Source organism: Lotus japonicus, chromosome 1, assembly GCF_012489685.1.
Source record: "Lotus japonicus ecotype B-129 chromosome 1, LjGifu_v1.2".
Taxonomy (NCBI): domain Eukaryota; kingdom Viridiplantae; phylum Streptophyta; class Magnoliopsida; order Fabales; family Fabaceae; genus Lotus; species Lotus japonicus.
In genome coordinates, this window is record NC_080041.1 from 42,820,555 (window position 1) to 42,892,643 (window position 72,089).

The 72,089-nt window shown below is 38.5% G+C and overlaps 3 protein-coding genes across 5 annotated transcripts; all 3 read left to right on the forward strand.

The window, feature by feature from the left end:
- Window positions 1-12,708: 12,708 nt before the first annotated feature.
- On the forward strand, window positions 12,709-14,778 carry LOC130723410 (DELLA protein GAI1-like). The gene has a single exon (XM_057574807.1). It carries the CDS (start codon window positions 13,065-13,067, stop codon window positions 14,547-14,549), a length of 1,485 nt encoding a protein of 494 aa, XP_057430790.1. The 5' UTR covers window positions 12,709-13,064; the 3' UTR covers window positions 14,550-14,778.
- A 13,329-nt stretch (window positions 14,779-28,107) lies between these two features.
- Window positions 28,108-40,159, forward strand: LOC130724286 (MMS19 nucleotide excision repair protein homolog). Of its 2 annotated transcripts, XM_057575820.1 has the most exons (20): window positions 28,108-28,290; window positions 28,441-28,503; window positions 28,602-28,656; window positions 28,926-29,023; window positions 30,489-30,635; window positions 31,132-31,191; window positions 31,634-31,822; window positions 32,058-32,111; window positions 32,818-32,904; window positions 33,031-33,742; window positions 35,445-35,818; window positions 36,226-36,299; window positions 36,521-36,623; window positions 36,761-37,632; window positions 37,877-37,952; window positions 38,058-38,169; window positions 38,631-38,707; window positions 39,512-39,592; window positions 39,757-39,836; window positions 39,931-40,159. In XM_057575820.1, exons 1-20 carry the CDS (start codon window positions 28,219-28,221, stop codon window positions 39,962-39,964), a joined length of 3,420 nt encoding a protein of 1,139 aa, XP_057431803.1. In that variant the 5' UTR covers window positions 28,108-28,218; the 3' UTR covers window positions 39,965-40,159. The 2 variants fall into 2 exon arrangements, with proteins under 2 accessions (XP_057431803.1, XP_057432306.1); XM_057576323.1 differs by lacking the exons at window positions 28,108-28,290; window positions 28,441-28,503; window positions 28,602-28,656 and having other exon boundaries at window positions 30,493-30,635.
- Window positions 40,160-41,205: 1,046 nt separating this feature from the next.
- On the forward strand, window positions 41,206-45,605 carry LOC130725524 (pentatricopeptide repeat-containing protein At5g55740, chloroplastic). Of its 2 annotated transcripts, XM_057577596.1 has the most exons (5): window positions 41,206-43,814; window positions 43,954-44,522; window positions 44,725-44,800; window positions 44,928-45,039; window positions 45,502-45,605. In XM_057577596.1, exon 1 carries the CDS (start codon window positions 41,294-41,296, stop codon window positions 43,757-43,759), a length of 2,466 nt encoding a protein of 821 aa, XP_057433579.1. In that variant the 5' UTR covers window positions 41,206-41,293; the 3' UTR covers window positions 43,760-43,814; window positions 43,954-44,522; window positions 44,725-44,800; window positions 44,928-45,039; window positions 45,502-45,605. The 2 variants fall into 2 exon arrangements, with proteins under 2 accessions (XP_057433579.1, XP_057432953.1); XM_057576970.1 differs by having other exon boundaries at window positions 41,206-44,522.
- Window positions 45,606-72,089: the final 26,484 nt, after the last annotated feature.

Genomic DNA, 72,089 nt, shown 5'->3' on the forward strand with positions numbered 1-72,089 from the left:
CACCTGAAAACACTTTAAGTTTATATTTGTGTTTTCTTTTTCTCTTATGCTCTTGTTTTAGAGTATTGTGAGATGTAGTTCAAATATTTACTTTGGAGAGTGTGAGTGTACTGGGGTTATGGGGTGGTTGAGAGTGAAGTCTATGTGTTGTAACAATTTTCACATAGTGTTTATTCTCTGGTTGTCGATTTTGACAACAACCGTGGTTTTTTCTCCGGTTTTGAAGTTTCCACGTTATATTCTTGTGTTGTTGATTGCGCTCCTGGTTTATTTTACTTCTTCAGCTGTGTTATTTCTTAACATATAGGGGTCTTCAAAAAATGCATATAGCAGGGCATGAGTACACAAGCAGAACTCTTTCTCAAATTGATTGACTCATTGAGTTTGTTAACATATGACTATAGGGATGGCAATGGGTAGGGTCTGGGTAGGGTATTATAGTGCCTATTCTCATACCCGCGTTTTCAAAAAGTACCCGTACCCGTCCCCATACCCGCGTGGGTAGCAATCTGAATGTCCGTCCCCGTACCCTATGGGTACCTATATGCCCGTACTCGTGCTCGTTTCCCGCAATTTAGTTCATAAAAATTTAACTTTCTTCAATAGAAAATCAAAATATAACTGTTATTATAAAATAAAAATCATTGATTAAAATAAAAATGATCATCCGAGTAATTAAGAAGTAAAATCATTTGAATAAGTATAAATTTTATAAAAAAGAATAAGTGAGAATTGAAGCTTTAAATTTATAAATTTAGATTATTAATAAACTCCTAAAGTTGTCGGTTAATAATTTATTTTAAAAATAAGTGAGAATAATTATGAACCATATATATAATATAAAGACTTCACTTACGTATTTTTTAAGAGAAGTTAGGAAGTTATACTTTAAGTTTATTAAAATATACTACCAATTATGTGTATGTATATGTATAATATGTGTGCGGGTATGGGGCGGGTTGGGTACTATAGTACCCATACCCGCACCCGTACCCATTAATTTTTGCGGGTATTTACCTAACCCATTTAGCGGGTTTTTACCTTACCCATTGTGGGTATTTTTTGCGGGTACTCAATGGGTCTTGGACCCATTATCATCCCTATATGACTCTTTATAGGCTTCATTATTTTATGTAATGACTAAATCTCTACGTATTTGTGAGAACGATCAAGGGTATAGATAATTAATTAGTTTCTTGGTTCAAATTTATAAGTGCAACTAGTCCTTCTCAATCTCATAACAGAAATGTTCTTATATAGTGCCAAGGCAGGCTGGGCACTCCAATTTTTTAAGTAGCTAAGTTGTGAATATCGCAATTAAATTAATACCTATTTTTTTTCTTGTCCTGATTACATTATTAAGCACATATTATAATGTTGTTAGATGTAACTTCATATGATGTTGCAAACTATAGTTTTAAAAATGATTTACCAGCAATTATACCTGTAGATGCCTTTCTGTGACACATGGATCTGAGAGGAATATTCTAATTACTATGACATCATACCATTGCGAAAGAATAATTCATTACTTCTGGGCTAATCCATTTTTTTTCTTATTGTAAATATTAATTAAGCAAGTAGAGAGAGATCTTAGAACAGAGGAGGAGGGCCACTAGCAATAGAAACACAAATTGAAAATCAGCCAATTAGATTAAGTTATAGAAAGTTTGATCAGATTAAAACAACATTAGATGACAGGGAGTTGGGTTTGGAGCCCCACCCCTTAGGCTTTGCACCCCACTAAAACAGATACGGAATTTAAATTTCCGTATCAATACGGAAAATAAAATTCCGTATCTATTTTAGTATATAATGAGTGGTTGAAAATGTGATACGCATGCTTAAATACAGTACGGAATTTTAAGTTCCGTATTCAATATGGAGAATATGGAACTTTAAATTCCGTATTTGATAAAGTGGGGTGCCAAGTCCTATAGGTGGGGTGCCAAACCCAACTCCCTAGATGACATAACGGCATTGCACTAAGCGTGCGAATTATTAGCTTCATAGTGTAAGAAAGACAAGCATACAAAGAGTGCTTCACTCAAAACTTTCTAGTAAAAGCGATACACAAAGTGACTTTACACAGCAGTATATCTTAACTTTACAAGCTTTTAATATGAATCTAATCGGGACAGTAATGAGTACTTGGATAATGACAACTTAACATGGAGTTCATTACACTCAAAAAAAGTTTTCGGGCATGGATTATTTTTGCAATGTGCCTCTTAACATGGAATGCTTCTGAATTGAGGCAAACGACATTGACAAGGCTACCAAGTTTTGTATCAAAACGGCTCAGTATTCTCTAATTATGCACTATAGAGAATGTGCACAACAAGTAGACAATGTGGAAACTTGGAAACTTAAATATGACCCATCAACAAATAGATAATGTTGGTTAGATGCATTGATGTGTGCTTAATTTTTTTATGAGCACTCTCTAAAGTACAGTTCATCAAACGACATTGATGGTGTTAAATGAACAAAGTAACAAAAAGTTGTCAAGTCACCTTCCCATGTTCAATTTCAAATCGCGATTTTGTGGTGATTTTTTATGATCCAAAATTGTAGAGTTATAAAACAAAAAGGTAAAGAATATAATTTTGCTCGATTGCGACCGCATGAAACAACACACTTGAACAATTTCACTTTGTGGTGGAGGACTTATACTGCAAAAAGTGAGCTAAGCTCATACAAAGTTTGGAAATCCTAAACTTGATCTCATAAATTTGTATTAATGTCAATATGAGATGTCTTTAAACGGACTTTTCTTATGTATAAATACTATTCCAACTGTCCTCCAATCGCTTAGTGAGACGTGACTTTCTCGTGCCACACTAGCTATGAGATTGTTTATGACCATTTTGTTAAGTAGTTAATCCCAATGTTCAAGGGGTTAATTGTGTGATTAGTTAAGGCTTAACAGATTTGTAAGCTAGTTAGTTGAGTGGGTCTATATAAGGACCTTATTGTATTTTTCTCTAACAATGAATAATAGAAACACTTTTCTCCCCATTCTGATTCTTCTCTCACGCTCTCTCTTTTCCTTGATACTGTGATTTTCATTCTTGTTCCCAACAAATTGGTATCAAGAGCAAAGGTTCAAATTGGGGATTTCCGCTGCCATTGAAAGCAATTGAAGAGAGCTTCGTCTCACCGCCACGCCGCTGTGAGGAAACCGCTCCACACTGCGTCACCGCCACGCCGCTGTGAAGAAATCGCGTCACTGCCACGCCGCTGTGAAGAAACCGCTTCACCACTACGCCGCCGTGAAGAATGACGCCTGCCTCCGGTAGCTTCGTTGCAAATTTTCCAGTTCTTGATGGCAAGAACTGGGACAAATGGAATGTCCAGATGAAAGCCATCTTTGGGTATCAAGATGTCATGGACATCGTTGAAGAGGGTTACCCAGCTCTCACCGATGATGCCACAGATGCGCAGAGATTGACACACAAAGAGGATAAGAAGAAGGATTGCAAGGCTATGGTTATCCTTCATCAATGTGTCGATGCTCCCCACTTTGAAAAGATTGCAGGTGCTGCAACTTCGAAAGAAGCATGGGGAATTCTGGAAAAATGCAATGTTGGTGCAGAACAATTGAAGAAAGTAAGGTTGCAAATGATGAGAAGAAAGTATGAGCTTATGCAAATGGAGGAGAACGAGAAAGTTGCAGAGTTCTTCAACAGAATCACAACTCTAACCAATTCAATGAAGGCTTGTGGGGAAACCATTCTTGATGTCACAGTTGTTGAAAAGGTCCTGAGAACTCTTACCCCAAGATTTGATCACATTGTAGTTGCCATAGAAGAGTCAAGAAAGATTGAAACTTTGAAGATTGATGAGCTTCAAGGGTCCCTTGAAGCTCATGAGCAAAGGCTCAAGGAGAGAACCAGTGATAAATCTTCTGATCAAGCTCTTCAAGCTCAAACCTCTGGCAAAGGAGGCTATCGAGGCAAGGGTGGTCAGAAAGGTAGAGGAAAAGGCTACAAGGGCAATTCTGAGGGATCCTACAACAATCAAGATCAAAGTAAAAGTGACCAAGAACAACCTGAATCCTCTAACAAGAGAGGAGGTTTCAAGCAGAGCAAAGGAGGAAAGAAAAGAGTAGATAGAAAGAAGGTTAGATGCTATAACTGCAACAAAATTGGACATTTTTTCAATGAATGTCATGCTCCCAGTCAAGGTGATCACAGAGGTAAACAAGAAGCTACTGTTAATTTGGCCCAAGAAGAGTCAACTGAAGCTGATGATCACTGTGGAGTTCTCATGATGACAACCAATAATGAAGCTGTTGGTGATGAAATCTGGTATCTTGATTCTGCATGTTCAAATCACATGACAGGCCATAGAGATTGGTTTGTCAATTATGATGAAAACAGAAAAAGCCAAGTGAGGTTTGGTGACAGTAGGACAAGTGAAGCTGAAGGTACTGGTGATATCTTGATCAAAAGAAGGGATGGCAGTAAAGCATTGATTACTGAGGTTATGTATGTTCCTACTATGAAGAGTAACTTGATCAGCCTTGGTCAGTTACTGGAAAAGGGTTTCAGCATGAACTTGCGTCATAGAAAGATTGATGTTTTTGATCCTACAGATAAGAAGATCATATCTACTCCTCTCACTCGCAATAGAACCTTCCGGGTCAAGATAAGTGCCATCTCTACAGAATGTCTCAGTACAGAAACAATTTCAGATGAAACATGGCTATGGCATTTGAGGTATGGTCATCTAAATTTCAAGGATATGAGCATGTTGCAATCAAAAGAAATGGTTCTAGGATTGCCTCAGATTAGAATACCTAAATCAGTTTGTAGCAATTGCATGATAAGCAAGCAATCTAGAACTTCTTTTAGCAATTTCACACCTACTCGAGCTAGTGACTTGTTGCATGTTGTCTATGCTGATGTCTGTGGACCATTTGAGGTTCCCTCAATTGGTGGAAACAAGTATTTTGTACTGTTTGTGGATGAATTCAGTAGGAAAATGTGGATTTATTTGATCAAGGCTAAAAGTGAAGTGTTCTACAATTTTAAGAACTTCAAAGTTTTGACTGAAAAGCAATCTGGAAAACAGCTTAAAGTGCTTAGAACTGATGGAGGTGGTGAATTTACTTCCACTGAATTTGAAAGATTTTGTACTGAGAATGGAATAGCTCATGAGGTGACAGCTCCCTATACACCTCAACACAATGGTGTTGTGGAAAGAAGAAACAGGACCATAATGAATATGGTGAGAAGTATGCTAAAAAGTAAGGGGTTGCCAAACAGTTTCTGGGGAGAGGCTGTTGTTACTGCCACCTATGTGCTGAATAGATGTCCTACACTCAAGCTTGAAGGAAAAGTACCAGAAGAAGCATGGACTGGAAGGAGACCTTCAGTAAAACACTTGAGAGTGTTTGGTTCAGTTTGTTACCGACATGTGCCTGATCAAAGGAGGAGAAAGCTTGACGACAAGAGTGAGCAGTTGGTTTTTGTTGGATATCATCCAACAGGTTCCTACAAACTCTTGAATCCTGAAACCAAGCAAGTAGTCTACAGCAGGGATGTCTACTTTGATGAGGCCAGCACTTGGAAGAATTTCAACAAAGAAAGTGAGCCAGTCCTCAAGTTGCTTCTTGATTCAGATAATACTACAACACAGCAAGTAAATGAGCATGTAACTGCTGACAATTCAGTTCCAGTTGCAGCTGAAAGAAGGTCAACAAGGAATAGAAGCATGCCTTCAAGACTCAATGATTATAATGTTTTTCCAGATAGTGCAATCACTGATGATGGAGAATTGATTCACTTGGCTCTTTCAGCTGAAGCTGAGCCTGTGACTTTCCATGAAGCAATAAAGGATAACACTTGGTGTGAAGCCATGAAAGAAGAACTTAGAGCAATTGAAAGGAACAAAACGTGGGAGCTAGTACCTTTGCCTCAAGGGAAAGTTCCAATTGCTGTAAAATGGGTTTTTAGAATTAAACTGAAACCAGATGGAAGTATAGCTGTAAGGCCCGAGTTTTTAAGTTTATGCTAAGTGAATAAACTTCTTATTCACGATTAGGGTTGATGTAATGTGAAGGGAAACCTGAACGAAAGTTTATTAAATGAAATATATTTATGAAGGAGAAAGTTCAGGAAAAGTTCAAGGATTGCATTATGATCGATAAAAGTTATAGCACGAACGTTTTACGCTTAAACCTAGGTCAGAAACCCTAGTATATAGCTAATTTTCACTTTTAGGCACGCTGGCAGTTAATTCCAAAAATCTTCAGAGAAATGTTAGAACTTCTCTTTTTCCATATATCACCATCATTTCGAGGCGAAACTCTAGGATCTACGAACGTCCGATTCCAATCATCGGAAGTTTGCCGAAACCGAATCCCTGGTATTTCAAAACCCTAGAATTTCTCGACAATGAAGACTTTATCTATTCAGAGCTTCAAATGAATATTCTACACGCGTACACCCATTTCTCTTGATGATTTCAATCTTTCTTCCGAAGGAAGTTTTCTATTCCGACATTCGATGCAAAAAGCAACTTATCGGGTAAAATAGTTTTATACCGACTATGCATTAGTTGCCAAAAATACAAGGAGACCTCTTTATAGTTTTGGAATTATTTTGCCAAAACATATCTATTAATTCACGGAGAATGACGCCGGAAAAATCAGATTCGCGAAACTTTCATTTTCCCGCGAATTTCCAACCTTTATATATAGCAAAGAAAGGAAGAAAAACTCAAATTTTCCTCCATTTTCTCTCCTCAAACCCGCGGCCAAGAACAAGGAAGAAGGAAGAAGAATTTTTTTCATCGCTTGCTTGATCGTTGATCCGTTAGTTGCTACTTCAAGGCTTCGAGGTATAGTCGCTAATCCTTACCTCTGATCGCTTTTTCCATAGCTTTTCTGTAGAGTTTTCTGAGCGGATAGTTTATGGGTTTTTGCAAAACTATCCTGAATCTTTCATTTCTGATTCTAAACCTCTTCCTTATGCGCCCAAGATCACTTCTGCCGGGTTAGATTTTCCGTTATGTCGCCGGAATTCCGCCGGAATCAATTTGAGCCTAAAATACCCATTTTTGGAGTTTTTGGTGTAAAGCTTCAACCTTTAGGCTGCAAACTATCGCCTTAGCTTAGTGCTAGTAGGATTAGTTGTCATAAACGTCGTTGGTGACGTCCCTGCAAAATTTTATTTTTGGGATTTCAGTTTTGAAAAATCCTAAGTTAAAAATCATGACCAAAATACCCCTGCGACAGTTTTTGATCCGATAATTTTTCCGAGTTCAGAATACCCTTAGTTACGGCTTATGAAAGCATAGGAACCAAGTTTGATCGAAGAAAAATCGAGCCCCATAATTGCACAAAGTGGCCGAGCCCTATTAAGGGGGAGGAGGAAAATTTCCTTTTCCGAAAACTTGTCTTTCGCGCTAGTTTATCGTACCTTAGGGTATAGATTACTTCGAGTAACCTTAGTAAGTATCGATAGCTTAGTTTCCGATAGATTCTGATAGTATTCTGTGATTTTATTGTAAAGGTGCTTTTGAGGATTTCCCCGAGGACCAACACTTTGAGAGCGAGGAAGCACTAGTTGATCATTCTGGAGAACTTTCAAGTGAGGGCTTCTCACTGAATCTCTACTTAATGCCTAGGGTCGATGTTTCGACATTGTTTACTGTTTATGCACTGGATTGTGTGTGATTGGAAAATGTTTTCTGAGGCTTCGGCTGACAATGTAGATGATTCATCTACTGAATGTTTTTGAGATTGTCTTACATGCTATGTGCTATGTGGGTAATCTAGGATGTGTGGTGCATGCTTTATATGCTAAGTGCTAAGTGTTTATGATGCGATTTATTGATATATGACATGTTGTTGATTGTGATGATTTAAAGATGCTCTGTACTGGAATCTGAGATTCTGAATGGTGAGAATAGCGGGCAGGTCATGCCGATTTTATTTTGAGAGTTTTGAGAAAGTTTGATAGGACGAACGAGGTTCGGGCCTTAATTTTGTTTAGTGGATCGAGACATCCTCTGGGAGCGACTTGGGATTGGGAGATCCTGAAAATGTATAAGACTTGCGATAAGACAAAATGGAATCTATTTTATAAAGAAAATTCATAAGACCTTAAATAACCTCAAAATCTTTAAGTAATGATAACAACCTCGAAGGAAGGCATTGGAAGTCAAATCATAGTTTTGGAAAAACGAGGAGTGTCGTCGGAACCAAGTGTTGAGTTGTTGTTGTGCTGTTGGAGCAGCGGTTGCTGTTGTGCTGTTGGAGCAGCGTTTATTGTTGTGCTGTTGGAGCAGCGTTTGTTATTGTGCTGTTGGAGCAGCGTTTGTTGTGGTGCTGTTGGAGCAGCTATGTGTCGTTATGAAGTGTGTCTTTTGGTCGCAGAATCGACTTTACCTTAGGGTAAGCTTTTAGAGACTTTAACTTCCCTAGAACACGTGGCGACGTGTCGAGTGAGGACGGAGACGTTGTTTGACTAATCATTTTGCATACATGCAACATTAATGAGGTATTAACACAGGACGTACTCTGGACCTCGTCGGTTTCCAAAACGGTCATAAGACCCGGAATGCCGTGAAAGAGCGTTTGTAGACGTCTCTTGTAGCAGACCGAAATGGCAGACCTACGGGTTTACTGCTGATCTGGCTACCTTTGTGTGGTGTAAGAGGCACGCGGGCCGAAATGGCTCCACCGTGGCTGGTGTTAGGGCTGATCCGTTTGATGTCCATCCCTTTCCGGAATGCATGTGGTTGACTGGGTTAACCTGCATACATATCATGCAACATGCATACTAATTTAGTTGTTGAGTGTAATTGGTAATTGTTAAACCTATTTGGAACATGTTATCTGCTATTATTGTGTTTATGTTATTGTGGAACATGCAACCCTAGGAATGACATCTTTAGCTATAAGCCTAAGTGGCTATCTATTATTTGTACCTATTGGGTTTATTATCTACATAGTTCTTTAGAGTTGACCCTCGCGTCTTCTGTGTGTGTTTTGGCGGACAACGCCTTTTGTCAGATGAGTATTGCGGACTGGTTCACCATGGTCCACCCTTCGGGGGGGATTAGGTATGAGATGATCGATCAGGACGACCCCGGGTCGTGGGTGGTTGACCCCGCGAGCCATCGAGCGACGTATTCGGGGCGCATCATGGAGGACCACGTGGACAGTGGAGGACTCTTGAGGTCAGGAGTGTTGAGGCGATGCTCTATCAGCTTCAACTTGCCACCGGACGTTCACTGCGGACCAGGATTCGGAGGAGCACCGCCGCCACCGTCATCTTCAGAGGAGGAGGATCCCTCAGAGGAGATTCCTGTGGGAGTGCCTTCGGCAGGGTCTAGTGCACCCTCTGTTGCGATCATTGATGATCAGGGTTCGGGCCCTAAGCCCGTGAGTCCAGCATCGGAGCGCACTGCGGTTGCGAGGGGAGGACGGATAGGGCTGGTAGACTTGGTCGTTCTGGATTCTGATTCAGACGACGATCATGCTAGCACATAGTTTTGAGTGTTGGTATGAGCTCCTCGAGTTAGGATTAGTGTAGGAGTAGAGTTTTAGCTCTGACAGTCTTGCTTCATTTGTTACTTAGGGGACCGGGTAGATCCGCCTATAGCTTTTTGTGTGGTTTCCTTACGGGAATCACAGAGAGTTGGTTGGACTTAGGAGGTCTTATTTTCAGGCCATTGGGTCAGCTGATTCTCAGTTTTGAGGGATGGTGTTGCGGGCACTTCACCCTTTTCATTTGGTTTGTATATATTGCCTACGGGCGTTGCACTTTTCTTTCCGTCACTGGAGGTTACTCGTGACGAGGTTGTTACTTACAGCGGGGGCTGTTTATATATTGTATATTAGTTCTTTTGCCTTTCGCTTTTGGGTTTTATTTAATTCAGTCTTGTCTTAGTTATTATCGAAAAAAAATATTCACGTTTTTCCGCATTAAGTTTACTTTTGGTTACTAAAGTGACGCCACCGAAATCGGGGTGTTACAATAGCCAAGCATAAAGCAAGGCTAGTTGCCAAGGGTTTCATGCAAAGAGAAGGGTTCGATTACAGTGAAGTATTTGCTCCAGTTTCCAGATTTGAAACAGTAAGATTAATTGTGTCTTTGGCTAGTTGGCATGGATGGAAACTTTGGCAGTTAGATGTGAAATCAGCGTTTTTAAATGGTCCTCTTGAAGAAGAGGTCTATGTTTCTCAACCTCCTGGTTTTGAGGTTGCTGATAGTGATGGAAAGGCTTTGAGATTGAGGAAAGCCCTTTATGGCTTAAAGCAAGCTCCAAGGGCATGGAACAAAAGGATTGATTCTTTCCTCACTCAAACTGGCTTCAGGAAGTGCACAGTAGAGCATGGTGTTTACATCAAGGTAATTAGTAACTCTGATGTCTTACTATTGTGTCTATATGTTGATGATTTGGTAATCACTGGAAGTAATGAAACTGAGATAGAGAAGTTGAAACTGAATCTGAAATCAGAATTTGAGATGTCTGATCTGGGTGAATTAGCATATTTTCTTGGTATTGAGTTTCTTCAAACCAAGAAAGGAGTAGTTATGCATCAAAAGAAGTATGTTTCTGAAATTCTAAAGAGGTTCAACATGATTGATTGTAATCCAGTCACAGTGCCAGTTGAAGGTAACTTGAAACTGGAGTTTTCAGAGAATGAAGCTTCAGTTGATGCTACTTTGTTTAGACAGCTTGTGGGTTGTCTAAGATTCATTTGTCATAGCATACCAGAAATTTCTTATGGAGTAGGGCTTGTTAGTAGATTCATGGCTCAGCCAAAGCAATCACACTTAGCTGCTGCGAAAAGGATTTTGAGATACTTGAAAGGGACATTGACCTATGGCATTTTATTTCCACATCAAGAAGGGAAGGTTAAGCTACAACTTGTAGCATTTTCAAACTCGGATTGGTGTGGAGATAAGGTGGATAGAAGAAGTACGTCAGGGTATGTCTTTCTCTTGTCCGGTGCCCCTATTTCCTGGAGCTCAAGGAAGCAATCTGTGGTTGCTCTTTCAACCTGTGAAGCTGAGTACATAGCTGCTTGTAGTGCAGCCTGTCAAGCACTGTGGCTATCCTCATTGTTGAGTGAATTGAATGTGGATATTGGTGAAGTTGTGGAATTGCAAGTGGATAATAAATCTGCTATCGACTTGGCTAAGAATCCAGTTTCCCATGGACGTAGTAAACACATTGAGACTAAATACCATTTCCTACGTGATCAAGTAACAAAAGGAAAGATCAGCTTGAAGTACTGTGGAACTGATTTGCAAGTGGCGGATATTATGACTAAGGGTTTGAAAACTGAGAGGTTCAGGAACATGAGAGCTATGCTGAATGTTGTTAGCTTTTGATGAAGACTGCAGAGTCTGCAGCTTGATGTTTCGGAAGTATTGCAGCATTTGAAGAGCTGCAGAATTTGATGTGTTTTTGCTACTGAATTTGCTGTTTTTTTTGTTTACTTTTTCAGCAATTTGATTTCTGTTTGTCTGTTGAACAGTTGGAATTAAGGGGGGGTGTTAAGTAGTTAATCCCAATGTTCAAGGGGTTAATTGTGTGATTAGTTAAGGCTTAACAGATTTGTAAGCTAGTTAGTTGAGTGGGTCTATATAAGGACCTTATTGTATTTTTCTCTAACAATGAATAATAGAAACACTTTTCTCCCCATTCTGATTCTTCTCTCACGCTCTCTCTTTTCCCTGATACTGTGATTTTCATTCTTGTTCCCAACACATTTTACCATTATTAGCTAATATTTCCTCCTAAAGGCACACATCTTCCGAAAGACCACAACAATAGGTGGCCCCTTAAAGAGTAGGCGCCATGACTTATAGATTAAGCTCTATTCAAATAAAGATGAACGTTTAGTCGCATAATAGCTATTAAAATTTTTCACATTAGTTAGAAATATGACATAAATAACATTTGTAAATGGTAGAACAATTCTCAACTTTTAAGTTAACTTTTGATTAGTAGTTAACATAACTTAATCAGAGTAATCATACATAGTTAACATAACTTAATCAGAGTAATCATACATCCACTCGCATGTATGATCAGTCCATCCACTATTTTGGGGCTAAAGAATATTTTTGTTTGGTTTCAATACAATACCTGCATGATTAGCAGGAATGAGAAAGCAAATAAATTAAAACAAACTCAAGATGCATGTGAAATTACAGTCCAAACAGTTGGTTTTGGGAAGCAAATCGAAACTAACATGTGATCACATTCCTGTTGATTATTCATTTGGGTATTCCGTTGGTCAGGGTAAACAACAGTAATTCACTGTTGTCACAACAAGCAGTATCTTGTGTCTTGGGTCTTGTACTATATTTTATGGTCCCAGAAATCGTCACAGATCGCAATGGGTGAATGGTAGTACTGGTTAGTAGACCCAGACGCCACTTGTTTGCGTCAATGGCCCCTTTCCAAATCCCAAGATTTGAACGGGCAGCATCAAAATTATCGAAGGCCACCATGCCACCTTATTAGGCTACTCAAAATTGAACACACGCTACCGCAACATTAGGATACCTTTAAAAATAAAAAGCTGAATGTATAACTAGGTGTATCAATCAATTGAGAAATGCTACTTTTACAAACTACTGTACAAGTTCACACAACAATTATATAATAGTTTGATATAATTGAGAGACATAAAAGAACCTTTCATAAAAAATATTGTATATATAATTGATGTCAATTTGATGCAATTAGCACTGTAGATAGCTACTCAACAGCAAGTAGCAACACATCATGGTCATACATTATACAAGGCAAAGTTTCTCCTTCTTGTTTAATTTCCTCACACATCATTTTCTTTCCCCTTTCTCTTCCCCTCTCTTTTTCATCACTCTGCTTTTCACTCCCAAGCCCAAACACTCCTCTTAAGTTCTCAGTTCTAGACTCACTCCCTCTGTTACCCACACCACTCATAAATTAACATTCACATTTCTCTACAATTCCTCTCATGTAAATCAATCAAAACAAAGAACCCAAGCTCAAATCTGTAGAAGTTTGGAATTATTTTCTGAATTTTACCCAATTGACTTACTATGGAGATGGTTTCCTCCTCCGAGGGCAGTACTTCTGGTACAACCAAAACAAGAGACATTGATGGTCTCCTCGCCGGTGTCGGGTACAAAGTCCGGTCATCGGAGCTCCATCAAGTGGCGGAAAACATCGAACGCCTCGAAAACGCCATCGTGAACTCATCCGCCGACATACCTCAGCTCGCTTCTGACACTGTTCACTACGATCCTTCCAACATAGGCACATGGGTGGACACACTCCTCTCCGAGTTCGACCACACCGCCTCCTTACCCTACGATCTCTCCGACGATCTCGCCGCCGCTCCTCCGCCACAACATCACCATCACCACCAACTAATAACCACCGTGGAAGAAGACTCGGGGATAAGGCTCGTCCACATGCTGCTGACGTGTGCGGATTCCCTGCAACGTGGCGACTTCCATCTTGCTGGCTCTCTCATTGAAAACATGCAGGGTTTGTTGGCGCATGTTAGCACCGACCGCGGCATCGGAAAAGTCGCCGGCTACTTCATCGACGCCCTAACCCGCCGCGTGCTCGGTCTGAACAAAAACGGCGTCCTATTGGGGGAGAACGATGTACTCTATTATCACTACTACGAGGCTTGCCCATACCTCAAATTCGCTCACTTCACCGCAAACCAGGCCATCCTCGAAGCCTTCAACGGCCACGATTGCGTCCACGTCATTGACTTCAACCTCATGCAGGGTCTTCAATGGCCGGCGCTCATACAAGCCCTCGCTCTCCGCCCCGGCGGACCTCCTTTCTTGCGACTCACCGGCATTGGCCCTCCGTCGTCGGATGACCGCGACACGCTTCGCGAAATCGGGCTGCGGCTGGCCGATTTGGCGCGGTCGGTCAACGTCCGGTTCGCGTTTCGTGGTGTCGCGGCGTGGCGGCTGGAGGACGTGAAGCCGTGGATGCTCCAAGTGAGCCCGAAGGAGGCCGTGGCGGTGAACTCCATCATGCAGCTCCACCGCCTTCTCGGATCTGAATCCGGTATCGAAGCGGTGTTGGGTTGGATCCAGGATTTGAACCCGAAGATTATGACGGTTGTGGAGCAGGAAGCGAACCACAACGAGGATGGGTTGTTGGAGCGGTTCACGGAGGCACTACATTACTACTCGACCGTTTTTGACTCGTTGGAGGGGTGTCCGGTCGAACCGGATAAAGCGCTGGCCGAGATGTACCTACAAAGGGAGATATGCAATGTGGTGTGCTGCGAGGGAACGGCTCGGGTGGAGCGACACGAACCGCTGGCTAAGTGGAGGGAGCGGCTCGGGAAAGCCGGGTTCAGACCGGTTCATTTGGGTTCCAATGCATTCAAACAGGCAAGCATGTTGTTAACGCTGTTCTCATCAGAGGGTTACTGTGTGGAAGAGAAGGAAGGGTGTTTGACTCTCGGCTGGCATAGCCGCCCCCTTATTGCGGCTTCAGCTTGGCAAGTCGTTGCTGTGCAAGAGACTGAAGCGCTGCGTTTGGAGCACTAGAGTAAAAATTAAGTAGACACTGGCTAGTAAAGAAACAGAGAAAATTAGCTCACGTTGTATATTTCTTTTTCTTTTTCTTGTTAAACACTGCTTGTTTTTAAAAATAATTTTGTCAATGTTCTGCTAAAGCCTCTCTTACTAACGCTGCCAGAGATGTGGGTGTGTGATGTGAGTCAATTGAGTGCTACAATTTTCGTCTAATAATTGAGGTTAACAGTGACTTCTTACTTGTTTTAAGGTTTGGACAGCGGGATCCTTGTTCTCTGAAGTGAGTGGTAGAGGGTAAATTATAACCCTATTGATTAATTTTTTTATTAATATTTTCAATTAGATAAACACTATCAATAATATTATGATTTACTTTACTCAATCACTTTAAAAGACTTACCTTAATGTGAACTTTTAATAAAGTCGTGGGAAAATATTAGATAGGGGAAGGCTAAGGTTGGTAAGTGAGTCATGTTGTCCATGGTGGAAATCATGTTTCAAATCGTTGGATATATGGTTAAGAAATGCACGGCTCGGGCTGAAGCCCTCCAAATTATCAACAAAAAAAAATTCATGGTTCAGATTGATTAAATCACGCTCTCCTTCCTCAGCTTCTCGTTCATTACCAGAGTAAAGTTTGAATATAATCTCTGGTGTTTGAGAAGTACCCAGTTTTGGTACGGGTTCAAATAAATTTAGGTCTAGGGTAGTTATGTGAGTCGGCTGAGAAACTAACGCATCAATTCTCTAATCAAATGATTACTCAATGAATGAACTTTGTTTCTTAATGCAGGTTCCTAAGACACTCCAAAAAGGGAGAATCACTTTTGTTCCGAATGAGAACAACGAATTGATCCCAACTAAACAAGTCACGAGATGGAGAGTTTACATAGATTATCAGCGGCTTAAATCGGCTACTCATAAAGATCACTTCCCCTTCCCTTTATTGATCAAATGCTTGAAAAGTTAGCCGGACATAGATACTATTGTTTTCTATTTGGTTATTCTGGATATAATCAAATTGTTGTTGCTCCTGAAGATTAAGAGAAGATTGTTTTTACTTGTCCCTACGGGGTGTTTGCTTATAGGAGAATGTCCTTTGGGCTTTGTAATGCTCCTGCAACTTTTCAACCATGTACGTTTGCTATTTTCTCTAATCTTATTGACCACTGCATTGAAATATTTATGGATGATTTTTCTGTGTTTGGTCCTACTTTTGATGAATGCTTGCATAATCTTACTCTTGTATTGGAACGATGCCAAGAGACAAATTTAGTTTTGAACTGGGAAAAATGTCATTTTATGGTTAGAGATTGAATTGTTCTTGGTCATCATGTCTCTGAAAAGGGGATAGAAGTGAATAAAGAAAAAGTTAAAGTAATTGATAAACTCTCTCCCCTTCTAATGTGAAAGGTGTTAGAAGTTATCTAGGTCATGCAGGTTTCTATAGACGTTTCATTAAAGATTTTTCAAAAATTGCTGAACCCATGAAAAATTTACTTGAGAAAGATGCTCCATTCATATTTGATGAGCATTGTGTTAGTGCTTTTAATTTGGTTAAACAAAGACTTGTGACTGCTCATGTGATAGTTGCACCTTATAGGTCTTTACCTTTTAAAATAATGTGTCATGCTAGTGATATAGATGTAGGAGTTGTGTTGTGTCAAAAGAGAGAAAAAGTGTTGCATGCGATTTATTATGCTAGTAAGGTGTTAAATGAAGCGTAGAGAAACTATGCAACTACTGAGAAAGAATTACTAGCTGTGGTTTTTTCCTGTGAGAAGTTTAGATCAGATGTGGGAGGATCCGGGGTTATTGTGCATACTGACCACTCTGCTTTGAAGCATCAGGATTCCAAGCCCATGTTCATCAGGTGGATCTTGCTTCTTCAAGAGTTTGATCTGGAGATCAAAGACAAGAAGGGGAAGGACAACGAAGTTGCTGACCATCTATCCAGAATTGAAGGCGAAGAATCTTCCATAACTCTTATTTCTGAGGAGTTCCAATATGAGAAACTATTTTCCCTTTCTTCTACTTTGCCATGGTATTCGAATTTTGCTAATTATTTAGTGTGTTACCCCAAGAGATGAATTGTCAACAAAAGAAGAAATTTTTGCATGATGTGAAATTATATACATGGGATGAACCCTTTTTATACAGACGTTGTTCATATGGTATGATTAGGAAGTTTGTGCCTGATGAAGAAGTAGGAAACATATTGTGCCACTATCATGGTTCTGATTATGGAGGTCATTTTAATGCTGAAAGGATGGCTGCGAAAGTCATACAAAGCGGTTTTTACTGGCCTTCACTATTTTAGGATAGTCACTCATTTTGTCAACGAACTGGTAACATAGTTAGGAAGAATGAGATGCCCTTAAATAATATTTTAGAAGACGAGATTTTTAACGTATTGGGCGTTGATTTCATGGGACCGTTCCCACCTTCATATGGATGGCATTATATTTTAGTAGTTGTTGATTATGTTTCAAAATGGGTTGAAGCGTCAGCTCTCTCAACAAATGACGCTAAAGTGGTGATCGTATTCTTAACGAAGAATATTTTTACAAGGTTCGGAGTTCCTAGGGCGATTATTAGTGATGGTGGTACGCATTTTTTCAATATAGCCTTTGGTTCTCTTTTAGAGAAATATGAAGTTAATCATAAGGTAGCTACCCCCTATCATCCCCAGACCAGTGGACAGGTAGTGATATCTAATAAAAAGTTGAAGCGTATTTTAGAAAAAGTGGTAGGTACGTATAGGAAAGATTGGTCCAAGAAATTAGATGATACTTTATGGGCTTACTGTATTGCCTTTAAAACTTTTTTGGCATGTCCCCTTACCAAAGTACTAGTATTTACAAAGAGCGAACAAAGAGATGTCATGATAGGAAAATTGTCCAAAGAGAGTTTGTCCCAAGGCAGCAAGTTTTGCTCTATAACTCTAGGTTGAGATTATTCCTTCGGAAACTATGGTCCAAATGATCAGGACATTTTACTGTTAAGAAAGTCTTTCCCCATGGTACTGTTGAAGTTGAAGAACCAAAGTCTAAGGAGTATTTTACTGTTAATGGACAAAGGTTGAAACTGCATGGTGGAGAAATTATTCGGGGAAAAACTTCCTTGAATTTGCCCCCTCCGTAATTATCACGGAGGAAATTCTAGCAAAGACTATAAAATTGCGCTTCTTGGAAGACAACGCAAGTGGTAGTTTTAGTTTTAATTTAATTTTTGTTTTGTTTTCTTCGTTTTAATGATTTTTCTGCTTTTATTTCCTTATTCGTACGGTTAGCTTTCTAAAAAAAATGTGAATTTAAGAGTTGAAAATTCTGCTTCTGGAATTTGTAGCACGGAATTCATGTTGTTCGCCTTGAAGTTTGGTGCGATCGCGCCAGATAAAAAAAACTAATCTTTGAAAATATATCTTAAAAACAGAATAAATCTGCACCATGTTTTTAAAAATAAAATCTTTAATGATTCAAACTCAATTTAAAACAGAAAGATTTGCATCGCTTTTTTTTAATAGATAATATTTGGGTTAATCATCATATTAGTCCCTGTCTTTGTGTCGTCGTCTGATCTAAGTCCCTCGCCGGAAAAATTATTGTAAATAGTCCTTGTCTTTGAAATTTTTTTGGAGCGGATCCTCGCCGGAGTTCGGAGCTCCGGCGAGTGCTTAAATGGCATGTTGATTGTGCTTACTAAAGTGACATGGATTAAAAAAAAATTAAAATTTAAAAAAAATTACAACTCATATTATTCTGAAAAATAAAAATTATAGAAAGACGGGTTTTATCAATTCAAATTAAATTTGTATTGTAAAATTAGAATAAAAAATTCATTTATCTTCAATTCTTTACCAAAAAAACAAAATCATCAACAATCTCACATTCATCTTCATTTTCAATCTCACCTTCATCTTTCAATTCATCATTTCCAGAAACAAACACAAAATCCCTAAATTCGCCAAGGGTCCATTTCCCAAACACAAAATCCGCAAGTCTTCATCCTCATTATCTTTTTCCATCATCAACCCTTAAACTTTAAAACCCAAAAATTAAAGTGTTATTCATCTTCATGTAACTCATCTTGTCGTTCTTCATCTTCATGTAAACTATGATGTTTTCCCCACGGTTGCTTCCTACTCATGGGTAGTTGATGTTGTTGATTTGAAATAGGAATTGGGGAACCAGAACCCCAAGGCCCAACCCCAACCCCACCACCACCACCACCTGCAACCGAAACCTCCACCCCCACCCCAACCCCCACCTACAATCGGAACCCCAAACATCAAACGCCAAACATCAAATCCACCCAGAAACGAAAACGCCAGTGCAGATCCATCAAACACCAAACAAATTCCACCCCCAAATCTATCAGATCCATCAATTTATTCTATATCTATATGAATTCTATATCTATATGATCTTTGTCACGTTCAAAACCAAGAAAACTAAAATTACTAAACAAAAATAAAACAGTATAAAGATAAGGGAAAGAACTCCCTCAATCTGAGCTCTAAGGTTCATCATCATCATTCTCCTCTCCAGCCGCTCCGCTCCTCTGAACATCAGAATCCTCACTCAACTTCAGAACTCTCTGCTCAAGATCACCAAAAGGCCAACCACGCACAAACTTTGCATCAAGTCTCCCTTCTCGCTCTCATTGCAATGCCTGGTTGGTGTGGACCACATCGATACGGCGGAGCATGGCCCCAAAAACACCATACAACGTAAGGATGTCTGAATGAGGAGGCAAGCTCTGTTGGGTACTAGGATTTGCTTGTCGCTGCTGATCACGCTTCTCCTCCTCCTTCTGCTTTCTGTAGAACTCCTCATGATGCTCTCTAGCTTTCTTCATCAGCTTTGTGATCTCTTTGCCATCAGTATTCACTGCCGGCTTCACACTCTAACTTATAGAAAAATTTACCTTGTGAGACCGCACCAATTGTGTGATTAAATTGGGAAACGAAAATTGTGGCTTAGTATTAGCATTGGCCACTTCATAAATCTTGTCAAAAATAATATTGGCCACATCAATTGGACACTTATTCCGGATGCAATACAAGAACATTGACTCATTTAACCTGAGACTCGTCTTATGCGATGAGGGTATAACAGTGTCAAGCATGAAATGCGACCAGACCTTTGCTTCAAATGTCAAATGATTCCTCAAGATGACTTTGTTTTCTCCAGCTGACGTAGAGTCCCAAGTAGCTCCATGAATGGCACTATATGTGCGAGAATCTGATCATTAGGAGGTCTCTCCTAATTGCTTTGCTGTTTTATTTGATTTTGAGTTGAAAGATAGCCAACTTTGATGCACTGTACTTGTATGTTCATGAGCTGAGATGTGTGAGTTTATTTGTGTATGGACTCTTGACTTTGTTTCCCTGCTTGTAATTCTCACTTACTAAAGTTTATTCACTTTCTTATCAAAGCACTTGCATGAACTACAATGATGAACTCTATGTTTTTGGATTGAAAATTTGGCATCTAAATTAGGGGTGATTAGTTATGTGCTTGTGGACAAGCTACTTGGGTTTACGCTTGAGGACAAGCGGTCGTTGAGTATAGGGGTATGTTGACCCGGAGATATAAGGGTATTTTTGTGGGTCTTTTAATTTGTTTTTATTTTCTTAGTTTTAATTACTTTTAGGTGTTTTTTATTTAATTTTCGGATTAATACTTATTGAATTATAGATTTGGTGAAGATTTAGGTTGTTAATTTTGGATTTTTATCTTATTTTATTTAATGTTAATTTCCAGGAAAAATCAGGGAAAGGGAGTTCATACGGTGTTGATGGTCTACAGAGATACCATGCACGCGCAGGAGATCAAACAGTTGTTGTTTCTGTCCTGGCCACGTGGCTTAACCATGCCAGGGGTCTATCACAAAACTGTGACCCGCGAAGCACTGGATTTTGTACTTAAAGCTAGGCCCAATCGAGAGTTGATACATGGCAGATTTGGGACATAAGCTTTTTGGATAAACTAGTGCGATAACTCGTGCACTGCACATAATTTTATGTTGATTTTTTTTATTAATATCTAATTTTCATATATATGTAATTTTTAAATTATAAATAAGTCAATCGTGTAATAATATATGAAGAAAAAAATGGAATAAATAGACGAAATTGTGTTGTATACATCAAACATTTTTGAAAACTTCCTTAAACACTACATTTACTGAAATTCTAGTTCCCTTAGGACGAATGTCCTATGCGATTTCGGGACAATCGATTCGAACAACAGATTACTTAACAGCAGTATAAACTCAAACACAAAAGAAACAAGACATAATAATTGGTAACCCAGTTCAGTGAAAAACTTTCACCTACGTCTAGAGGGCTTCGCCCAAAGAAAGGAAATCCACTATCTCAAGATTCAGGAACTACAGACACTCATGAACACAACAAGTTCATTGTTCTTTTCCTAATCTACCCAGTGTATTTCTACTTAGTATCTCAACCTAAGTATGAGAGCCACTCTCACTTTCTCTCAATCACTGCCGCAGTGATTGGTGACAACAAATAGCAAGAACGTTTGAACAACCAAACTCAACACAGAACACAGCCTTGCCTTATAGAATCAGAGAGCAAGACCAGTTCACAATTAACAAGAACAAAGTACAACTCACAATCCTAAAACACTTGATCTTCAATCTTAGATTCGGTGTCTTCACGTTTTATGTAACACCCTCTAAACTCCGCGTAAATATTATAGCATAAATCACAGTAAAATGCATAACACAGAGAGTGTCACATTTATTCAACATAAACATAAATCAAAACACCTGTCATGCTCATAATAATTATATAAATTCCAAACTTTAGTGTCATAACATCATATGCATAGCACAGCAGATTTATTTTTCAACTCCAAAGTTAAACATAATCCAAGAATAAATAAAGAGAGATCACAAAATAACTCTTAACATCAAGGTACAAACTAGGCGTTTCCCCCGTGTTACATAACAGAGCATGACTCCCCTAACTAAACCATAAATGAAAGACTAGCTCCTCCAACTAACCCTCGCGAGAAGCTTCACTATCCTCAGTACTTGAGCGATGTCGCATAGAACATCATTCCAACAGAAGGGTGAGAACTCACATCATATGGATAAGCATAATAATAAATAATGTAAAAACTTATCTATGTTCCACATAAATTCTTCACACTCCACTAACAAATAATAAATTATGTAATTTAATATAATCAATCAATCTCACAGTTATGTCAATGCTCCATAATTCATAGCATCAAGTAAGCAAATATTATTGTCTCCAATTACCACAACATCAAATCTCAAAAAATATCACAATTATCATTAATTAGCATCAACAACTCTCTAACACATATGACTCAAGTGAGACCCGTGCAAATGCCTTTGGTACCAAAGTTGTTATCCTTAGCGGTATCACCGCGTCCACTCCAGACAGATAACCACCAATAAAGCCCTCGCTCTAGGCTTCTGTTCACGAATGAACTTTCAGTCAGTAGACCAATGAAAATGACTAAGTGTGTTTGTATTGCACGAGTGAAAAATAAGATGCCTTTGATACATACAGAAGACCCCATTTTATAGTAGGTGAGTCTCCACCCTAGCTCTTATTCCTATTACACAATCCATTGACTAAAACGGTCGGATCGCACTGATCAGGGTGGACTTCTTGATTTTCCCGTCGGTCATGATGTGATGGCGAGTCATCCGTGTTGTGATTGCGAGTCGTTCGTATTGTGATTGTGAGTCATCCGTGTTGTGATTGCGAGTCGTCTGTATTGTAATTGTGAGTCATCCGTAATTGAGGGGGACCTGACTGTAGCATTGACTATGTCGTCATTCGCGGTTGAGTGAGTCTTTGGTCTGGTCAAAGCATCATGCCCGTGTTGCCCTACGATATTTTTGGATGGATGGGCCTCTTGGAATAATAATACCGGCTCGGTGTCAATGCTATGTCCGCGTGACCCATCCTTGGGACGACCCGGATGTGTCCCCTGAAATGGTCTATCCAACCTAATAATGGTGTCTCATCCGGTCCAAATCATGGAGCGGTCCACAGCCCCCCAAGGCTTGTGGCTGGAAAAGACACAAAAGCCTTAGACAAAATTGTCCACATTCAAACGGATGTCTCTCGCATGGAATTGGCCTTCATAGTCGGTTGTCTCACAACTCACTCTTCCCTGTGTTTTACGGCTGTCTCACCGTTCACTCTTTCATAATTTATCAACACTTAGAAAAATAATAAAAGGCTAGCTCCATGCGTGATTGCGGAAGGATCCCCTACTACTGAGTTGACTCTTGAATAGTTGTAGTAGGATGAGTCTCCTAAAGTAACATGACCGAAGTCAATGAGAGGATAGAGCTTGCTTGGGTAGGGAGCAAGCGGCAGGCCTCGACATCCGACCAGAGTCGAAGGAGAGATTGAGCTCACTTGGGATGAAACCAAGTGGCAAGACGCCATGGCTGATCGGTGTCAGCAGAAAGATAGAGCTCGCTTGGATTGAATCTCAGCGGCAAGGCTCGACGCCTGACCAGAGTCAGCAGAGATGGAGCTCACTTGGTTTTGAACCAAGTGGCATGGCTCAACGACCGACCGGAGTCAGCGGAGATGAAGCTCACTTGATTTTGAACCAAGTGGCAAGCTCGACGTTTGACCGAAGTCAACGTAGATATGAAGCTCACATGGTTTTGAACCAGGTGGCATGGCTCAACGACCAACCGGAGTCAGCGGAGATGGAGATCACTTGATTTTGAACCAAGTGGCAAGGCTAGTCCTTCTGCATTTGAGATTTTTTATAATATGGGCCTCATAAGAAAAAACTTTCCCCGATAGTGGGAGAAAAAAGAACATTCTCTACTTCATTCAACAAGAAACAAACGTCAAATACAGAAAAACTGAAACAACAAAAGATTAGGGCGTTTTAAAGTCTAGAGCACTTTCTGTAGTAGACCTACAAGTTGTTGGCATTCAAGAGCGGGATATAGCACAACCTGCTTGCGTAGGTTAGCACGACTGTCGGTGTCACGACTGGAGCTCCTCCTTCCGCATTTGGCAACGAGGAGCCTTCAACGGAGTGGACGCTTAGTCCTTCCGTCTTATCCAGACATTGCTTCTCACAGCGTTGATGTTTCGGCCCGGACTAGTCTGGCCTCGACCCTGGGCATCTTAGCGAAGGTTCCCTCGCTCGGTGGGCGGATCCGCCCGCTCGGTGTGGGTGACAGGGTGGCGAGCTCTTTCCTCCTCGTCTCGGGATGCTTTCAGACGGTTGTTCTCCTCTTGGATGATGAACGGAGCTGCCTGTATGCGAATTTCATCCAACGACTGTGCGTGACAAATGGATAGGTCCCCATTGAAAGGACCTGCAGACAAACCATTTTCAAACGCCTCAACACAAATTGTCGGATCTTTGTTTCTAGCCTGCATGAAAACATTAGTGAACCTAAATAGGTAGTCCTTCAATGTCTCACCTGTTTTCTGCCGGATGTTGAACAAGCTTGTAGAGGTAACTTGGTTGGCTTGCTTCGCGAAAAATTGAGACAAGAAGCGCTGTGAGAAGTCGCTGAAGGTAACGATTGACTCGTCCGGAAGGCTTGAAAACCATGTCAGCGCCGCCATTTTTAGGGTCCCTGGGAACATCTTACATTTTAGCGGTTCGGTTGCGCCATTGATCAACATTTTGGTATTGAAAACGGACAGATGTTCACGGGGATCAGTAGTCCCATCATAAGAGTCGAGGGCTAAAGTCCTTAAGTTTTCTGGTATCATGACTGCCGCGAGGGCTTCTGAGAACGGCTGAAATTCGATGACCGGCTCGGCTTGAAGAATCGGTTGCCTCCGATCCCTGGTTAGATCTGCAACTTGTGCCTGCAACGCTTGGTTATGTAGGCGGAGCTCTTCCAATCCGGCGATCTGGGCTTGCATCGTCTGGTTCTGCTGCTGCATCTGGGCCATCAGGGCAATCATGGCCTCCTCCATTTGTGGAGTTGGGGGAGTCGGGCCATTAGAGCCGGTGGTGGTGGATCTGGTGTCTACCATTCTCCTTCAACGTTGGTAGTAAGACAAGTACTCCTTAAGGACTCGGGAAGAGTTTTACCGAGGCCCCACGGTGGGCGCCAATGTTCACGAATGAACTTTCAGTCAGTAGACCAATGAAAATGACTAAGTGTGTTTGTATTGCACGAGTGAAAAATAAGATGTCTTTGATACATACAGAAGACCCCCTTTTATAGTAGGTGAGTCTCCAACCCTAGCTCTCATTCCTAGTGCACAATCCATTGACTAAAACGGTCGGATCGCACTGATCAGGGTGGACTTCTTGATTTTCCCGTCGGTCATGATGTGATTGCGAGTCATCCGTGTTGTGATTGCGAGTCGTCCGTATTGTGATTGTGAGTCATCCGTAATTGAGGTTGTGAGTCATCCGTAATTGAGGGGGACCTGACTGTAGCATTGACTATGTCGTCATTCGCGGTTGAGTGAGTCTTTGGTCTGGTCAAAGCATCATGCTCGTGTTGCCCTACGGTATTTTTGGATGGATGTGCCTCTTGGAGTAACAATACCGGCTCGGTGTCAATGCTATGTCCACGCGGCCCATCCTTGAGACGACCCGGATGTGTCCCCTGAAATGGTCTGTCCAGCCTAATAATGGTGTCTCATCCGGTCCAAATCATGGAGCGGTTCAGCTTCAAAACCACTCCAGTTTTTGGACAAGTCACTAGCCTCCACGAGAACTAGCAAACATTGCCTCTTGACAACTATGCAGTGTGCAAAACTCAACTAACATATGCATATTCAGACCATCTCCAAGTCTTAATTATTTTAGCATATTCATCACCAGCTCAACAATTCAAATCATCTCCAATTTCACAAAACACACACTTACATGTTATCAATCACACAACTTGCAATCACAGTAACTTAACAACTTAACACATAACATCAATTCAGAAATAACATTGTGTAATGAACTATTAAACAGAAGTAAATTAAATATAATTCATATATAACAGGTTTTGCAACTATTATACAAAAACTGGATTCTTCCTAATTTTCCCCAAAAACTCGCCATCTCCTGCACCATCCCCCTCATGCGCGCACTACCGCGCGCACCACTACCTACATGCGCCACCTCCCTCGCGCGCAACCCTTGCCATGGCCGCACGCCACCGCGTCTTGTGCATCACCACGCGCGCGCATCAAATATTTTTTCAAAAACAACATTTGCACCTAAAATGACTCATTTTATTCAAAACGGTTATAAACTGTACAGCAACCTAGGCGAATTTTTAAATACCTCAAATACACTCACAAAAATTCAATATTTTTATCATGGTTCCCTATACACGTTTTGTAAATCCCTGTAAATTTTCAAGTCTAAATTCGAAGTAAAACATTCAGGAAAAATCTAACACTAACAACAGTTCGTGAGAAACGAGACAGCTTAACCTATCCTCACTAAAACGCATATAACTCGAGCTACAGACATCGGAATGACGTGAAACCAGCGGCAAAAGTTTTATAACAGAAAGGGATACAACTTTTATGAAGACTACTTCTTCAAATTTGGTCATTAACACAGCTCGAAATAGGGTTCAAGAGCTCGTAAATTTCTCGCGCGCAACCCGCGCATCATGCGCGCCTATCTTCTACCCCCAAAATTCATCTTAAAATCAAACCCTTACTATTTCAATTTGGGAATTTCTGCATCCTAGGTTTCCTAACTCATGCTTCCTATAATTACCCACTATCATACTAATTCATAGAACATGAATCCAAACCCTTACCTCTTGAAGATCAAATTCTACGTTTTCTTCTCTTTTCTCCCCTTCTCTCTTTCATGCTTCAATTCTTCTGCTCTGCTAACTCCTTCAATTCTCAAATTCTGATTTCTCTCTTTCTATTTCACTCCTAACCCTAAAATAGTCTTATAATGGGCCCCACTCACAACTACTCACTTAATTATCTAATAAAATCACTTAATCACCTTATTATATAATAAGATCTCATAATCACCTTATTATATAGTAAAATCACCTATTTATTCAAATCAATATATAACATAATAATAATTAAAATAAATTAATAAATATTCTACTAATCGAAAAATGGGGTGTTACATTTTAGGTTTTTGTTCTTTTTATACTTCAGCAGAGGCGACACTAGGGTTAGCTAGGCTGAAGAACATGATTGATCCACACCAATTCAAACGCAATCTTCCAAGATATGATTTGCGTAACAACAAAGTAAAAAATAGAAACAAATCCTCAATCATAGATTTATTCCAACAATAAAAAACCCGCAAACAACTCCCTTCAACCAGTTACTTGAACCTCAAGTAACAGTAAAACAAATCTTTAAATAGATTACAAAGGGACCCACTTTGCACGCCAGCCAGTGGATGGATGTCCTGGCTTCACAGAATCAGATGTCACGACATCTGCTTCGACATCAGGTTGTTTTTAACAAAATGCAAGACAATAAAGGAACAACATTTACAATACTGGTCTGTTGTTTGTCCGACTCATCCAGTATACAAAGTTTAAGACTCTTTCTTGAGCGTTCTCTAGAGAGAGCTACATATAACTGACCATGAGTGAAGACGAGCCTCAGAACGAAGAGTCCAACCTGAGATAGTGTTTGTCCTTAGCTTTTGTTTATGGTCATCGCAAAGCATACTGCAATTGGAAACTGACTTCTTCTGAATTTAATTGGACATTTGGAATCAGAAGGAACCAAGTTCATTCTTGAAATGTGCACTTTGTCATTAGCATTTGTTCCGGTGATAACAGTTGCACCAATAAACGTTCACCAAGTTCATCCACAATTGACATGGTTCCATTGCATAACCCTGTTGCTTGGTCTATATTTCTCAAAAGCATGATTGAAGTCTCAACTTTCAATAATAGTTTGCGGTTTAAGATTCCTGAACTTTTAGTGTCGTTAAAAAATTCGGTGGTAAACCACTCATCTCGGATTTGAGAATCTTCATCAGATCGCAACCTCTAGTGTAGGGGCCAATATTGCTCGATCTTGAAAGAATTGTGGATCTTTCATTTTGTGTGTAAGATCAGGATATGTATATTTAATCAATTCTATTGATGGGTCAGGACTTATTGGGAAGAACATATCTGGCGGAATTTGAACATCATACTCTTCTGCTTCGGAATCAGGATGATCGCCGTTTCCAATTTTAAGAATCTACATGAGTAAGGTCACATGACCACCCTAGTAAAGACCAAAACCAAGTAGTTTCTATAACAATAAGAACGAACTTCAAAACTTTGGTATAGGAATAGATCATTTTCATATTAAGCATATTATATTATAAAAGAGATTAATTTCTATACACTGACGGTGTAAAAAGCTTTACACTATTATTCAATCACAACCTTCCATTTTCCATTTTAGATATTATTAAATTCAAATTTAATTATGAGATAACAAAATTGAGGGATGTGATCGAATGATGATGTGACACTTATTTACACCGTCGGTGCATAGAAAATAATCTCATTATAAAAGGGACTAAAATCTTATTTTAAAAAAATCAGTTGGTTCTTACCTTCAAAAAGGGAAAACATTTTTCTTCTTCTTAAACCCTAAATACTTCACTCTGCTTCTCGTGCAATTGTTAAGTCTAAAACCCTCAGTTGGGTCTTCATTCATTCGTCGACGATGGCGGAAACGACTCAATTGACTCGCCACATTGAGGCCTACGTCGCATCTTCTTCTACTCCCACTCACCAGGTTCATTCCCTCACTCTATTCCTTCCTTTATGAACACTTCAATTTCCGAATCACTTGATGTTTGAACAACACAACAATTACTTCTTCTGTTACCCATGATTCTCTATTCGCTTTGCTTTACTTTGCTAATCATATGCTTATTCACTGCAGGCTTCTAGCTTAGACGCAATTGGGTATCTGGTAAATACCAATGCTTTAACTCTTGAAGCACTGGTACGTTTCACTTCACTTTCTCTGTTCTCTTTTCATGCGTTGTTGCTTAATTCGTAACATTGCTTGACTTGTCATGTTTTTGCTGTTTCAAATTTTAGGTTAGAGAGATGGAAATGTATTTGACCACATCAGATCACGTTGTTCGCTCAAGAGGTGTGTTTTCTTTGTTCATTTTGAAGGCATTTATTGCATATAACAACAGTCTTTTCGATTGAACTCTAGCTTAATTTGTTTGCTAAAATTCTGCCAAATAAAAGATTTTAGATATACTATGCGTGCATGTCTACAAACAGGCTTACATACATTCTCTACACATGCATATAGATACCATTTACAGGCATTTTTATGATTGGATGTGAATTTTAAAAGCATGATTAGTGAATGCCTGAATGTCTAAATGCCTGTTGGAAAAACTTCTTCAGGAATTCTTCTTCTAGCAGAGGTGCTTACTCGTATTGCATCGAAACCTCTTGGTAGTTCAACTATACATAGCTTGGCTGGGTTCTTCAATGAAAGACTGGTCAGTAGAAATATTTCTCCTGCTACATGACTTACTTTTCAGAGTTCTTGGTTGGGGAACTTTTTAAGTGTTTATTCTAGTCTGCTTCTGTCTATGGCTTTCTTATTCCCTATTCGTACCATTCCTTTCCATCTTTATTTTAATGTCATGGGGTCTGCACTCATAGTCCAAAGCTTGCTTGAATTGTGTTGATGTCATTGTGGAAATGGATATATTTGATGCTATCAAGCACCGGTTATCCCAAAGCTTAATCTATTGGGTGAAAACACATGAACAATTTTTATATTATATTTCTCACAAACCCCCTCATACAAGAGCCCCTGGGATTGAAATATGAACAATGCACATACCCACAAATATTGAGCTGAAATTCAGCCTTTTATTTAGAATAGTGGGAGTGACTAAAATCCAACTCTAAGTCACTTGGTCTGTAGCTTTGGTACCATGTCAAGAACCAAATATCCCAAAAGTTTAACTATTTGGTGAATATACATGGATGATTTTATATTTTATTTATCAGATGCTATGTTTATAAGCTTTATAATTACTTAGATTCTTTTTTCCAAACACAACGTATGAGACTGTGTGTTGTGAACTTGTGATACTAATCCTGAATCTAATTGTATTTCTTTGTTTCATTTATTGATTTGTGAGAACATAGAATATCCAATTCATTACATCATAGTAGTCAATAGCGGCAAATAGCGGCGCTATAGCGGCGTAGCGGAGCGGAGCGGCTCCCTGCCGCTATTGAGATGAAATAGCGGCCAACTTCACAATAGCGGTCGTAGCGGCGCGAATAGCGGCCAAAATAGCGGCAGATCGCGGCCAATAGCGGGAAATAGCGGCGCTATATGAACGAAGGAGAAAATGACTCAAGCCCCTTCGTTTTAAATTGTTGGGGAACCTTTTTATGGGCATGTTAGGACTTCTCAGGGCCATTATAGGTCAAAATTGATAGAATTAAGCTTCATTCTTCATTCAGATTTGCAAATTCGACTTCTTTACCTTGCTTTTGAGAAGTTATTAGTTGTGTGTTATTGTTCAAGACTCATGATTTTTATTTCTATTATGAATGTTATGAATTTTAGGCAATATTTGACATTGTTTGCTATTTATATGTATATAGTATTAAACTATTAATGATATAAAATTACATAAAAAAATTCAGAATAGCGGCCATCCCGCTATGCGCTATCACGCTATCCCACTTTTGGGGCCGGCCGCTACGCGCCGCTATCCGGGATTGACTACTATGCATTACATCAAGCCTGTTAGTTTTTTAATTATCTCGAGTTTTAATATCATATGAAATTCTTATGCTTGGGCCTTAAGCATTGCTTGTTGAACAACATCATTTTGCATATTCACTTTATGGAAGTGCTATGGATGTGCAATTGGTGATATATAGTTTTGTCAAGATATTTTCTAATAACATAAGTTATAAAATATTATTTATAATCAGGCAGATTGGAGAGCAGTACGAGGTGCACTTGTGGGTTGCTTGGCACTGTTAAGGAGAAAAAGTGTTGTTGATAGTGATGCCAAAGCCATTGCTCAATCTATTTTGCAATACTTGCAAGTTCAATCTTTAGGGCAGTATGACAGGAAGGTAAATTGTTCCGAAAGCCAACAAATTTATGCTTCCGCTGTATAAAGTAGAAAAGGATTTGAATTCTCTAAGGTGAGAGGTGCATTTTAGAGGGTAAAGTGCAGATTTATAACCATTGATTGAAAGGTCAAGGGCTGAAAGTTTAACAACGTAATAGTTCGTTGTATATGTGCATGTGTTTTATTACAATCTTAACTGTTGTTTTTTTAATCAATGGTTATCTTTGCACTTTATCACCTAAAATGTACCCCTTCACTTCAGAGGATTCAAATTTGAAGTACAATTATCCCAAATATGAAAAGGCATTTCTTTGGGTGAAAGAAAATTTCTGGAAAAGAACAATTATAAGTAATTCTTAACTGATCAATCTGACGGTTGTTCCTTTATGGTTAATAATACTTTTATTGAGGTCTTTCGTAATACTGCCCTTTTTTTACTGAATGTAAGCTATATTTGCTAACATCTCACCTATACTTTCTTTGTTTCAATACTGCAGCTATGTTTTGAACTGCTTCATTGCCTGCTAGAACTCTACTCTGATGCGGTTGCTCCCCTGGTAGTTCTAGCTTCCCTAGACTTCTCTATAGTAATTAACAAAGCAAAATAGATAACGAATTTCACGAGTTATGTTTTATGATATATGTTATTTCTTAGAAATTAGAGTATATCTTTCTTCTCTTGCATAAATTGGGGTATAGAATTGGAATTTACTCTAATTTAATGCTTTTTAATTACAAACAAATGTTATTATGGATAGTAAACTACAAGAGCAGAGAATAAGATATCCAACTGAAATGAATGAGAAAATAATGGCCAATATACAACTTTATGTAGTCCTAAAGATGCATTATTCTGTCATCTATGTAAACCAGTTTTTGCTCATTATTATAAAAGATAATTTATCATTCAAATCTGCTGCTGATACCTCTCTCGGTTACACTGATTGGTTCATATTTTGTTACAATCTTCTAATTCATTGCTTCTTGACTCTCTTGTAGGGGGAGGACCTTATTTATGGAATTTGTGAAGCCATTGATACTGAAAAGGATCCGGAATGCTTAATGCTTGCTTTTCATATTGTTGAGTCTTTGGCACAATTATATCCTGAACCATCTGGTCTACTTGGAAGCTTTGCTACAGATATTTTTGCTATTTTAGAAGCTTACTTTCCCATTCACTTTACACATGTAAGATTAATCTTTGATATGTCTTTCTCTATTGAACAGATATATTTTTCAAAACCTTACTTTCCCATTTATTCATACTGATTGCTATACATCAGTTCAACATGTATGTTTCAAACACTTAAGAATTTGGTTGCTATGAATGTACGACTGTACGTAGACCTGTTTTATGAAACTTTCTCTGTAAATATCAATTATCACGTAGTGGTACTTATTTGTAATATGTGTTTTTTACCAGCCAAACAGTGGGGATATTCATATTCAAAGAGATGACCTGTCAAGGGCTCTGATGGTATGTGGAACTTTCATTCAGAGCTTATGGTTATTTTCTTTTAGTTGTAATTTTTTATGACAAATTAAAATGGATTTAAGATTTTTGTATTATTTTTATTTATAAATTTGATGATAATTATGTTAATTTATGTTCTATTTAGGATATTTATTATATTTTTAGGATAGTGATATCTTTCCTTTTTTGTAGGAAGTTTAATTAGATAAGATGTATCATTTGATAGGGTATTATATTTAGAAATTTTAGTTTTTATTAACATTATGTATCTAATTAGGATTTTTCTATAATTTTTGTTTATTTTGGATTTTATTATCTTTTGTAAGTACTCTTCAAGTCCATTCTGTAATGGAGCTTGATGATTGAGAAAAGTACACAAATTTCTTTCAAAGAGTACTTGAATTTGAGTCGGTGGAGTACTTTGCTCTAGGACGAGCACCCCACACCTGTGGGTCCCTTATTTTTTCATGGGAGTACCCTGCCAAGAGGAGTACACTCTATTCATTTTCCGGGCTCTATCATCTTGCTTCATTTAATGATATCTGGGCTTATTGTTAATTTCTCATCCATTAATGAAGGAGCGTCTATGATATTTCTCAAATGCAATTGATATTGGATACAGTATTGTATATTATGCTTGTAATATCTGGCGAGGATATGTTTTCAGTTTTGTTTCATGATATTAGCTAATTAATCTTCTTTCATGCAGTCTGCATTCTCTTCTACACCTCTTTTTGAACCATTTGTCATTCCTCTGCTTCTTGAGAAACTTTCTTCTTCACTACATTCAGCAAAGGTTGGTATTAAATTATTAATAGAATATCCTTCTATCTTTAATGTTAAATATCTGAAAAATCACATTTATACTTTTTGTTGAACTTAACCATTTAGTTTTCTTTCTGTTGTTTTGCTATGCATTCAGATTGATTCCTTAAAATATCTTAGAGAGTGCTCGTCTAAGTATGGAGCTGAGAGAATATCAAAATATGCTAAGGCTATTTGGTCTTCATTAAAAGACACCCTATATACTTATTTGGGGGAGCCAGATTTCTCTTTTACTCAAGCACCTGCCGGTGGTATTGGCTTCCCAAAGAGTGATATTGCAATAGAAGCTATGTCTCTTCTTCAGCAGCTTATTGTGCAAAATAGCAGTTTGTTAGTTAGCTTGATAATTGATGATCAGGATGTCAACATGATTTTCAACACCATTGCCTCTTATGATGTATACGATGCTATTCCTGAGCAAGAAAAGAAAAAACTACATGCTATTGGTCGTATTCTCTATATTACTGCAAAGACTTCCATTACTTCCTGCAATGCCGTGTTTCAAAGTCTTTTTTCCCAAATGATGGACAATTCTGGATTTTCTGTTAGTAATATTGATAGCTCGCTGAATGTTGATAGTATTCCCTCACAGAAAGTTAAGCTTGGCTTCCTTTATCTCTGCATCGAACTGCTTTCTGGATGCAATGAGTTAATTGTGTCTGAGGTACCAGCACTGCAGTATAATTCCAAGTCTGAGACATGTTGCGTGATACTTCATAGTTTTTCAGCTCCATTATTTAATGCCTTTGGTTCAGTCTTGGCAGTAAGGGCTGATAGATGCCCTCTTGGTCCAGATATATACATTGGAGGTGATTGGTCTTTTTCTATTTGGGTATTAACATTTTTATCTAAATACTCAGTCTTTGTTTCTTTTCCAGAATTTCAATCATGTTTTGTTCAATGGTACTTAGACATATTTTGGGGTGTGTTTGTTTATTTTGATAAACGATGAAAACCTTTTTAGTAAGAAGGGGAAGAAGGCAAGTTGTTGGGGAAGATAGCTTGTGTCTCAGAGAACAGAGAACAAAACAACAAGGCTAGTGGCTAATGCGCAGTGCAGCTTTTCAATCTGCATATTAGTAATAAAAACACCCTCAAAATGACCTTGAGTTGAGGACCAAAGAGAAGCCATAAAGACAAATCATATAAAAACAAATTTTGGTCAAAGAGACCATTTTTAATAACAGACATTTCTCTCCAACCAAATAATTGTAAAAATTGTAGACAGACATAAAATTAAACCCTTTATTTGCCATTCACCAAAAAAGAAACCCTTCTTTTTCTCTCAGAAGTCAAAAAGCGCAATTTATCATGAGAGAATACTCCAAGGTGAAAGGACTAACCCCGTGTTCTCCAAGAACCCCTAACAGGTTATTCCATAAAAAAGTAGCTACTTTACTTTACAAAATTAAGTGGGGGTCCACATTCGAAGGTAGAGGTAATATCTTTGACTTCAAGGAGAGTGCTAGCAACACTCTCTTTGACACTCATTCTAACACTCTCTTTGATTGGTTAAAATCCATGTAGGTCCCACCAAATTGGAAGTCGGGGCCATATAATTTAGTGGGCTCTACATGTAATTTAACCAATCGAAGAGAGAGTGTTGCTAGTATGTCTCCATCTTTGATTCTGCAACATGTAAGATTTTTTTTGTTTTGGATCAAGGGATCTCTTTACAAAAACACTTGACCTTAGCGGGGATTTTGGATTACCGTATGGGTTTGTCAAGGAAAAGTCTGGTAGATAGAGAGTATGTGTTAAGTATTGGAGAAAGAATCATGTGAAAACACACCAAAATAATCCTATGTTTCTCCTATTTGGAGTGAAGAAGAGATGAGTATGATCAAGGGGAAGCAGAAGTTACTTTCACATGTAAAGAACTCATGGCATATTTGTTATTTGACCATAATTACACCCCGTGGATTGAGTTTATGCAGCTCTACTTTCCTTGTGTTCCTTGTTCAAAGAGTACGCTTAGATAAATCATTCTTCCTTTGGCTGGAGAGAACCATGTGTACTGTGTAGTGTCTCCGATTATTATGCAATGCAGATTTCACTTGTTTCTATCCATGGGGATTTATAATTTGTCATTGCCTGACCATATTAATAATTACCAGTTAATCATTTCACATAATTCGTAGTTGCTGTGTAGTACTACTTTTGTTATACAGCAGTCAGAATGAATAAGTTGTCTAAATAGTCACCACATACTTTGATCAATTAATTTTGATGCCCAATTCTTATTACTTAGTTTTGGTATATGTCAGCTTGCTGGTTCCAGAGCGAACGGCTAAGCTAAAACTGTCCTGCTGCATTTCTGTAATCTGATTAGGTTTAAATGATTAGTCAGAATTCAAAACAAGTTTATTCAAATCTTTCTTGAGCGCTGGAGATTTATGTTTGTGTTAAATGCATGACAATAAAAGATTTACACTTTACAGCCGCTGCCTTGTGAATTTATTATATCTTTGCATAGCTGATTCCTTTTTTTCTTTTCTTACTGATGTACAGTGAAAGGTTTGCAGATATTGGCTATGTTTCAGATAGATATTTTTCCAATACCAATATCAATATTTGAGAAGATTTTGGGGAAATTCATGTCAATTATCATGGAGGGTTTAAACAGAACAGTATTATGGGAAGCAGCGTTGAAAGCATTATTTCATATTGGCTCGTTTGTTCAAAAGTTTCATGATTCTGAGAAAGCTATGAGCTACAGGCGTTTAGTTGTAGAAAAAATGGTGGAATTACTGTCGTTGGATGATGTTACTCTGCCTTTTTCACTCAAAGTGGAAGCATTATCTGATATAGGCATGACAGGCATGAAATATATGCTAACAATTCTACAAGGGTTGGGAGGAGCTGTATTTGCCAATCTATCCGAGGTTTGTATGTATATATAACTCAAATATTCTATGTGCTGTATTCAAGGCATCATGTAATATGTTATTTTACTTTTAGAAAGTTCTTGAGTTTATTCTGCCGTTGGTTAATATTAGAGTATAGGAATAGAACTAGGTAATTACTTGGTTATTTTGTAAATAAACTGTTAGATTTTTAATTCAGATTGTTAGGCGAGCTGGCATAGTTAGTTATGCCCAGCACACGTGCAACAGTCAGGAGAGGTTAGGTGTTACACTGCTCTTCAAATCTGTTAAGAGTCGTTAAGGTTCAGAGCTGTTAGAGTCAGTTAAAAGTTGTTACACATTTTTGTGTGCTTTTTATCCTTATAATAAATAATGAGTTTACTTTTTTGGATATAATTGTAACTTTGTGCCTTTTGTTCATCTAGGTATGTAGAAATGTAAGGTCTTCTGAAATTGCTATTCAGCTTTTGGAATGCTATTCTTGCAAGTTGCTTCCATGGTATTCCGCTCTTCAGGACTTATATAATATATTCACTTTGCTGTGACTATTTGAAATTTCTTCACTAAGATATGAAAATTGCCTATTTTTTTTTCTATTAGCTATTTCCTTTTATCAACTGTTGTTCTCAATGTAGCCCTATTCTCTATGTTCCAGGATTAGGGAGGATTTGCACCTGACAAGTTTTTCTGTGTCTGATATTTTGAATTGAATATGGGCAGGATTCATGAAAATGGAGGTTCAGAAGAGTTTGTAGTGCAATTTGTTTCGGACATTTGGAGCCAAGCAGGAAATTATGTGGATTTGCGTGCCCCATTTGAGAAGGTTTGATATAACTGTGACCATGTGTTAATCTTCGTTAGTTATTTTATTAACATAGTTAAAATCCATCTTGTCTATTATACATTCAAGGCAATCAACGTTCCAAGTAGTAATGGTGATTTTTCCTGCTTGTTCTTCAGGGTCGTCTTTATGCAATAATGAAAGTTATGAAAATATCTGTAGGCAGTTGCTCTGTGGAGAGTCAAAACATTATACTTCAAAAAGCTTACAGCATAATATCATCACACACTAACTTTCAGTTCAATGAAGTCGGAAGATCACCCCTCACTCCTGAAAAATATGACATATCTCCTAGAGATGAAGGAATGCTTTCATTATTTGCATCAGTAACTATTGCAGTTTCCCCCAAAACACATATTCCAAATATAAGAGGAGTTCTGCGTTTATTTATAATAGCCCTCCTCAAGGGTGTTGTTCCAGTTGCACAGGCCTTGGGTTCTATGATTAACAAATTCATTTCAAAAGCCAACGATGCAGAGAACTTTAATGATCTTACCTTGGAAGAAGCTCTGGATGTTATATTCAGCACAAAAATATGGGTTTCTAGTACTGATGTGTTGCAGGGATGTAATGGAACAAATAATGGGAGTGAAATGGTTCTTACTGATTTGTGCCTGGGCATTGCAAATGATAGATTACTTCAAACCAATGCCATTTGTGGGCTCTCATGGATTGGAAAAGGTCTGCTTCTGCGTGGTCATGAAAAGATTAAAGACATCACTATGATTTTTATTGAGTGCTTGATATCAGGAACAAAGAGTGCCTTGCCTTTGACCAAAGATTCCCTTGAAAATACTGAAGAGCAGAAATGGGATCCTTTGATAATGAAATGTTCTGCTGATGCTTTTCATGTTCTTGTGAGTGATTCTGATGACTGTTTGAACAGAAAATTTCATGCCATAATACGGCCTCTATATAAGCAGCGGTTTTTCTCTTCAATTATGCCTATCTTTCAGCAATTGATCACAAAATCTCTTTCTTCATTTTCCAGGTAAATGTACTGTTTCCTTTGTCTCTTAGAGGTGAAACTATTTTTTCTCCCAGTGGCATTTATGAGTAGCTTATTTTTTATTATGTTGATGCCTATTCAACTGGACTCGTGTCCCAGATCCCGCTATACATACAAACAATGCATTATTGCCAAAATGCCAATAAATTGTTCAACTTGGAGTTTTTCTCTGTGCCATCTCCCTTACGCCCACAAATGTCTAAACTGTTGTTTTCTACAATGTCAGATCTTTCTTGTATCGAGCCTATGCACATATCATCTCTGATACTCCGCAGATTGTTATAGTGAGTGAAGCTAAAAAGGTTAGTTTGAGAAATTTAAAGTATCAGCAAATACATATATTTGTCACACTAGTATTTCTTGATCAACTACTTTTATTAATGTAAGTTTCCTTGCAAATTATGCAGCTCATACCAGTTCTGCTGAATTGCTTGTCCATGTTGACAGATGATATCCAAGATAAAGATATCTTGTATGGTCTGTTGCTAGTCTTATCTGGGATATTGACTGAGAAAAATGGTAATTGCAATTGTTGTTGTATTTAACTTAATGTTTCTTGTCAGAACTTCTAGGGTCAAGATATGGGTCAATAACTCGGTGCGAATTTCATGTTCTCCTATAGTGATTTGATTTATTTCCCTTTTGTTTCTCTTAATGATTTCGTTGTGGGAAAGAATTTGGATCATTCGAAGGATCAATTTCAATATTAATACGAATTTTCACAAAGATCTTGATCATTAGCCACCGTACCTGTGGCTAGATTGTGGTGCAATATCTGGTATTGCAAATAGCCAAATACTGATGATTCGTTCCTTGCTGATGTGCTTGGTACTTTTATATAGCTTCAACTTTTGTTTTCACATCGTATTACCATGTTTGTCACAATTCTGTAGTGATGGTGACAATGATGTTATAATCTTTGGCAAGTAGAAAGAACGGCCATGAATGCTGTCTTAAATAAATTATGTTCATGCATGCAGGGCAAGAAGCTGTCACTGAGAATGCACATATTATCATCAATTGTCTGATTAAACTGGTGGACTACCCTCATAAGACGGTATCAGAATTTTCCTTCCATGTTATTTACTGCTGAAATCTTCTGACTCAAGTTTTGTCCTAAGGCGACTGCATTGCCTGTTATGCGTGCCAGTTTGAGTGATTGAGATATGTTTGCAGTTCTGGACCACATTAGGGGGCCAGAAGAAGATGCCTAAACACCTTTTCCCAATTTTTTTTTTCTGTGGTGATAGATACACTCGGTGTATAGAACTGAAATGCACTAGAGTCCCTAACTAAAAATATGCCACATTTGAAAAGGAATACACATGTCACCAGTGTTATTACACTATAGGTGTCCAAATGTCTGCAATCTTGACTAGCTATCTCAACCCTTCACCTTGAGAACAAGGTGAATGTTCAAGGGAAGAGTATTGATAGATAACCACAGTTAGTTGGTTGTTTACTTGATTAGTTGTTTTTAGTTAGTTTGAGAATAAGTTAGAGGGTGAGAGGAAATATTATAAATAAGAGAAAGTTAGAGAGCATTAGGCATCTTTTGGGGACCATTTTGTAGTTGGGAATATGAGAGTCCAGGTTCTCTCGAATAACCTGGGGGGTACTTGGATAACATCAGTGTTTTCTTTCTTCTTCTTTCGCTTGTTTCTGTCATGTTTCATTGATTGTTCAAAAGAAGTCTCAGTTCAAAGACAAGCTACATCAGAAAAACTTTCAACCTATAGTTCTTAACTAATTCAATACTATGCACAAGATTTCTGCCAAAAACCATCACTTTGTTGACATTTTGTTGTCTAAACTGATCAAAATCAGCAATGATGTTGATGGTGGATTTCTTCTTGTGCAGCTTGTTCGAGAGACAGCTGTTCAATGTCTTGTTGCCTTGTCTGTGCTGCCCCATGTACGCATCTATCCTATGAGAACACAGGTTTGTCAACCTTTTAGCTTGGAAGGATTATTATTAGCTTTTTGACAATAATATCTTTGGTCTTCCTATTGATGATCTTTTTTTCTCTTCGAATTTTAATTTTTTGGGAACATGGGTGTGAAATGTCTTTTTGTTATTCATACTATTTATGTTGGTCTTATCAGGTTCTACGAGCAATATCAAAGTGTCTTGATGATAGAAAGAGAGCTGTTCGCCTTGAAGCTGTCAAATGTCAGCAAGCATGGTCAGTACTTTAGTTTTTTTGTCTTTCAGGAATTTGTACAATTTTATAAGGTGCTAACTATGATATTTTCATCTTTTGCTGGACTATTTGATAGGGCATCAACTGCATCCACAAGTCTTCGTTTCTGAAGTTCAAATTATAGCCAGCTTCCCTTGCTACTGGAAATGCTTGAGCAATGTTTTGTAAAATGAGACTAGTGTGATACTCATGCGATGCTCGGCATATATGACTAACAGTAAAAAATAGATGTCATATTTATTAAAATATTGTAGCTCAAAATGAAATTCCTTAAACACATAAAAGTATAATATTTAATTCTCTAATCCTCGCATTACATATTTTCAATATCAAATTATTATACTTTAATATATGTACTCAGCTTTTAAGTGTTTACTCTAAAAATTATTTAAAAAATATATAAAAATGTACATAATAATAAATATAATTTTCAATTAGTGTTGACATGAAAATATTATTCACATTTGAAAGTAGATTATATATAAATTTAAATATTTTCTAATCACTCGGAAGTCGGAAGACATGTTTACCAGATTATCTAACTTCTATTTATTTATGTAGTCCTAAAATTATATAAAAACACTTTACCCTATTATTTGAATAATAATAAAAGTAGACAATACACATATTTTCACTTTATAAAACTTTCATAATATGAATATATGTACTTCTAATTTTTTTCCATATAATGGAGGGACTCCTAAAATTATTTACGAAATTTTGAAAAAGGTACTGATATTATATTAAATTTCACTTTTCTATTAGTTTTACCACGTAAATATCTTTATGTAAAATGTTTCTTCCCATTAGTGTTTAACATGTAATTCAAATGAAAATAAATATAAACCATATACAATTATACACACACATATATATATATATATCAAATATTAATACTTTTTATTTCCCAAACAACATACTTTCACTCTCCAATTTACATACTTTTATATTTATTTAATCATAATTTTTTTTATTAAGTTATTAGAAATATGCTGAAATCATTGAAAAATTTACTTTTCTAAAAGTTTTAACATGAAAGTAGTTTGGTGAAAAATGTTACTCCTGGTGGAAGCTTTTTAATATATAATTTAAATTTAAATATAAATAAATATATGATAATATATGAAATAATGTTTTCTAATCCCTGTTCCATTCTGATTTGTTTGAACTTTTATATATACTTACTTCTATAACTATTAAAAAAAAGTAATGTTAAAATATTATTAAAGTTTATTTTTCTATTAGTTTCAGATATTTAAATTAGGTAACTGAATAATTTCATTAATTTGGGACCACAAGTGTGGCCCACCTAATCTTCACCATATCCCATCCGAAACAACATGGCCGTTTAAATTATCTATTCACCACAATACCCTTCCCGCTTCTGTCCGTGTCACTCACTCACCACCACCACCACCACCACCTCCACCGCCACCTCCATGCATTGTATATCTTGTCTTCCCCTCACACCCAACACCGCCCTACAACTTCCCCATTCCAAATCTCAAACCACCGTAATCTCCCCCAACCCCACACCGAAACTCACCCCAAACACCACACTCCACCACCACATCACCGCGCTCTGCAACACCACCGCCGCAGGACCCGACATCTACGGAGAACTCCTCCAAGGATGCGTCTACGCTAGAGACCTCGGTCTCGGCCTTCAAATCCACGCCCACGTCATAAAAAACGGTCCCTCCTTCTCCCAAAACAACTTCCTCCACACCAAGCTGCTCATCCTCTACGCCAAATGCGGCCACTCCCACGTCGCCTTCCGCCTCTTCGACAACCTACCGGAGCAGAATCTCTTCTCCTGGGCCGCCATTTTGGGCCTGCAAGCCCGAACGGGTCGTTCCCATGAAGCGCTCTCCAGCTACGTCCGGATGAAAGAAAACGGCTTCTCTCCGGACAATTTTGTCGTCCCCAACGCGCTCAAGGCCTGCGGGGCCCTCCGTTGGCTCGGGTTCGGTAAAGGGGTTCACGGCTACGTCGTGAAGATGATGGGCTTTGACGGGTGCGTTTATGTGGCGACCGGGCTCGTTGACATGTATGGGAAATGTGGGGTTTTGGAGGATGCGGAGAGGGTGTTTGATGAAATGCCTGAGAAGAATGTGGTCGCTTGGAACTCGATGATTGCGGTTTACGCGCAGAACGGAATGAACGAGGAAGCAATTAGGCTGTTTCAGGAGATGAGACTGGAGGGTGGTGTTGACCCGAATGCGGTCACTTTGTCGGGTTTCCTCTCAGCGTGTGCGAATTTGGAGGCGTTGGTGGAAGGAAGACAAGGGCATGCTCTTGCTGTTTTAATGGGGTTGGAGATGGGTAGCATTTTGGGTAGTTCCGTTGTGAACTTCTATTCCAAGGTTGGTTTGATTGAGGAGGCTGAGTTAGTTTTTAGAAACATAGTTATGAAAGATGTGGTTACGTGGAATTTGATTGTGTCTAGTTATGTGCGATTTGGGATGGTGGAGAAAGCACTTGAGATGTGTTATTTGATGAGAAAAGAAAATTTGAGGTTTGACTTCGTGACATTGTCGTCTTTATTGGCTATTGCTGCAGATACGAGAGATGCGAAACTGGGTATGAAGGCACACGGGTTTTGCATCAAGAACGACTTTGATTCTGATGCGGTTGTGTTGAGTGGAGTCGTAGATATGTATGCGAAATGTGGGAGGGTGGAATGTGCAAGAAGAGTGTTCGCTTCTGCTGAAAGGAAAGATGTTGTGTTGTGGAACACAATGCTAGCAGCTTGTGCAGAAATGGGTTTGAGCGGTGAGGCGTTAAAACTTTTCTATCAAATGCAGCTAGGGAGTGTTCCCGCAAACGTTGTTTCTTGGAACTCTGTGATATTGAGTTTTTTTAGAAATGGTCAGGTTGTGGAGGCTCTAAACATGTTTTCAGAAATGCAATCTTCAGGTGTTAAGCCTAATTTGGTCACATGGACCTCTGTGATGTCTGGTCTGGCTCGAAACAATCTTAGTTACGAGGCTGTTATGGTTTTCCGGCAAATGCAGGATGCGGGAATCAGGCCTAATAGTGTGAGCATAACTTGTGCTCTCTCAGCGTGCACAGACATGGCACTGTTAAAATACGGAAGGGCAATTCATGGGTATGTTGTGAGGCAGTACATGTCTCCATCTCTTCAAATCACAACCTCTATTGTGGACATGTATGCAAAATGTGGAAATTTGGATTGTGCAAAGTGGGTTTTCAATATCTGTTCAACAAAGGAATTGCCTGTATACAATGCAATGATATCTGCATATGCATCGTGTGGTCAAGCTAATGAAGCCCTTGCACTTTTTAAACACTTAGAGAAAGAGTGTTTAGTGCCAGATCACATGACTTTCACTAGTGTCTTGTCAGCATGCAGCCATGGAAGATTGGTGAAGGAGGGCCTAGAGGTTTTCAAAGATATGGTCTATGATTTCCAGATGAAGCCATGTGACGAACACTATGGCTGCATAGTCAAACTTCTTGCTAACGATGGCCAGATAGATGAAGCTCTGAAGATTATTTCCACAATGCCAAGCCCTCCGGATGCACATATACTAGGATCCTTGCTTAATGCTTGTGGGCGAAATCATGAGATTGAGCTTGCGGATTACATAGCAAAGTGGTTAATGAAATTGGAGCCAAATAATTCAGGGAATTATGTGGCTCTTTCAAATGTGTATGCAACATTGGGAAAATGGGATGAAGTGTCAAATATCAGGGGCTTAATGAAAGAAAAGGGCCTGAAAAAGAGTCCTGGGTGTAGCTGGATTGAAGTTGGACAAGAACTTCATGTTTTTATTGCTAGTGACAGGTCACATCCTGAAATAGAGAATGTTTACAATATTCTGGATTTGTTGGTATTTGAAATGCATTATGCAAAAGATAAACCATTTTTACTTCTCTAATATGTGGATTATGCAGGAAATTATGTGGATTTGAGTACCCCATTTGAGAAAAAAGGTTTGATATAACTGTGACCATGTGTTAATCTTTGTTAGTTATTTTATGAACGTAATTAAAATCCATCTTGTCTATTGTACATTCAAGGCAATTGACGTTCCAAGTAGTAATGGTGATTTTTCCTCTGCTTGTTCTTCAGGGTCTTCTTTATGCAATAATGAAAGTTATGCAAATATCTGTAGGCAGTTGCTCTGTGGAGAGTCAAAACATTATACTTCAAAAAGCTTACAGCATAATATCATCACACACTAACTTTCAGTTCAATGAAGTCGGAAGATCACCCCTCACTCCTGAAAAATATGACATATCTCCTAGAGATGAAGGAGTGCTTTCATTATTTGCATCAGTAACTATTGCAGTTTCCCCCAAAACACATATTCCAAATATAAGAGGACTTCTGCGTTTATTTATAATAGCCCTCCTCAAGGGTGTTGTTCCACTTGCACAGACCTTGGGTTCTATGATTAACAAATTCATTTCAAAAGCCAGCGATGCAGAGAACTCCAATAATCTTACCTTGGAAGAAGCTCTGAATGTTATATTCAGCACAAAAATATGGGTTTGTAGTACTGATGTGTTGCAGGGATGTAATGGAGCAGATAATGGGAGTGAAATGGTTCTTACTGAATAATGCCTGGGCATTGCAAATGATAGATTACTTCAAAGTTCAAACCAATGCCATTTGTGGGCTCTCATGGATTGGAAAAGGTTTGCTTCTGCGTTGTCATGAATAGATTAAAGACATCACGATGATTTTTATTGAGTGCTATCAGGCACAAAGCAATCCCCCGATACATAGAAACAATGCAATATTACCAAAATGCCAATAAATTGTTCAACTGGAGTTTTTTCTCTTTGCCATCTCCCTTACGCCCACAGATGTCTAAACTGTTGTTTTCTACAATGTCAGATCTTTCTTGTATCGAGCTTTTGCACATATCATCTCTGATACTCCGCTGATTGTTATAGTAAGTGAAGCTAAAAAGGTTAGTTTGAGAAATTTAAACTATCAGCAATTACATATATTTGTCACACTTAAGAATTTCTTCTACTGAGTTGGCTTTTCTTGATCAACTACTTTTATTAATGTAAGTTTCCTTGCAAATTTTGCAGCTCATACCAGTTCTGCTGAATTGCTTGTCCATGTTGACCGAAGATATTCAAGATAAAGATATTTTGTATGGTCTGTTGCTAGTCTTATCTGGGATATTGACTGAGAAAAATGGTAATTACTAATTACAATTGTTGTAGTATTTAATGTTTCTTATCAGAACTACTAGGGTCAAGATATGGGTCAATAACTCAGTGCGAATTTCACGTTCTCCTATAGTGATTTGATTTCTTTCCCTTTTGTTTCTCTTAATGATTTCATTGTGGGAAAGAATTTGGATCATTCGAAGGATCAATTTCAATATTAATAAGAATTTTCACAAGGATCTTGATCATTAGCCAACGTACCTGTTGCTAGATTCTGGTGCAATATCTGGTATTTACAAATAGCCAAATACTGATGATTTGTTCCTTGCTGATGTGCTTGGTACTTATATAGCTTCAACCTGTGTTTTCATATCGTATTACTATGTTTGTCACAATTCTGTAGTGAAGGTGATAATGATCATGTAATCTTTGGCAAGTAGAAAAAACGACCATGAATGCTGTCTTAAATAAACTATGTTCATGCATGCAGGGCAAGAAGCTGTCACGGAGAATGCTTATATTATCATCAATTGTCTGATTAAATTTGTGGACTACCCTCGGAAAACATGTGTATCAGATTATTGAACTTCTATTTGTATATTTAGTCCTAAAATTATATAGAAGCTCTTTACCCTATTATTTGAATAATAATAAAAGTACTGATATTATATTAAATTTTACTTTTCTATTAGTTTTATCACCTAAATATTTTTATGTAAAATGTTCCTTCCTTCCTGTTAGTGTTTTTTAACATGTAATTCAAACAAAAATAAATATAGACCAAATACATATATATCTAATATTAGTACTTTTTATTTCCCAAACAACATACTTTCCCTCTCCAACTTTCAAAAAAAAAATTCTGTAATTTTATATTTATTTAATGATAATTTTTTTAATAAAGTTATTAAAAATATGTTGAAATCTAAATTTACTTATGATATAGACAATGAAATAGCAATGCTTTGCTCTGCTAGGGTTTCGTTACCCCAAGCAGGCTTGATGGCGGCTGGCGGCAATGGGGAGCAAGACACATCGGAAGAAGGCATCGACACGGAAGGCGAACCAATGGATGCTCATGGTGGCCCAACTCTGGGTTCGAAAGATGGTGGAGTTGCGACAGCGTAAGGGAGAACAAAGGTTGAGATGGGTGGGTCGATTCAAAGCAACGGCGGAGCGTGGCGGAGAAGATCGACTCTGTTCATGGACGGCATCGAGGAGGCAGTTGGCTACCATCACTTTCGAGGTCTGATCGCTCTTTTCAGACAAATCTCGACTGTCTTTGTTCAACCGAGTCGCAAAAAAGGGGGGCAATTCCGCTTCAGATTTGTTCGTTTCTTCTCTGCTACCAGCGTTCTTGACGGTCTAAGGGTTGGTGGAGTAGCCCTTTCGGTGGCACCGACGAGGTATCCCCGGGACTATTAGAGCAGCTATGCTCTTCAGGGGTTTAGAGGTATTGGCTGTGGCTTCCAAGCATAGAGAGCGCGGGGAGGATGATAGTTCTGACTGGTAGGTTTTGTGGAGGGAGGCTTTAGATCACAGTAGTCTTTTTGGGGGGGGGGGGGGGATAGAATTCTAGCTGGAATCCTTTTTCCATAAATATTCATGACCCCTTGATTCAGTTGCGGTGATGTCTCATTTTGCTTCCTCTCCTCTGCGTAACATGCCTTCTTTAAGGGTTTGTGAGGTTGGTGGGTCTGGAGAGGGAGTCCATTTTTGTGGAGGAGGTTGGCGCCTCTCTTGGGCAGGGGATGCTTTTGCCTAGGAGACGCGGGTGGCCCAGGAAATTGGTCGGCAAAGCTCGGTTATCTAGTTGTGTTGTGGTTAGGAACCGAGGACTCTAGGCAAAGGGCACTTGCCGTCGTGGTCGCAATCCTAACAACCTCTTCTAGCCATCAAGTAGAGGTCTCTTCCAAAGGTCGACAATTGATACTTTTTCCGGCAGAATTCTTAGAGCCTCGGGGCGTTATGACTAGAGCAAGGAGTGCCCTTTTGATGGGAAAACAATTGGGCTTAGAGTATTCATGTTCAGATATTGAAGCCTTAAACCAGCTTGCGGCCCAGTTTCGGCGCGTAGAGGTTTATAGGGCTAGTTTTCTAGGTTGTTGACACTGGTTGGGTTTGAGCGATCTCTTGGGTTTTGGGTGTTTCTGTCCTAGGGGTTTTGTGGGGTTTTAGGTGCTGCTGTCAGCCTTTTAGGAGTTGATTGTTCTGACATGTTTTTTTGTTGTATATGGAGGGTGTGCTTTGGTAGAGATGTTGTTCTCTCCTCCTGCTGTTTTTTAAGATAGCTTCTCCTTTTCTTGAGGTGCTTGTTCTTTGTTTCCCTTATTATAGTAATATACTTTACTACGGTTAGAGCTGTGCATATAGGCCCACAGGCCAGCTCAACGGGATGACTAAATGAGTTGGGTTTGAGTTGGTAAAATTCTAGCTCAAAGAACTTGGGTTAGTGCAACCCGGCTCGTTTAACCCGCGAGTCGGGCGGGTCAACCTGTGGGTCAAGTGAGCCAACCCGCGGGTTAGAGTTATTTTTCATAAAAAAATTATTATATTATTTTGTCTTAATTCAAAGTTAGTTTTATGAATTATTTTTAGATAGAAAAATGGAAATTCTCATTTCTTTAATTTGAGACTACGTTTTGTGTTTTATTTATTGTTATTCTATTATTTATCTCATTTCAAATGTGACAGTAATATAATTGTGTTGGTAAAGCCTGGACACAAATTCTTTTACTATATTTTACATGTGACAGACTTATAAAAAAATGTGACAAGAAAATAATTGCGTTGATAAACCTTTTGCTTATGAGTTGTTATGTAAGTATATATTTAAAATTATTTTTTATAACAAATAAAACATTTTTAATTCCAATTTCTCCATTATCCAGATTTTTTATATTTATTTCACTCAACCCGCGAGCTTGTACCGAGCCGGGTTGGATTCATATTTTCCTGACTCGTCAAGACCTCAGGTTGACATAACGCAACCCATTTTCAACCCAACCGGTACGGGCTGACCTATATGGGTTGGGCTGGCTCGTATTGACAGCTCTACTCCCGGTAGAAGCTTGTTAGTGTATAATTTAAACATAAATAAATATATAGTAATATATGTAATAATTAGACCGGGGTCAGGCATATCAATCCATTACAAGAACCTACAACTTCGTGGTTGGACTTTGAGAGTCCCAAGCGAATACGAGTTTCGGGAAAATTGAAGCGACAAAGGTTCTCAGAACGGGGTCCTAGAAGGTGTGTGCCATAGTATTCAGTGTTGATGAGATAATGTTTCCCATATAGAAAGAAGCGGTGTGTTGCTGTGCGAAAGTGCAGTTTGATGAAACTATTGGACATGATGACAATGTTCCAGAACCGGGAAACACATCTGCATTGCAACAGATATTTCACCGGGAGCCATTATAAGATCTCCTCAATGAGTTCGCCAGGGATGTGCGTTCGCTGAGGTGGCCTGAGTGATTTAGGTGGGTTGAAAAGAACTTGATCAGCTTTGACTGCATTTTCATCCCCTCAAATTTAGTAGTAAAGCGGGTCTTGTCATATTTTATACTCTGCATCTCAAAGGGCAGTGCTATTGCATTATCCCTCAATGCCATATGACAACTCTGGGCATCAGGGAATTCTTGTCCCTCTGAAAACTCATAATTATAACTTATTGGTAATGCACGAGCCTGAATCATCGAAGGTATAAGCTCAGAATGGACACCGATATCGTCCCCAGAATCAATACCCATTTCATGGTTATGGACAGTTAAGGCCATGCTGTCATCAAGTTCCTGGTTTTCTAAAACTGTCAAGCCATTGTTCTCTGTTGGATCCAACTCGTGATCATGATGCTCAGGAGAATTTTGATCCGTAGCCATTAAAGAAATGAGGATTCAGTTGTTGCAAAGATCTACATAAAAAAAATAGACAAGTAAGTACGAAAGATGCATAAATTAAATCATGTCTGGCTCATAGGCTTGAACCTTAAGCTGCAGCAAATAAATAGTTCAAACAAGGCAAACCAAGAGGGGTGAAGATATAGCACTATCGCCAACACCCACAAAGATGCATACAAAATAAGAGGTAGCTACAAAGATGGTATGCAAAGCACAATAAACTGTGCATCCTTAAGAACATAGCACCATCACACAATACAAATCTCAAGCAGAATAATGCAATGTCAAGGGTATCACAATTACTAGGACTAAACAAGAGCAAATCATGGGTGCATAGTAGCATACATAACCACAAACACCACATTAGCACGACAAATCATCCCAGAAACAAATACAAATCACGTGAACCAAACTCCTTTACAGCTACAGAATAAAAATCTAAACTCAATTATGCAATCCTATTAAGGAACAATGCATTGATCTGAACTTAAAGAGTGAAAACTCTACAAGACTCACCCAAGTCAAACTACACGAAACCTATAAAAAACAGGATTTTAGCATAGGGCCGTCTCAACCCTTAGGCTAGTAAAACCCTCGCTTTAGGCCCCAATTTTTTTTAAAAGAAAACTAGTATAGATTTCAAAAGAAATTATCCAAGAATAGAGCAATTAAATAACATATTGAGTTCCTAAAAGAATTGATCTATTAAGTGCCGCATTTATTTTTAATTAAATTCAATTTATTGAGTATTTTGAATTGATAAAAAGCAGAGGAGGAGTGCGAATTTTCATTTGATCTCTTTGAATTCATCTTAATCTTGAACGTTCATTAAAACATAATGAAAACTCAAATATTGATGGACTAGATTCATTTACAGAACTAAATATCTTAAAAGAAATTATACATATAGAAAATGATACACCGATTGACATACTTAATTATGTAAAAAGAATTGATTCTTTCTCAAATGCATATATTGCTTATAGAATAATGTTAACAATTCCTGTAAGTGATACTTCTGCGGAACGTAGTTTTTCAAAATTAAAATTAATAAAATCATATCTAAAATCAACAATATCTCAACAAAGATTAAATGGGTTGACTTTATCATCTATTGGAAAAGAAATTTTAAAAGAATCGATTATGATAATTTAATAAACGATTTTGTATCTCAAAAAACCCGAAAAATAAATTTTATTTAAATTATTTATATAAAAAAATTAATTTTATAAAGACCCAATTCTTAGAGTTCGCTTTAGACCTCAATATTGGTTGAGACGGCCCCTGCTTTAGCATGACCCACTAGGGAAGATGATCTCGGACACCTTAACAGGTGAAGAAGCTAGCAGAGAAAGACAAACTTTCGAAAATACAAAGAGAATGGTGAGAACAAGAGAGGAAGATTGAGAATTTAGGGGCACAAATCCTATTCAAACTTTCATACACTCCAACGGTCGAACTGCAATTTCTATTATGCATTTTGGTAAAAAATAAAAAACACTATATGGCATGATTTGCGTGTAAAGGGATCAGGGAATTGATGTGGGTTCTTGTGGTGAATTTATTGTTTCTTCTAGTGGCAACAAAGGCATTTCTTGTTGGTTCGTGTTCTGGTAGGAGGTGGAGTATTCGTTATTGTATTCATGATGTAGCAATTCAGCACCTTATTTCTTAAGCAAGTGGTTGGAAGCTTAATTTCAAATCTTGTGAATGGAAAAAAAATAACTAACCTCCTCCTACTTAGTGCGTCGACCGTGGGCGAGAGATTAGTTTCATAAGTACTGATTATGAGATCTTGGCTAAGAAAACAAATTGTATATTTTCTTCCACCTTTAGTCAATTGGATTTGCACAACAATGAAATGTGTCTTCTAATGGAGATGATGCAAAAAATAAATATTTTCATTCCCGTGGAAGTCGATCATAATATGCATACTCTCATGCATCTAGAAGACTTCCAAATCATTATTGGCTATGTTTGGTTTTGTGTTGGCATCCTTCAAAGTACTTTCAAATTGTATAGAACTCTGCACCCACATGTTTGACTATTTTTTTTCTCAGTTAACTCAACTTAGTTTGGGCTCCAAACGTGGGTTTGATGGCAGTAGAGAACTTGTTACTTCTCTGTTGATTGAAAGTTGGTTGAGGTTCTTTCTTAGTAATTTTACACATTCAAAATACTTTTAATCATTATTATCCAAACAATATTTATTTGTCAAACTTACTTTTGAAACAAAAATATCCAAACATAAATCACATTACAATAAACTCACTTTTAACCAAACTCCGTTTTGCAAACCCACATTCACTCAAACTCTGTTTTGCAAACTGAAATCCAAACACACATATTAATGGTCATTTCCTTTATTATTTCCATTTCTACCATCCATTATCCATATTGTCATCTTACTTCTAGTAATATTCCCATCCTGTCTCATTCTAACATCTAAATCCATCTATCGCTCTTCTGTACTTAATCCAACTCTAATTAAAATATTCTTTAAATCAAGCCTCTTAAACTAATTTCTGTCCTCCTTAGTCTTATGTGTAATCCTCTTTTCCGTTGCATTTTCCATTCCTCCATTATCAATTCTGCCCTTAATCCTTTTTTCTACATGTCTACTTCTCAATTACCAACCTAATTATTAAGTTTATTATCCTTATTAATCCTAATTAATCATATTTAGTTAAATTAATCCTACTAACTTCCTAATCTACTTAATTAAGGTAAGGTATCATTCTCGTAATTTCAGAACATACTCCTGCTCTCCCCATCTTGCTTGCTCACAAACACAACCTTAATTATAACTTCTCTTTTCAAGCCTAAAATCCTCCATAGTTTTCAAGCTTCTAACACTACATACATGCAAACATTAAAATTCAATCCTTAACCTTATCGTACTTCTATTTCAGTTCAGAACACAATAAAATCAATATGCAACACTGATCCATGAGTTTTCCTAGATCAAAGCCACGTGAATGATCTTTAAGGTGAACACGAAAGTGACCTAAGAGGTGAAGTTGAGTTCTTCGTAATTTGACACATTCTTTCTATTCTACAGGTTCTATGATCACAAGCAACACTCACTTTAGCGTCCGAGACTTTTGAAGGCAACCCCTCCACACCATACAACCTGAAGCTCCAACGTGACTTCCAGAACTATCACCGTGCAACTCCGTCGTAATTCAATACCTCAACTGAGAGAGATTCAAACCGCATTCTCAGATCCTAACACTAGTGAATTACACTTCCAGAAGTTAAACCTACGGAAGCAAATTTTTACATTTTTGAAACTTGAACTTCTAAAATCAATTATTCTTCTAAAAGTTGAAATTCCAAAACCGTAAAAATTTATTTTTATAAAATTAACTTTCAGAAAGTTGTATTGGAATTTTTTCGGGAGAATTTTTTTTTAGGATGTTTAATTATGAGGTGTACAAAAAGTTAACCTAAATCTAAATCGTGACTCAAACAAATTAATCCCCCAATAAGGTTTAGGAAAATTAAGTATGATATAATTAAGTTTAAAAGAATGAATTTGTCTTTAGTAATAATGTGTAAATGTAAGTTTAAAAAACTGATGTTGTTTAGATAGAATAACGTGAAATTACTTTTGGGGATGATAAGACTAAGCTAGCGTTTGGTGGTAGAACGGAACATGACAGAACAGAACGGAACAAGACGGAACAAGATGGAACAAGACAATAATGTTCTGTGTGTTGTGTTTGGTAACTCTATTTTATTAGAACAGAACCATAATTTTAATGACATATATAACTCTGCATGTTTAATGTTTAATATTTGATTGATGATAAAAAATCGAACTCAATTGAACATTATACATACAACCCGTTTGTTATTGCTTATTTCATGAAATAATCACTTATTTTTTAAAAATTATCACTTATATATTATTTCAGTTGTTTGAGTATGTTTTTGAAAAAAGAAAGGCAAAAATCTGATTATTTCTTTAAACGATTTGTTTGTTTTAGATTAAAAATAATTATTTTTAACTCTTTTTTGAGATTTAGAGAAAATCATAAATTGATTTGTGTTTAACTATTCTAATTAAAATCACTTTTTTTTTTATCTCCTCTCATCTATCATAATGGAGTTTTATGATAAACTAAAGTAGCTTTTACAAATAATCTGTTTCAGATTTCAAAACATAAAAATGTTTTTTTATTAAAAAAGTTATTTTAAGGTGATGAAGAATGGTTATATTGCAACAATAACTCCTTTCGAGTCATGATGGTTTCTCAAGCTTGGTTATGGAACTTCACAAGGAAAAGCAGGTAGTGTGTAAATTTTTAACATTTACATTGACATCTTGTGCAAAGCTAATATATAAATCCCTAACGCATTTATCTTTAAAAAAGTGATTTTTTTTTTGAAAAAGTTGAATCAAACACACTCTAATTTATTCATTTGTCATTGCTTAAAAAAATGGTTTTACTTTTCTTTAAAAAAGTGATTTTTTAATTAAAAAAGTGTTTTTTTTACAATAAGTTGAATCAAAACTGTAACACTCCGATCTACAGGTGTCACTTTAGTAACAAAAAATAAACTTTACGCGAAAAACCGGTATATTTTTTTCCCGTTTGATTCCTTTTAATTAAAGCGATAGAAAATAAAGACATAACCCAGCATCTAAACTAACCGATGTACAACATATATACATGTACAGCCTCAGCTGCACTCCACGTCACGCGCACTCTCAGTGACCCCAAAGTAGTGTGCCCGTAGGCAAATATGTACAGAACCAGTAATGTAAGTAAAAGTTTTACGTACAGTCATCCAATGAGAAAGTCGGCCCCAAAATGACCTCAACAAAAGACCCCTATAGTCCGACAGACTCTCTGTGATTCCTCAGCAAGAGAACCACACAAAAAGCCATGTATCGGGAACCTACCCTGTCCCAAAAGTAAGACGAATCAGAGCTCTACACAAAATATGACGCTGCCTAACCTACCCTCCCAATACTGCTCACATATCCTCCTCCTCCCCTTCGTCGCTTGGCGAGTAGCTGTCAACGTCGGTGTCGGAGTCAGAGTCCGAGTCCACAGCGAACTGAAGACGGTAGGTGAAGCTCAGCTCCATGCGTTGTAGAACTCCCTTTGTCAGACGTCCACGAGGTCTGTCCGGTCCTCCAACTCAAACCTGATCCCCCCCGAGGGAGAGACTATCGAAAACCAAACCGCCGACGACATCTGGCAGCAGGCCGACCGCCCAAACACAAACATGAAACCAAAGCCAAGCCGCTAGGGTCAACTCACGGAATATAGTAATTATGCAAACAACATGTGATTGGGGGATATATATATATATATATATATATGTTATTATATAGATATAAATATATATTCCTAGCATGTTATCGGCTCTAACAATACTTCGATAATTCAAACAACATACAATTCCAGTCAGGGTGAATGTATGCGTGAAATGCAATTCAATATGATCCGGATAGTTGTTTGGGATGGGCACCATCGAGTCAGTCCTAACATCGGCCTAGTGTTTAACCATTTCCGCTCGGGTGTCGCTTACAAACCCATGCATAGTCGGATCAGCCCCAACCAACCAAGATCGTGCCACTCTGCCCGCTATGCCGAAGATACACCTAGGTGTTCTTCGATGAAGGCCTTCCCAACCTTCGTGAAGCTTTCCCGACTTCACCGAGGCCCAATCTTTCGATCGTACAAACCTCGAATGATGCATGATGCAATATGATTAGCCAAACATCGAATCGTCCTCACAACGTAAGTGTTTAGCTCAAAACCCAATTTCAAAACCCAAGAGTTTAATGTCGGTCAATACGACACCAACCCCCAAAGAAAGAGTACTAGAGTACTCGATGACCACCCGTCTTCACCGTGGATCGCATCCATGGTTTCCCCCAATTCCCAAATAGCTACAAGACTTGTCGACATTTCCCCGTTTTTCGCAATCATAACCCATTTAAGTTCCTTATGGTTTTATTCATCAATAAAAATGTTTCGAGTTGAATTAATCAAGTTATGAGTTTTATTCTTGAAGACTAAGTCCCCTAAAGTCTCTAGTTCCAAGATTCTATTCATTCTAAGTTTGCCAAAATCCCACCAAATATAACCCCCGGGGAAAGTCTAAGTATACCAAAGAATGGCTAGGTCTCAAACCTCGGTTTGGACTTGCCTAGGGTTGTTCATCCAACCCGGAAGATCACAGTAACCAATTTAATGATTCTCCACTCCGAAGTCGCGTCAAAACGCACAATTAAATAACACATCCATATCTTAAGTCATGGAAAACATCATAACATTATTTCATCATCATAATCAATATCAAAGTAAAGCATAAGTCGAATTCATCGACGCCTATCATGCAGTCTTAGCTAATAGGTAAGTTGCCCTAACCTCGAGTTGCTCCAGCCTCGTGGTCTAGGTTTTCTTCACTCAATTGCTCTGAGAAACCCAAAGTTCCTTCAACTGAACCTCGGAGAAAACAAAGCAGAAATCCAACAAAATCGATTAGCTCGATCAAAATACAACTCATTAACGATAGACAAAGTATTAAAGCTTCAGATTACAACAATCGAGTACGAAAGGACAAGTTTTCGCAAACGAAAAATTCCCCCCCCCACACAAACATGCTCTCGGCCACAAGAGGAAAAAGGCTCCGGCTCTTTTTCTTCGATCTAATTTAATTACAAGGTAGTCTTAGGGTAAAACTAGGGTAAATAAATTGTCGGAAAATTTTTCGGACGATCGGATAGAATTACGGCTAGTTAGGGGCATTTTGGTCCAAAATTAAAGCTCAAAAACTCAAAGTTAAAACTTCGGAAAACAAATTTGATAGCGATGTTCCTAACGACATTTGTAGCAACTAATCCTAAAGACACTAAGTCGTATTGCGACTTTTCGACATTAAAGTTTCGATATGTGCACAAAAAGGGTTTTGAATCAGTTTTTCAGATCCTTGACAACTCGATCAAAATCGGCGAATAACGGCGAGTGTTCTAGGTTGTTGGGCAAGTACAGAAGATATCCCAAGCGAAAAATCGAGAAAAACGGATAGTTTTACGAAAAGCTCGAAACTTTGAGCACAAAAACGGCTAAAGAAATGCAGTAGAAACAATGATCAAAGGTAAGAATCAAGCTAGTTACCTCGATACCTTGAAGTAGGGACAAACAGCTCGAAGATCGGTCAAGTTTCGGCGAAAATCTCCTATCCTCCTTTCTCTTGTAACACCCTGATTTCGGTGGCGTCACTTTAGTAACCAAAAAGAAATACTTAAGCGGAAAAACGTGAATTATTTTTTTTCGATAATGTAATTAAAGACAGAAAGAGATGAAACTCTAAAACGAAAGATAACAGAACTAATATACAATATAATTACAGCCCCCACTGTAAGTTGTAAACCACGTCACGAGTAAACCTCCAGTGACGGAAAGTAAAAGAGAGTAACGCCCGTAGGCAAAAGTACAAACCAAAAGAAAAGTCAAGTGTCCGCAACACTATCCCTCAAAATGAGAATGAGTTAGCCCAGATGGCCTAAAACAAGACCTCCTAGCCCAACCAACTCTCTGTGATCCCCGTAGAGGAACCACACAAAAAGCTATAGGCGGGAAACTACCCTGTCCCCAAAGAAACAATGACGGTCAGAGCTAAGACTCTACTCCTACACTAATCCCATCTCGAGTAAGTCGCTCGGTGGCCAGCGGGGTCGACCACCCATGAACCGTAGTCCTCCTGATCAAGCTTCTCCAACCTAGTTTCCCCCGAAGGGTGAACCATCGTGAACCGGTCCGCCATGGCTATCTGACAAAGGCGTAGTCCACCCAAACACACACAGAAGACGCGAGGGTCAACTCCAAAGAATTATATAATTAATAAAACCAGATATATAGGATAATAGTTATTAGCCTCTCAGGCTTATAAGTTTAGGGATAACATCCTAGGGTTGCATGTATCACAATGAATATAAGGACTCATAATAACAAGTAGCATGCCTCAAATAGGATAAACAGGTACCAATCACACTCAGTAACTAAGTCAGCATGTATGTTGCATGCAATGCAATGTTGGGTAACAAAATGCATTCCGGAAGAAGGATGGACATCAACGAGACGGCCGTAACACCAGCCACGGTGGGTACCTTCCTGCTCGCGTGTCTCTTACACCACACAAAAGTAGTCAGATCAGCAGTGAACCCGTAGGTCTGCCATTCCGTCTGCTACTGAGGACCACCGTAGTGTCCTAAATATGGAAATCCGGGTCTTATGACCATTTTGGAATCCACCGAGGTCCGGTATCACGCCGTGTATTAACCTCAAAATGAGTGCATGAATGCAAGTGATTAGCCAAACAACGTCTCCGACCTCACTCGACACGTCGCCACGTGTTCTAAATAACTTAATGTCTCTAAAAAAATACCCTAAGGTAAATGTCGATTCTGCGACAAAATGAATTGATCAAGAGAAGGGAGAATGTACTTTGGAACTCATGGTTCCCGGCTAAACTTTAGATAGCCAATCAATAAACTGCTCACCGAGCAAAAGAGTACGAATGTACTTGGAAACTCATAGTTTCCGGCTAAACTTTAGATAGCCAAACAATAACCTGCTCATCGAGCAAAAGAGTATCAACATACTCGAAAACTTGTAAGTTCCTCAAAACTTGGACTCGACGACACTTCTCATATTTCCAAAACTAATACTCGGGCTCTAAGCTCTTATCTAAGGATGTTATTATTGTTCAAGAGATTTAGAGATTGATTAATGTCTTATGAATTTTCCTTGATAAAATAGATTTCATTTAATCTTATAATACTTCCTATGAGTTTCAGGGATCCCATAATCCCAAATAATTTATGAGAAGGTCTCGATCCATTAAAACATAACAAGGTCCGAACTCCGTTCGTCCTTTCAAACTCTCTCAAAATCTCATAAAAATTCGGCATGACTTGCCCGCAATCCTCACTCCTCAGAATCTCAGGTACAAGTGGAATAGCATAAATAAAACAACTCAATCAATAAGCATAAACAACATATTCCAACACATCCTAAATTAACCATGTGGCACGTAGCATGTGAATCATTTAGCATACAATGTCATGGCATCAATTACTCAACAAGATCGGCCGAAGCCTCAGAAATCATTTCAGACATTTAGCAATTAAGTGCATAACACATAAATCAAGTCGAATTCGTCGACACCTAAAGCATTATCTAGTAATTCAGAGAGTAGCCCTCACCGGTGGGTCTTCCAGCTTCCTCTTCACAGTGTCCTTCACGCTCTTCTCCTTGATCTCCAAGAATCTCCTCAAAAGAGCCTTAAGCAAAAATCACAGAAATCAACACCAAGAGTCAGAAACTCAGCAATCAAAGAGCCCTAGGGTTACACGGTACACTACAAACTCCGTGGTACGACAACCTAACGCGTTAAGACAAGTTTTCGAAAAATCGGATTCTCCCCCCCCCCTTGACATAGCTCTCGGCCACTTCCCTTAATTGGGAGGGTCGATTTTTCTTCGATCAAACTTGGTTCCTAGGTTAACATAAGCCGTAACTAAGACGGTTCTAAGCTCGGAAAAATTTTCGGATCGAAAACTGATATAGGGGTAGTTTGGTCATTATTTTTAGCTCAGAAATTCAAAATTGGATTTTTGAAAAACAAATTGGATGGGGACGTCAACAACGACGTTTATGACGATTAATCCTACTAGCACTAAGCCAAGTCGATAGATTTCAGCTTAAAGGTTGCGACTTTGCCGAAAAATGGGTATTTAAGGTAGAAATTGATCCCGGCGGCATTTCGTCGACATTTGACAAAATCTAATCCGCAGAACACGCTCAGGAGCATGCAGGGAATAAGTTTAGACACTGAAATCAGCGTATTTGAACAGTTTTTCAAAAACCTCAAAATTTTGGACTCAGAAAGACGTAGGAGAAGTCGACAGAAATGACGATCCGAAGGAGAATATAGTTTACCTACCTCGAGGTCTTCGATTAGCAACGATCGGTGAAGCAAACGGGCAAGAAACGACGAAGATCCGGATCCTCTCTCTCTCTCTTGGTGCTCGCGGGTTTGGGGAGGGAAATGGGTAGTTTTTTGCAAAAATCTAATTTTTCAAGCTATTTATAGGTTTTGGAAAATGCGGAAAAATGATTTTTTCGCGATTCCGATTTTTCCTGCGCGTTCTTCTGCGAATTCTAAGATAGGTTCTGGCGACAGAATTCCAGAACTCAAAACAGGATTCTTGGAATTAAATCAAACGATACAAAGTCGGTGTGAGTCGGTTAAAGTCGGTTTATCCCGAAAAACTACTTTTTGCAGTGATCGTCGGATGAGAAAACTTCCTTCTGAAGAAAGATTAGGAATAACGAGAGCAATAGGATTACGCGGGTGGAATCTTCATTTGAAGCTTGGAATAGAAAAAGTCTTCATCGTCTGTCGATCTTAGGTTTCTCGAACTATCAGGGATTCCGTTTCGGCAAACTTCCGAGAATTGGAATTTGGCGTTCGTACTTTCCAGGTTTCCGCGTCGAACCACTTGTTTAAGGACGAAAAAGAGAAATTATAACATTTCTCTGAAGATTTTTGGAATTAGCTTCCATCGTGTCCTAAAGTGTAAATTAACTATTCACTAATACCTTTGACCTAGGATTAAGCGTATGTTAGTCGTGCTATAACTTTTATCGGTTTTTTGATAAAATCCTTGGACTTTTCCTGAACCTTTTCCCTTCACAAATTTATCTTAATCAAATAAACTCTTTTATTCTATTCACTTATCCAAAGCTTCAAACTTGGGCCTTACATTACTACCCTCCAAAAAGAAAGTTTCGACCTCGAAACTTATGGTTCAGTAAAAAGTTCTGGATACCTGTCTACCAAACGCTACCTAAATGCACATACCTGAATTGTATTAAAAAAAATTATAAATTTAATAATACTTTAATAACATTGAATTTTACTAAATAAAAAATATAAATGAAAAATTAAAGTCCCAACGAGGTGGCTTTGGAGGATGCTTTCGTAGCAGCTTGGACCAGTGATTTGGTGGCTTTTATGGCTTCCGAGATGACCCAAACATCTTGTTTCTGGAGTTGCTTGGAGTCTATCATGGTTTGAGTTTGGCCTGGGACCGAGGTGCTCGCACTAAGGAGTGTCAATCGTATTCCTTGGATGCAACCTTGGTGCATTCTGTCCCTTCTTCGAGGCATTTGTATGTTTCCCTCATTTGGGATATTAAGAACTGACTCAGTCGTGCTTGGCGAGTGGATGTGTATCACGTTCTCAGGGAGGGGAACGCTTGTGCAAACCTTTTAGAAAAGTTTGGTGCGCAGCAAGATAGCAACCTAGTGGTTCTTGAGCAACCTCTGGAAGGGATGAGTCTTTTGTTATTGGCTGATGCCATGAGTGTCTCTTCTGTGAGACCTTAGCCCGGGTTCCCCCATTTTCTTTTCTTTTTTTCAGGAACTGTACCAAAAAAAAGTAATTAAATTTGAAAATGATTTTATCCAATTTATGTTTAATTAAATTAACTTTATTCAAATTTAATTTTATTAAAATTATATAATTTGTAAAACTAAATTTTTAATGAGGGATAATATTGTTAAGTTTAAACGCATCATAATGTTTTTAAAATCTTATTTTGATTATAACAATTTTATAAAAGTACCACTGAAAATTGAACTCACTATTGCATTTGAATTTCAGGAGAAACTCAAGTAATGATATATTCTTCAACGTTCTATCATCTCAAAAAGTAAAGCTTCAGAAGTTACAAAACAGTTTGGGAAGCAAACTGACCCTCACTCAAGATTCAAGTCTCTGACCGTCCAATGCCACATCATCAGTCATATTTATTGAAGATAAATTTTGAGCGCCAAAGTTAAAGTGTAATTGTAACCAGTTTCCCAACATTTAAATCAAAAGGCAACCAATTGACTTATATTCAAATCAGATCACGTGGAGACTAGTTTACTTCAGCTAAAGGCTCGCTGACCAACAAGAAAAAAGTACAAGCTGTCAACATCATATTTCCCTATTGTCTCATATCTGAAAAGTAGCCCAAGTCTATCACCGCCTACTAGCTGACAAACATCATCTTTATGGCTAAAGGATAGACTTGCTTCTGAGTCCACATTAAATGAAGCCACCAACCAACGAAAGCCATTTGAATCAACGATTTGGTTTCACTTCACCACGGCTAGAGCAACGGTTGGATTTTGTCTCATAACGGCTACAACACTAGCAAGCAAGTATTTAAGGCACTCTTGAAGATTGAAGACTAAGAGAATCAAATTCGAGCAAACAAGAACTATAACATTCATTCCAATCTTCTCAAAAGTGTGAGACCCAAGTTTTTAAGCTTAGAATAAATTGATAAAATTTCTATTTACGATTAGTTTCGATGTAACGTGAAGGAAAACTGAACAAGTGTTCATTAAATGGAATAAATTTATGAAGAAGATAGTTCGGGAAAAGGCTAACATTATAATCGATATAAGTTATAGTGCAAGTAGTATTCGCTTATACCTAGGACAAGAGCGTTAGTAAACGACTAATTTACCCTTAAAGACACGATAGAAACTAATTCCAAAAATCTTCAGTGAAATGTTAGAACTTCTCTTAATCCTTTCCATGACAAGCGTTTCAATACGAAACCCTGGAATGTATGAACGTCCGATTCTAGTTCTCGGAGGTTTGCCGAAACTAAATCCCTGGTAGCTCAAGAAACTTAAAATAAACGGTCGATGGAGACTTTTTATATTCGGAGCTTCAAACGAAGATTCCACACGAGTACACCTATTTCTTTCGATGTTTCTAATCTTTCTTCAGAAAGAAGTTTTCTCATCCGACATCAACTGCAAAAAGTAGTTTTTTCGGGTAAAATAGATTTACACCGACTTTGGATCGTTTGCTTTAATTATGAGAAACCTGTTTCGAGTTCTAGAATTCTGTTGCCAGAACCTATCTTAGAATTCACAAAGGAATGCACAGGAAAAATCGGAATCGCGAAATTTTCATTTTCCCGCATTTTCCATCAACTATAAATAGCTTGAAAAAAATCAAAAATTTCTCATCACCATTGCCATTGAACCCGCGAGCTTGAGAGGAGAAGGGGAGAAGAAGATTTTCTCCATTTCTTGCCTAATCGCTGCACCGACAGTTGCTACTCGAAGACCTCGAGGTATAGATGCTATTCCTTACTTCTGATCGTCAATTCTGTCGTTTTTCTCTATGTCTTTCTGTGCTCAAAGTTTCGAGCTTTTTGTAAAACTGTCCAAATAACTTGATTTCTCTGTCTAAACTTATTCCCTGCATGCCCAAGAGCATGTTTAGCGGATTACATTCGCCGAATCTCGCCGAATTGCCGCCGAGTTTCAATTCTGCTCAAATACCCATTTTCTGACCAAAGCTTCGCCCTTTAGACTTAAAACTCTCGACTGAGCTTAGCGCCAGTAGGATTAGTTGTCATAAATGTTGTTGGTGACTTCCCCATCTAATTTGTTTTTCGAAATTCCAATTTTTAAATTCCGAGCTAAAAACACTGATCAAAATACCCCTGCGTCAGTTTTCGATCCGATAATTTTTCCGAGCTTTAATTCGCCTTAGTTACGACTAATGATAACCTAGGAACCAAGTTTGATCGAAGAAAAAGCGCCGAACACATTTAATGTGTGTGGTCGAGAGCACCTCAATGGGGGGAGGAAAATTTCTCTTTTTCGAAAACTCGTCTTATCGCGTTAGATTATTGTTTGCTGAGTTTCTGACTGATTTTGAGTGAATTCTGTGATTTCGCTCTAAGGTTCGTTTGAGAAATTCCGTGGAGCGGAAGGAGGAGATTGTGAAGGAACGCTGCAGGATCGCACTGGAGGAGCTACAGGTGAGGGCTACTCACTGAATACTAGATAATGCTTTAGGTGTCGACGAATTCGACTTGATATATTGTTTATGCACTTGATTGTGATTGACTGAGAAATGTTTTCTAAGGCTTCGGCTGACAATGTTGATTATTTATCGCTAGATTTGTTTTTGATATTGACTCACATGCTATTTGCTAAATGGTTAATCTAGGATGTGTTGATATTGATTCACATGTTATTTGCTAAATGGTTAATCTAGGATGTGTTGATATATGTGCCATGACTGTTGGATTGTGTTACTTTGACTATGCAATTACACATATATCTGTTGTACGTCAGAGTGAGGATAACGGGCAGTGATGCCAAACTCATCATGAGATTTTGGGAAAGTTTGACGGGACGAACGGAGGTTCGGGCCCTTAATAATATTTTAGTGGATCTAGACCTTCTCTGGGAGTTACTTGGGATTATGGGATCTTTTAAACTCATAAGATTAGAGATAAAACTAAATGGAAACTATTTTACAAGGAAAAATTCATAATACACTAAATAACCTCTGAACCCTTTTAATAATGATAACAATCTCATATCGAAGCTTAGGGTTTGGATATTAGTTTTGGAAAATGAGAAGTGTCGCCGAATCCAAGATTTAGGAAAACTAATAAGTTTTCTGAGTATTTTATACTCTTTGCTCGATGAGCTATTTATTTATTTGACTATCTAAAGGATAAGTCAGGGAACTATAAGTTTCCAAGTACATTGTTACTCTTCGCTCGCTGAGCAGTTTTGACCATCGAATTAGATGGGTCAGATGACCCTTAAGTCATCAAGAGTGATTACAATCCTTTCATAATTAATTGTCTTTTGTCGCAGAATCGACATTTACCTTAGGGTATTCTTTTTAGAGACAATAAGTTAGCTAGAAACACGTGACGACGTGACGAGTAAGGTCGGAGACGTTGTTTGGCTAATCACGTTGCATTCATTCACACATTTTGAGGTTTGTACACGGCGGGAAGTCGGACCTCGATGGATTCCAAAATGGTCTTAAGACCCGGATTTCCATATAAGAACACCAAGAGTGCTTCTTAGTAGCAGACAGAAATGACAGGCCTACGAATATACTGCTGATTTGACTACTTTTTGTTTGGTGTAAGAGATGGCCGAGCAAAAATGGTCCCACTATGGCCGGTGATAGGACTGACTCGTTGGTGTCCATCCTTCCGGATTGCATCTTGTTCCTCGTCATCACATTCATGCATCATGCATACTGACTTAGTTGCTGAGTGTGATTGTTACTTGTTAATCGTACTTGATATATGTTATTTGTCAGTAATTATCATTTACATTCAATTGGAAGATATACAATTTATAATGCTATCACAAACTTCTAAGCCTAAGTAGCTATCCCTTAAACTTTATCTACTGGGTGTATTACTTATGTAATTCTTTGAGTTGACCCTCACATCTGCTGTTTGTGTTTTGGCGGACCACGCCCATTGTCAGATGTCCATGGCGGATTGGTTTACGATGGTCCACCCTTCGAAGGGGACTAGGTTTGAGATGCTTGATCAGGAGATCCCCGGCTCATGCGTGGTCGACCCCGCTGGCCACAGAGTGATCTACTCGGGGAGAATAATGGAGGATCGTGTTGATAGTTTGGGACATTTGACGGAGGGAGTTCTGAGGCGTTACACTGTCAGCTTTAACCTGCCACCCGGCGTGCACTGTGGACCCGGTGTAGGAGCACCACCACCACCGTCGTCTTCCGACGACGAGGACCCCTCGGAGGAGGAGCCTGTGGGAAGGACTTCATCGGACTCTAGCTCACCTACTGTTGCTGTTGCTGATGACTTTGGATCAGGTCCCGAACCTGCGAGACCAGCTCAGGAGCATGTTGCAGTAGCGAGAGGGGGGATGGTTGTAGACATTGACCTTGTAACACCCCGATTTTCGGATGTCACTTTAGTAACTCAAAAATAAAACAAAGCGGAAAAGTAGGTATTTTTTTTTTCGTTTTCTTTTTAAATAAAAAGACTTGTCGAAATAAAGACTCAACCCATTCGCGATTAACAGCGACTAATATACAATAAAAGCACAACCCTCGCTGCAACCAAAATCATCGTCATGAGTGTCCTCAAGCAGTGGCGGAACTATGAAGGGACATAGGGGGGGCCATGGCCCCCTCAAAATTGTAGAAATTTTCATAATATATCATATATATAAATTTTTTCATATAAAGATTGATATATATAAATATTGCTGCAAGGAAAACATGAAGTGCTGCACAGTTTAACTGGCGGCTGCTCATTCTTTTTACCAGGACGATGGGAGTTCGAATCCCACTCCTTACTATTTTAGCAATAATTCTACATTTTATTTTTTTGGGCTGATCCTCAATTTTTCTCATATAGACCTTTTTGGTAATGGAATATAAACTTTGATAAACAAATTAGTATATAGATTGACAAAAAAAAATAGTATATAGGAAATTCTACACAGTTAAAACTTCTCACTCTCACCCTACTTCTCTTTAAATATTAATTTGGGATTTATATCTTTTATTTTACATATATTTAACGTTAACTTGTAGAGTATTTAATAATTACTAGTACGTTTACAATATAAGCTCAAAATGAACTACATCGACATTTTTCTTTCATAGAGAAATGAAAGTTGAAAACTAAATCAATTTTAGCCCCCTCAATTTTTTTTTCTAGTTCCGCCACTGTCCTCAAGTGACGGAAAATAACATCAAGTAACTGAAAGTAGTGCCCGCAGGCAAACAAGTGCGACCCATAGCCAGAGTCATAAGTTTTATAAATACAGTCCTCCAAGAAAGTAAGTTAGCCCAGGACGGCTTCCAAAAGACCTCTTATGTTTGACAAACTCCTTGTGATCCTCATGGAAGAGAACCACACAAAAGCTAATAGTCGGGGACCTACCCTGCCCCAAAAAGAGAAATGAAAATCAGAGCTATGACAACGAAACCCCATATACTACACCCCTAACATCGACCCTCATCCGATCCTGCAAGAAGTCCGGGTCCACGTCGAAGGCTTAGTAGTAGTCATTTCGCACCGGGTCCTCCCCGAACATCGAACCATCATGAATCAGCTATTGAACGTATGGCAGCAGGCCGACCTTCCAAACACAAACATGAACACAAAGCCAAGGCGCGAGGGTCAACTCACAGAATATAATAGATAATACAAACAACGTGTGAAGAATAAGGGGGTATATATATATGTTGTATATATACATATAATTTATGTATTGCCTACCCTAAGGTATATACATAGCATATTTATCAACATCAAATCATCAAGATATATAACGATGTTTATCGACATCAAATCGCAAATGACAATAGGATCTTCAACACATCAACAAATATAGTTAGGTGTATGGCGTGCCAATGCAATGTCATGCTCAAATATGATCCGGATAAAATGTCGCCATCTCGATGGATGGGACGAGCCAAGCATCTCGCTCCGCTAAAGCATCTCGCTTTTATGAAGCATCTCGCTCCTGTGAAGCAGCACGCTCCTGTGAAGCAGCACGCTCCTGTGAAGCATCTCGCTCCAATGAACCATCTCGCTCCGATGAAGTCCGATCTGAGATCGTCCTTCGGAAAGCAGCACACTTTCCAAGAAATGTATGCAGGAATGCAATATGGTTAGCTAAACAACGAATCTTCCTCACCAAGGTACGCGTGTCTAGCTAGAATACATTGTCTCTACAATACCCTAAGGTAAACAAGGAAGTGGTAGTCGCACTTGGTAACTTTCCTAGTCACTTTGGCTCACCGTCTCGATGGCCAACCAAACTACTCCACGAGCAAAAGAATGCATCTCGCACTCAGTGACCTTTCATGTTACCCTGGCTCACTATCTCGATGGCCAAACAACTCATCAACGATTAGAGAGAATGCTACTCGCATTCTGTGACTTCTCGTCACAATAGCTCATCCTCTTGAAGACTGAACCAAATGCTCAAGGAGCAAGGAGTGTCATCCGCACTCAGTGACTGTCCCAGTCACAACGCTAGGATCGCCGACACTTCCCATTTTCAAACTTATTTCAGATCCTAAGTCTTTTCCAAGAAATTGTTATTACTATTTGAATATGTTCTATCTTTGGTTAATGCATTATGAATTTCATTTATGAAGTCAAGTTTCGTTTCTCTTTTGTTCCAAAACTCTATAAGTAAAAAGATCCCAATAAACCCAAGTAATTCCCCGGGAAGGTCTCGATCCTAAAATGACTATGGCTTAGACCTCCGGTCAAAGCTTGCCTAACATTTCTCAAACCTCGTCATTAGCATGGCATAACATCACGTTTTCCCCACACTCCGAAATCATATAATCAAGTACTATCTCAAATCAGTACAATTCAATAGAGCTTATGCAAAACATCATAAACTCAGCAGAAATAATGGCTTATAGCTTAGTTCAATAACAATATCAATATAAAAATAATTCAGTGCGGAAATCATAAGACGGAAACCAGTAAACGGCCGAAGTCTCTCAGAAAACGGAGACACACGTCTCATATAAGTTCACTCGGCCGAAGCCTCTAGAAAACATTTTCCAGTTCAAAGCAATAAACAACATTCAATGCAATCTTCAATATTAAGCAGTATTCAAGTCGAAGTTATCGACGCCTACCATACAAATAGCTAGTAAGTAAGTTGCCATAACCTCTAGTTCCTCTAGAATCACAGTGTAAGTCACGCTCACAAGCTTTCTCAGTGAAGCCCAAGGTTTCCACAAACGAACCTTAGAGCAAACAAAGCAAAAATCAATCAAAATAAGTCGGTACAATCGAAACAATACTAACTAACGTTTAGACAAAGCTCAAGAAGCTTCAGAGTACAACATTTAGACACGAATGGAAGGTTTTCCCCGAATGGATGAGTTTTGACTGGATTCAAGTTTTGTACAAAAACACTTCATTCGCTAAAACGTGTATAACTCGAGCTACCGAACTCGGAATGACACGAAATCGACGCCAAAATTTCGACAATTGAAAGGGCTACACTATAACTCAGGTCATGCAGACCCAAAAATTATTTTCGGACACGGTACAATAGCAAATAAGTTTCGCCCACTATCAAAATAGGGTTTCCCGAACTTTTCTTCGATCCAATTCAATTCCTAGGTGTTCTTAGGCGATATCTAGGCCAGAGAAACTCTCAAAAAAATTTTAGAATTCGAAATGCGACTAGGGGTATTTTGGTCAAGATTTTTAGCTCGGAAACTCAAAGTCGGAATTTCGAAAAAACAAATTTGATGGGGTCGTTCACAACGACATTTATAACAACTAATCCTAAGGGCACTAAGTCGGATTGTGGCTTTTTGAAGATAAAGTTTCAATATGTGCGTAAAATGGGTTTTATACAGTTTTTCAGATCTTTGGCGACTCGTCGAAATCGGCGCGCATCGGCGAATGATTTAGCTTGTTGGGCAACTATAGAAGGTAGTTCAAAAGAAATATCGGGAAAATCGAACAATTTTACGAAAAGCTCGAAATTTTGAGCTCAGAAAGAGATAAAGAAACGCGATAAAAAGAATGATCAGAGGTAAGAATAAGCAAGAGTACCTCGATGTCGCGAAGTAGCAACGAATAGCACGAAGATCGGTCGAGAAACGGCGAAGTTCTCTCCTCTCCTTCCTCTCCTCAAGCTCGCGGCCTCAAATGGTGCGAATGGGAGATATTTTGTGTTTTTCTTCTATTTATAGGAGAGTGAAATCGCGGGAAAATGAATATTTCGCGATTCCGATTTTTGCAGTACGTTCATCTGTGAATTCTAAGCGAGATTCTGGCGACAGAATTCCAGAACTCAAAACAAGTCTCTTGAATTTGAAGAAAACGATCCAAAAGCGGTGTAAGTTAAATTGCCCCGAAAAACTACTTTTTGTTGTGAAAGTCGGAAGACAAAACTTCCTTCTGAAGAAAGGTTGGAAACGTCGAAAGAAATCTGGCAGCATGGATGGAAACTTCGTTAGAAGCTCCGAATAGAAAAAGTCTTCATTCAGTGTTGGAATTTAAAGTCTTGAGAGAATAGAATTTAGCGTCGTCGGACTTCCGAGAAGTGAAACCTATCGTGTGTACAGTCCAGAGTTCTGAAATGAAATGCCGGTCGAGGGAAAAATAAAGAGAACTTCTTATTTTTCCAAGGATTTTGAATTCCGATTAAACAGTGCTTTAAGAGCGGAAATAGCCTTTTTCGGACACTCTCGACCTTAGTCGGGTGTGGAAATGGCTCGTTCTAACTCTTATACTGAACACAGTACTATCCTCAAGTAATTTCCTGAATGTTATTCTTCATCTAGTCGTCCAAAACAGCATTATCCTTTACAAGGTCATTTTGCGGTTAAACCGGTTCTACTCTTGGGTTGGAAAATAATTAAAATAATTATTTAAATCCAAGTCTGAAGTTTGGGTCTTACAGACCTAGTCGTCCTGGATTCTGATTCGGACGATGATCATGCCAGCATGTAGTTGGGAGTGTTGCGGTGTACTCCTCTGGACAGGATTAGGGTAGGAGTAGCGTTATAGCTCTGGTTGTCAGGTTCTTATTTTGGGGCAGGGTAGGTCCCCGACCGTTAGCTTTTTGGGTGGTTTTCTTTATGGAAATCACAGAGAGTTGGTCGGATTAGGAGGTCTTGTTTAGGCCGTTTTGGGCTGACCTACTTTCGTTTTGGAGGACTGTATTACGAACACTTGACCTTTTATTCTGGCTTGTCCATATTTGCGCACGGGCACTACTTTCGGTTACTTCCCGTCACTAGAGGATACTCGTGACGTGGTTCACTACTTACAGCGGGGGCTGTAAATATATTGTACATTAGTTATGTTTACCTTTCGCTGTAGAGTCTTTATTTCGACAAGTCTTTTATTTTATTATCTAAACAAATCGAAGAAAAAAAAATATTCACGTTTTTCCGCTTTATTTTCTTTTTGGTTACTAAAGTGATGCCACCGAAATCGGGGTGTTACAAAAAGCATTCAAAGCTCAAGCAGAAATTCCTAAGAGTCAAACACAAGCTTTTATTTCTGCAAGTGAAAGAGAGAAGCTCGTATCTTAAAAGAGTCAAATCTTTTTATTATCTTCTCACTTAGTTTCAGAACTCTTAAGTGATCCAAAGTCAGATCTGAACCCGAACACTTAGAGTTCCGGTACCATAAATTCTCTACCACTACTCTTGAACGAAGAGAATTTCTGTAGAGTTATTTAATCTTTGTAAGATTATTGGAGAAGTCCTGTTTAATACTTATAAGAGGAGTCCTGTAGAATACTTGGAGAAGTCCGTGACAATACTTGTGGGAGAAGTCCTGTTGAATACTTGTATTGCAGAAGTCCTTGATACTTGCTAGTGAAAATCTTGGTGGCGGCCAAGTACTGGACGTAGCCCAATCGTTTAGGGTGAACCAGTATAAATCTTTGTGTGCTGATCGTTCTGCTTTACTAACTTATTTCCGCTGCACTAAACAGTTTACAAAAAGTCACACTTAACGTTTTCTTAAAAGAACTTGTATTATTTTCATAAACCAAAGTTTGAAACGTAAATTTCAAGGACACAATTCAAATCTCCCTTTCTTGTGTTACTTATTTGCATCTCAATTGGTATCAGAGCGTAGTCTCTAGAACTAACATCTCAAACAGGTGTAGAGTAAAGATCCATGGCAGAAGATCTAGCAATAACTACGGGCTCATCCACCAACAAGCCTCCATTCTTTGATGGAACCGAATATCCCTACTGGAAGACTCACATGCAGCTATTCATTGAGTCCTCAAACTGCAAACTGTGGGACATCATTGAAAATGGCAACATCATACACAAAGATGACACTGGAGAACCTATCAAGAAAGATCAACTGACAGAAGCACAACGCAAAGACTATCAACTTAATGAAAAAGCAAAGTTGTTCCTTCTATGTGCACTGAGTAAATCTCAGCTGGACAAGGTTGATGGACTAGGAACATCCAAAGAAGTCTGGGAAGCTCTAGGGCTTGCCTATGAAGGTACAACAAACGTCAGACAAGTCAAAGTAAGTTTACTTGTGGCTGAATATGAGACCTCAAGATGAAAGAGAATGAGAGCATTGAAGAAATGTTTGAAAGATTGCAAACCATTGTCAATGGTCTTAGGAATCTTGATCGCAAATATGAGAATGTTGATCAAATCACAAAGATTCTAAGATGCCTTCCTAGACGATGGAGACCTAAAGCCACCGCTATTCAAGAAGCTAAGGATCTTAGCACATTGAAACTTGAAGATCTCCTCAGATCTCTGAAGGTTCATGAAATAGAACATGCCCATGATGAAGGACTGAAGAAGCAGAAGAACATTGTGTTCAAAGCCAATAGTTCTAAAGCTATCCAAGTGAAGGAAAAATCTGAAGAAGAAGAATCCTCAGAAGAACTATCAGAGGATGAACAAGCTCTCTTCAACAGAAAGTTCAAGAGGATGTGGATCAAACAACAAAGAGGAAAAGGTTCATCAAAGAAAGACAACAAACGAGAATCAAGTCTGAAAAAGAAACCTTCCACATACAAAGGAGAAAGCGGCTCAAGTGCAGACAAAAGCAACATTACTTGCTTTGAATACAAGAAGCCAGGCCACATCAAGCCGGACTGTCCAAGACTAGCCAAAAAGTCTACCAAGAAATCATACTACAAGAAAAAGAAAGCTTTAGCAGCTGGATGGGATGATTCTGATGACGGTTGAATGCAAGAAGCCTGACGATGAAGACGATGTTGAAGAAGCACATTTTGCGCTCATGGCATCTGTGAACAATTCAGACGATGAGGTAAAACCTAAAAACCTTAAAGAAGAATTCAATGAATTGCTTGAACACTCTTATGCTTTATCTGAAAAATACAAAGCCTTAAAGAAACAGTTTTCTAAGTTACAACTAGAACATGAATAGGTTTTGGCAGAAAAGAACAACATTGTTCAGGAAAATATTATTTTGAAGAAACAAGATTCTGCTAAAGAAGTAATTGCTTTAAAGAAAAGAGTTAAAGTTTTAATTGATGACTTATCAACCTTTACCATTGGTCATGATAATCTAGTTAAATTATGTGGTAACAGTCGCGAACTGTATGATAAAAGTTGATTAGGTTTTGATAGTGAATCAACCGTGTCTAGCGAAACCATGTCTGACATATCATTTACAGCATCTGATTCTAGTCAAACTAAGTTTGTTGTAAACTGTATGATTGAGCGAGATGAAAGGAAAACCACTTATGAAAAGAAGGTTCCTCCTAAGTATGCAGCTAACCCTTCAGGACCCAACAATGGTACCTGGACAGTG

Coding starts and splice junctions, on each gene's coding strand:
- LOC130723410 (XM_057574807.1), top strand. CDS start 13,065: ATGGAGATGGTTTCCTCCTCCGAGGGCAGTACTTCTGGTACAACCAAA.
- LOC130724286 (XM_057575820.1), top strand. CDS start 28,219: ATGGCGGAAACGACTCAATTGACTCGCCACATTGAGGCCTACGTCGCA. Junction 32,905..33,030: donor CTTCACTACATTCAGCAAAG/GTTGGTATTAAA, acceptor CTATGCATTCAG/ATTGATTCCTTAAAATATCT. Junction 39,593..39,756: donor TCTATCCTATGAGAACACAG/GTTTGTCAACCT, acceptor TGGTCTTATCAG/GTTCTACGAGCAATATCAAA.
- LOC130725524 (XM_057576970.1), top strand. CDS start 41,294: ATGCATTGTATATCTTGTCTTCCCCTCACACCCAACACCGCCCTACAA.